This window comes from Balaenoptera borealis (genome assembly GCF_965194805.1).
Source record: "Balaenoptera borealis genome assembly, contig: HAP1_SCAFFOLD_833, whole genome shotgun sequence".
Lineage (NCBI taxonomy): Eukaryota > Metazoa > Chordata > Mammalia > Artiodactyla > Balaenopteridae > Balaenoptera > Balaenoptera borealis.
In genome coordinates this window covers 255,133-326,273 of record NW_028123369.1, presented here as the reverse complement: position 1 = coordinate 326,273, position 71,141 = coordinate 255,133, and the positions used below count along the sequence as shown (strand labels likewise).

The 71,141-nt window shown below is 49.0% G+C and overlaps 1 long non-coding RNA gene across 1 annotated transcript; it reads left to right on the top strand.

Annotated features, from left to right (window-relative positions):
• Nucleotides 1-25,341: 25,341 nt before the first annotated feature.
• On the top strand, nucleotides 25,342-52,406 carry LOC309621677. Its single transcript, XR_014240153.1, has 3 exons — nucleotides 25,342-25,386; nucleotides 25,423-27,151; nucleotides 52,277-52,406. It is a non-coding gene; the product is annotated as an uncharacterized lncRNA (long non-coding RNA).
• Nucleotides 52,407-71,141: the final 18,735 nt, after the last annotated feature.

Genomic DNA, 71,141 nt, shown 5'->3' with positions numbered 1-71,141 from the left:
TAAAGCACAGTTTTTCCTGAAGTACTGCAGGCTTTTGAAGAGGCACGGGCCCAGAGGCCTAGCTAGGGCTTTCCTTGGTGAGGCCGTTCACTAGATGCAGAACACCCTGCCTCGAGAAGTTGATTCAGGGAAGAAAACAGTGTGTACTCTGTGTCTCATTTGACTTGTTAAAAACCACAGAGATGTATGCTGCCTGTGCCCATGGAAATGGGGGCATGATGGTCCTAGCCTTGCTTTCCATTTGGAAAGCTCCATTCTTGCTGCCGTGAAGCTCCCTGAAATTCTCAGCTGTTGACAGGCCTCTTGCCACTCTAGCATTGGTGTGGGAAGAAAATGAGTTTTCTCTGGCTACACACGGAGCTTCTTTGGCCGTGGTGGGGCTCACCTTGCCATGCTCTAGAGCTAAAGGGAATCTCAACGTGAGTCCTTGCCTCGAGGTAAGGCCCTGAGTAGCCCTGCAAAAAGGTAGGCATGCAGCTCTTTCCATGAGCTCTAAGTCGCTGTTCTGCTTTACTTTAAAGGAAGTACCCTTTTCAGGACTCCTAGGCCTCTCGGGTGAGCATCATTTTTGTTCCAAGATCCCTGAGTACCTCCACACCCCTGTAGGCCTGCTGAGCCACAACGAGGCCCATTGGTCCCTCGGAGGTCCTCTGTGTGTGCTGAGTCATGGGCAACACACTACACTCTTTCTTGTGATATCTTGATTCACAGCACTCGCATAGGTAAAAGAGCAACATTCTAGCAAGTTCCAACATGCCGTGGAAGTCGCACTCATTCCCTGGTCTGAGCTGCACAGAGAAAAACACTAGGCTTCTCCTTCCATCCAGGACCTCCTACCTGAAGTCATCCTGCCTCCAGGAGAAAGACGGCATGCGTTCCTATTGCAACTAAAGCACAGTTTTTCCTGTAGCACTGCAGGCTTTTGAAGAGGCACGGGCCCAGAGGCCTAGCTAGGGCGTTCCTTGGTGAGGCCGTTCACAAGGTGCAGAACACCCTGCCTCGAGAAGTTGATTCAGGGAAGCAAACTGTGTACTCTGTGTCGCATTTGACTTGTTAAAAACCACAGAGATGTATGCTGCCTGTGCCCATGGAAATGGGGGCATGATGGTCCTAGCCTTGCTTTCCATTTGGAAAGCTCCATTCTTGCTGCCGTGAAGCTCCCTGAAATTCTCTGCTGTTGACAGCCCTCTGGCCACTGTAGGCATGGGTGTGGGAAGAAAATGAGTTTTCTCTGGCTACACACGGAGCTGCATTGGGCGGGGTGGGGCTCACCTTGCCATGCTCTAGAGCTAAAGGGAATCTCAACGTGAGTCCTTGCCTCGAGGTAAGGCCCTGAGTAGCCCTGCAGAAAGGGAGGCATGCAGCTCTTTCCATGAGCTCTTAGTGGAGGTTCCGCTTTATCTTAAAGGAAGTACCCTTTTCAGGACTCCTAGGCCCCTCGGGTGAGCATCATTTTTGTTTCAAGATCACTGACGCATTCCACACCCCTGTGGGACGGCTGAGCAGCATTGATTCCCATACGTCCCTCGGAGGCCCTCTGTGCCTGCCGAGTCTCGGGCAACACACTGTACGTTACTTCAGGAGAGCTCTATTTGCAGAGCAGTCGAACAGCATCAGAACCACATTTCTAGGCAGTCCAACATGCCCTGGAAGTTTTCGACATTGCCCTCGTCTGAATGTCCTGAGATAACACTCTTCTTAGAATTTATCGAGGACCTCTTTCCTGAAGTCACTCTATTCAAGGAGAAATACAGCATCCTAACATGCTGTGTCGCTCACAGTGCAAGCAACGTGAGAACTTGCCTCGAGGGAAGGCCCTGAAATGCTATGCAGAAGCGGAGGCGTGTAGCAGTTTCCATGAGGCCGTAGTCGCTGCTCTGCAGCATTTTAACGCCAGTACGCTTTTCAGGACACCTAGGTGCCTCGCCTGGAAACCCTATTTCCTGCAAGAACAGCAAGTACCCTCAGGCTCCCCTGGCCCTTCTAAGCCATATCCAGGCCCGTAGCTTTCCGACTCACAGTGTGTATGCCGAGTGTAGGGCAATAGAGTGCACTTTTACTGGGACGTCTTGAATTAGCCAGCACTCATACAGGTTCACGAGCACCGTTCTAGCGAGTTCCAAAATGCCATGGAAGTTGCACTCATTCCCTGGTCTGAGCTGCACAGAGAAAAACACTAGGCTTCTCCTTCCATCCAGGACCTCCTACCTGAAGTCACCCTGCCTCCAGGAAAAAGACGGCTTGCGTTCCTATTGCAACTAAAGCACAGTTTTTCCTGAAGTACTGCAGGCTTTTGAAGAGGCACGGGCCCAGAGGCCTAGCTAGGGCTTTCCTTGGTGAGGCCGTTCACTAGATGCAGAACACCCTGCCTCGAGAAGTGGATTCAGGGAAGAAAACAGTGTGTACTCTGTGTCTCATTTGACTTGTTAAAAACCACAGAGATGTATGCTGCCTGTGCCCATGGAAATGGGGGCATGATGGTCCTAGCCTTGCTTTCCATTTGGAAAGCTCCATTCTTGCTGCCGTGAAGCTCCCTGAAATTCTCAGCTGTTGACAGGCCTCTGGCCACTCTAGCATTGGTGTGGGAAGAAAATGAGTTTTCTCTGGCTACACACGGAGCTTCTTTGGCCGTGGTGGGGCTCACCTTGCCATGCTCTAGAGCTAAAGGGAATCTCAAAGTGAGTCCTTGCCTCGAGGTAAGGCCCTGAGTAGCCCTGCAAAAAGGTAGGCATGCAGCTCTTTCCATGAGCTCTAAGTCGCTGTTCAGCTTTACTTTAAAGGAAGTACCCTTTTCAGGACTCCTAGGCCTCTCGGGTGAGCATCATTTTTGTTCCAAGATCCCTGAGTACCTCCACACCCCTGTAGGCCTGCTGAGCCACGACGAGGCCCATTGGTCCCTCGGAGGTCCTCTGTGTGTGCTGAGTCATGGGCAACACACTACACTCTTTCTTGTGATATCTTGATTCACAGCACTCGCACAGGTAAAAGAGCAACATTCTAGCAAGTTCCAACAGGCCTGGAAATCGCACTCATTCCCTAGTCTGAGCTTCACAGAGAAAAACACTAGGCTTCTCCTTCCATCCAGGACCTCCTACCTCAAGTCATCCTGCATCCAGGAGAAAGACGGCATGCGTTCCTATTGCAACTAAAGCACAGTTTTTCCTGTAGCACTGCAGGCTTTTGAAGAGGCAGGGGCCCAGAGGCCTAGCTAGGGCGTTCCTTGTTGAGGCCGTTCACAAGGTGCAGAACACCCTGCCTCGAGAAGTTGATTCAGGGAAGCAACTAGTGTGTACTCTGTGTCTCTTTTGACTTGTTAGAAACCACAGAGATGTATGCTGCCTGTGCCCATGGAAATGGGGGCATGATGGTCCTAGCCTTGCTTTCCATTTGGAAAGCTCCATTCTTGCTGCCGTGAAGCTCCCTGAAATTCTCTGCTGTTGACAGCCCTCTGGCCACTCTAGCATTGGTGTGGGAAGAAAATGAGTTTTCTCTGGCTACACACGGAGCTTCATTGGCCGGGGTGGGGCTCACCTTGCCATGCTCTAGAGCTAAAGGGAATCTCAACGTGAGTCCTAGCCTCGAGGTAAGGCCCTGAGTAGCCCTGCAGAAAGGGAGGCATGCAGCTCTTTCCATGAGCTCTTAGTGGTGGTTCCGCTTTATCTTAAAGGAAGTACCCTTTTCAGGACTCCTAGGCCCCTCGGGTGAGCATCATTTTTGTTTCAAGATCACTGACGCATTCCACACCCCTGTGGGACGGCTGAGCAGCATTGATTCCCATACGTCCCTCGGAGGCCCTCTGTGCCTGCCGAGTCTCGGGCAACACACTGTACGTTACTTCAGGAGAGCTCTATTTGCAGAGCAGTCGAACAGCATCAGAACCACATTTCTAGGCAGTCCAACATGCCCTGGAAGTTTTCGACATTGCCCTCGTCTGAATGTCCTGAGATAACACTCTTCTTAGAATTTATCGAGGACCTCTTTCCTGAAGTCACTCTATTCAAGGAGAAATACAGCATCCTAACATGCTGTGTCGCTCACAGTGCAAGCAACGTGAGAACTTGCCTCGAGGGAAGGCCCTGAAATGCTATGCAGAAGCGGAGGCGTGTAGCAGTTTCCATGAGGCCGTAGTCGCTGCTCTGCAGCATTTTAACGCCAGTACGCTTTTCAGGACACCTAGGTGCCTCGCCTGGAAACCCTATTTCCTGCAAGAACAGCAAGTACCCTCAGGCTCCCCTGGCCCTTCTAAGCTATATCCAGGCCCGTAGCTTTCCGACTCACAGTGTGTATGCCGAGTGTAGGGCAACAGAGTGCACTCTTACTGGGACATCTTGAATTAGCCAGCACTCATACAGGTTCACGAGCACCGTTCTAGCGAGTTCCAAAATGCCATGGAAGTTGCACTCATTCCCTGGTCTGAGCTGCACAGAGAAAAACACTAGGCTTCTCCTTCCATCCAGGACCTCCTACCTGAAGTCACCCTGCCTCCAGGAAAAAGACGGCTTGCGTTCCTATTGCAACTAAAGCACAGTTTTTCCTGAAGTACTGCAGGCTTTTGAAGAGGCACGGGCCCAGAGGCCTAGCTAGGGCTTTCCTTGGTGAGGCCGTTCACTAGATGCAGAACACCCTGCCTCGAGAAGTGGATTCAGGGAAGAAAACAGTGTGTACTCTGTGTCTCATTTGACTTGTTAAAAACCACAGAGATGTATGCTGCCTGTGCCCATGGAAATGGGGGCATGATGGTCCTAGCCTTGCTTTCCATTTGGAAAGCTCCATTCTTGCTGCCGTGAAGCTCCCTGAAATTCTCAGCTGTTGACAGGCCTCTGGCCACTCTAGCATTGGTGTGGGAAGAAAATGAGTTTTCTCTGGCTACACACGGAGCTTCTTTGGCCGGGGTGGGGCTCACCTTGCCATGCTCTAGAGCTAAAGGGAATCTCAACGTGAGTCCTTGCCTCGAGGTAAAGCCCTGAGTAGCCCTGCAAAAAGGTAGGCATGCAGCTCTTTCCATGAGCTCTAAGTCGCTGTTCTGCTTTACTTTAAAGGAAGTACCCTTTTCAGGACTCCTAGGCCTCTCGGGTGAGCATCATTTTTGTTCCAAGATCCCTGAGTACCTCCACACCCCTGTAGGCCTGCTGAGCCACAACGAGGCCCATTGGTCCCTCGGAGGTCCTCTGTGTGTGCTGAGTCATGGGCAACACACTACACTCTTTCTTGTGATATCTTGATTCACAGCACTCGCATAGGTAAAAGAGCAACATTCTAGCAAGTTCCAACATGCCGTGGAAGTCGCACTCATTCCCTAGTCTGAGCTGCACAGAGAAAAACACTAGGCTTCTCCTTCCATCCAGGACCTCCTACCTGAAGTCATCCTGCCTCCAGGAGAAAGACGGCATGCGTTCCTATTGCAACTAAAGCACAGTTTTTCCTGTAGCACTGCAGGCTTTTGAAGAGGCACGGGCCCAGAGGCCTAGCTAGGGCGTTCCTTGGTGAGGCCGTTCACAAGGTGCAGAACACCCTGCCTCGAGAAGTTGATTCAGGGAAGCAAACTGTGTACTCTGTGTCGCATTTGACTTGTTAAAAACCACAGAGATGTATGCTGCCTGTGCCCATGGAAATGGGGGCATGATGGTCCTAGCCTTGCTTTCCATTTGGAAAGCTCCATTCTTGCTGCCGTGAAGCTCCCTGAAATTCTCTGCTGTTGACAGCCCTCTGGCCACTGTAGGCATGGGTGTGGGAAGAAAATGAGTTTTCTCTGGCTACACACGGAGCTGCATTGGGCGGGGTGGGGCTCACCTTGCCATGCTCTAGAGCTAAAGGGAATCTCAACGTGAGTCCTTGCCTCGAGGTAAGGCCCTGAGTAGCCCTGCAGAAAGGGAGGCATGCAGCTCTTTCCATGAGCTCTTAGTGGAGGTTCCGCTTTATCTTAAAGGAAGTACCCTTTTCAGGACTCCTAGGCCCCTCGGGTGAGCATCATTTTTGTTTCAAGATCACTGACGCATTCCACACCCCTGTGGGACGGCTGAGCAGCATTGATTCCCATACGTCCCTCGGAGGCCCTCTGTGCCTGCCGAGTCTCGGGCAACACACTGTACGTTACTTCAGGAGAGCTCTATTTGCAGAGCAGTCGAACAGCATCAGAACCACATTTCTAGGCAGTCCAACATGCCCTGGAAGTTTTCGACATTGCCCTCGTCTGAATGTCCTGAGATAACACTCTTCTTAGAATTTATCGAGGACCTCTTTCCTGAAGTCACTCTATTCAAGGAGAAATACAGCATCCTAACATGCTGTGTCGCTCACAGTGCAAGCAACGTGAGAACTTGCCTCGAGGGAAGGCCCTGAAATGCTAAGCAGAAGCGGAGGCGTGTAGCAGTTTCCATGAGGCCGTAGTCGCTGCTCTGCAGCATTTTAACGCCAGTACGCTTTTCAGGACACCTAGGTGCCTCGGCTGGAAACCCTATTTCCTGCAAGAACAGCAAGTACCCTCAGGCTCCCCTGGCCCTTCTAAGCCATATCCAGGCCCGTAGCTTTCCGACTCACAGTGTGTATGCCGAGTGTAGGGCAATAGAGTGCACTCTTACTGGGACGTCTTGAATTAGCCAGCACTCATACAGGTTCACGAGCACCGTTCTAGCGAGTTCCAAAATGCCATGGAAGTTGCACTCATTCCCTGGTCTGAGCTGCACAGAGAAAAACACTAGGCTTCTCCTTCCATCCAGGACCTCCTACCTGAAGTCACCCTGCCTCCAGGAAAAAGACGGCTTGCGTTCCTATTGCAACTAAAGCACAGTTTTTCCTGAAGTACTGCAGGCTTTTGAAGAGGCACGGGCCCAGAGGCCTAGCTAGGGCTTTCCTTGGTGAGGCCGTTCACTAGATGCAGAACACCCTCCCGCGAGAAGTGGATTCAGGGAAGAAAACAGTGTGTACTCTGTGTCTCATTTGACTTGTTAAAAACCACAGAGATGTATGCTGCCTGTGCCCATGGAAATGGGGGCATGATGGTCCTAGCCTTGCTTTCCATTTGGAAAGCTCCATTCTTGCTGCCGTGAAGCTCCCTGAAATTCTCAGCTGTTGACAGGCCTCTGGCCACTCTAGCATTGAGGTGGGAAGAAAATGAGTTTTCTCTGGCTACACACGGAGCTTCTTTGGCCGGGGTGGGGCTCACCTTGCCATGCTCTAGAGCTAAAGAGAATCTCAACCTGAGCCCTTGCCTCGAGGTAAGTCCCTGAGTAGCCCTGCAAAAAGGTAGGCATGCAGCTCTTTCCATTAGCTCTTAGTCGCTGCTCTGCTTTACCCTAAAGGAAGTACCCTTTTCAGGACTCCTAGGCCTCTCGGGTGAGCATCATTTTTGTTCCAAGATCGCTGAGTACCTCCACACCCCTGTAGGCCTGCTGAGCAACAACGAGGCCCATTGGTCCCTCGGAGGTCCTCTGTGTCTGCTGAGTCATGGGCAACACACTGCACTCTTTCTTGTGATATCTTGAGTCACAGCACTCGCACAGGTTCAAGAGCAACGTTCTAGCAAGTTCCAACATGCCGTGGAAGTCGCACTCATTCCCTAGTCTGAGCTGCACAGAGAAAAACACTAGGCTTCTCCTTCCATCCAGGACCTCCTACCTGAAGTCATCCTGCCTCCAGGAGAAAGACGGCATGCGTTCCTATTGCAACTAAAGCACAGTTTTTCCTGTAGCACTGCAGGCTTTTGAAGAGGCACGGGCCCAGAGGCCTAGCTAGGGCGTTCCTTGGTGAGGCCGTTCACAAGGTGCAGAACACCCTGCCTCGAGAAGTTGATTCAGGGAAGCAAACTGTGTACTCTGTGTCGCATTTGACTTGTTAAAAACCACAGAGATGTATGCTGCCTGTGCCCATGGAAATGGGGGCATGATGGTCCTAGCCTTGCTTTCCATTTGGAAAGCTCCATTCTTGCTGCCGTGAAGCTCCCTGAAATTCTCTGCTGTTGACAGCCCTCTGGCCACTGTAGGCATGGGTGTGGGAAGAAAATGAGTTTTCTCTGGCTACACACCGAGCTGCATTGGGCGGGGTGGGGCTCACCTTGCCATGCTCTAGAGCTAAAGGGAATCTCAACGTGAGTCCTTGCCTCGAGGTAAGGCCCTGAGTAGCCCTGCAGAAAGGGAGGCATGCAGCTCTTTCCATGAGCTCTTAGTGGAGGTTCCGCTTTATCTTAAAGGAAGTACCCTTTTCAGGACTCCTAGGCCCCTCGGGTGAGCATCATTTTTGTTTCAAGATCACTGACGCATTCCACACCCCTGTGGGACGGCTGAGCAGCATTGATTCCCATACGTCCCTCGGAGGCCCTCTGTGCCTGCCGAGTCTCGGGCAACACACTGTACGTTACTTCAGGAGAGCTCTATTTGCAGAGCAGTCGAACAGCATCAGAACCACATTTCTAGGCAGTCCAACATGCCCTGGAAGTTTTCGACATTGCCCTCGTCTGAATGTCCTGAGATAACACTCTTCTTAGAATTTATCGAGGACCTCTTTCCTGAAGTCACTCTATTCAAGGAGAAATACAGCATCCTAACATGCTGTGTCGCTCACAGTGCAAGCAACGTGAGAACTTGCCTCGAGGGAAGGCCCTGAAATGCTAAGCAGAAGCGGAGGCGTGTAGCAGTTTCCATGAGGCCGTAGTCGCTGCTCTGCAGCATTTTAACGCCAGTACGCTTTTCAGGACACCTAGGTGCCTCGCCTGGAAACCCTATTTCCTGCAAGAACAGCAAGTACCCTCAGGCTCCCCTGGCCCTTCTAAGCCATATCCAGGCCCGTAGCTTTCCGACTCACAGTGTGTATGCCGAGTGTAGGGCAATAGAGTGCACTTTTACTGGGACGTCTTGAATTAGCCAGCACTCATACAGGTTCACGAGCACCGTTCTAGCGAGTTCCAAAATGCCATGGAAGTTGCACTCATTCCCTGGTCTGAGCTGCACAGAGAAAAACACTAGGCTTCTCCTTCCATCCAGGACCTCCTACCTGAAGTCACCCTGCCTCCAGGAAAAAGACGGCTTGCGTTCCTATTGCAACTAAAGCACAGTTTTTCCTGAAGTACTGCAGGCTTTTGAAGAGGCACGGGCCCAGAGGCCTAGCTAGGGCTTTCCTTGGTGAGGCCGTTCACTAGATGCAGAACACCCTGCCTCGAGAAGTGGATTCAGGGAAGAAAACAGTGTGTACTCTGTGTCTCATTTGACTTGTTAAAAACCACAGAGATGTATGCTGCCTGTGCCCATGGAAATGGGGGCATGATGGTCCTAGCCTTGCTTTCCATTTGGAAAGCTCCATTCTTGCTGCCGTGAAGCTCCCTGAAATTCTCAGCTGTTGACAGGCCTCTGGCCACTCTAGCATTGGTGTGGGAAGAAAATGAGTTTTCTCTGGCTACACACGGAGCTTCTTTGGCCGTGGTGGGGCTCACCTTGCCATGCTCTAGAGCTAAAGGGAATCTCAAAGTGAGTCCTTGCCTCGAGGTAAGGCCCTGAGTAGCCCTGCAAAAAGGTAGGCATGCAGCTCTTTCCATGAGCTCTAAGTCGCTGTTCAGCTTTACTTTAAAGGAAGTACCCTTTTCAGGACTCCTAGGCCTCTCGGGTGAGCATCATTTTTGTTCCAAGATCCCTGAGTACCTCCACACCCCTGTAGGCCTGCTGAGCCATGACGAGGCCCATTGGTCCCTCGGAGGTCCTCTGTGTGTGCTGAGTCATGGGCAACACACTACACTCTTTCTTGTGATATCTTGATTCACAGCACTCGCACAGGTAAAAGAGCAACATTCTAGCAAGTTCCAACAGGCCTGGAAATCGCACTCATTCCCTAGTCTGAGCTTCACAGAGAAAAACACTAGGCTTCTCCTTCCATCCAGGACCTCCTACCTCAAGTCATCCTGCATCCAGGAGAAAGACGGCATGCGTTCCTATTGCAACTAAAGCACAGTTTTTCCTGTAGCACTGCAGGCTTTTGAAGAGGCAGGGGCCCAGAGGCCTAGCTAGGGCGTTCCTTGTTGAGGCCGTTCACAAGGTGCAGAACACCCTGCCTCGAGAAGTTGATTCAGGGAATCAACTAGTGTGTACTCTGTGTCTCTTTTGACTTGTTAGAAACCACAGAGATGTATGCTGCCTGTGCCCATGGAAATGGGGGCATGATGGTCCTAGCCTTGCTTTCCATTTGGAAAGCTCCATTCTTGCTGCCGTGAAGCTCCCTGAAATTCTCTGCTGTTGACAGCCCTCTGGCCACTCTAGCATTGGTGTGGGAAGAAAATGAGTTTTCTCTGGCTACACACGGAGCTTCATTGGGCGGGGTGGGGCTCACCTTGCCATGCTCTAGAGCTAAAGGGAATCTCAACGTGAGTCCTAGCCTCGAGGTAAGGCCCTGAGTAGCCCTGCAGAAAGGGAGGCATGCAGCTCTTTCCATGAGCTCTTAGTGGTGGTTCCGCTTTATCTTAAAGGAAGTACCCTTTTCAGGACTCCTAGGCCCCTCGGGTGAGCATCATTTTTGTTTCAAGATCACTGACGCATTCCACACCCCTGTGGGACGGCTGAGCAGCATTGATTCCCATACGTCCCTCGGAGGCCCTCTGTGCCTGCCGAGTCTCGGGCAACACACTGTACGTTACTTCAGGAGAGCTCTATTTGCAGAGCAGTCGAACAGCATCAGAACCACATTTCTAGGCAGTCCAACATGCCCTGGAAGTTTTCGACATTGCCCTCGTCTGAATGTCCTGAGATAACACTCTTCTTAGAATTTATCGAGGACCTCTTTCCTGAAGTCACTCTATTCAAGGAGAAATACAGCATCCTAACATGCTGTGTCGCTCACAGTGCAAGCAACGTGAGAACTTGCCTCGAGGGAAGGCCCTGAAATGCTATGCAGAAGCGGAGGCGTGTAGCAGTTTCCATGAGGCCGTAGTCGCTGCTCTGCAGCATTTTAACGCCAGTACGCTTTTCAGGACACCTAGGTGCCTCGCCTGGAAACCCTATTTCCTGCAAGAACAGCAAGTACCCTCAGGCTCCCCTGGCCCTTCTAAGCTATATCCAGGCCCGTAGCTTTCCGACTCACAGTGTGTATGCCGAGTGTAGGGCAACAGAGTGCACTCTTACTGGGACATCTTGAATTAGCCAGCACTCATACAGGTTCACGAGCACCGTTCTAGCGAGTTCCAAAATGCCATGGAAGTTGCACTCATTCCCTGGTCTGAGCTGCACAGAGAAAAACACTAGGCTTCTCCTTCCATCCAGGACCTCCTACCTGAAGTCACCCTGCCTCCAGGAAAAAGACGGCTTGCGTTCCTATTGCAACTAAAGCACAGTTTTTCCTGAAGTACTGCAGGCTTTTGAAGAGGCACGGGCCCAGAGGCCTAGCTAGGGCTTTCCTTGGTGAGGCCGTTCACTAGATGCAGAACACCCTGCCTCGAGAAGTGGATTCAGGGAAGAAAACAGTGTGTACTCTGTGTCTCATTTGACTTGTTAAAAACCACAGAGATGTATGCTGCCTGTGCCCATGGAAATGGGGGCATGATGGTCCTAGCCTTGCTTTCCATTTGGAAAGCTCCATTCTTGCTGCCGTGAAGCTCCCTGAAATTCTCAGCTGTTGACAGGCCTCTGGCCACTCTAGCATTGGTGTGGGAAGAAAATGAGTTTTCTCTGGCTACACACGGAGCTTCTTTGGCCGGGGTGGGGCTCACCTTGCCATGCTCTAGAGCTAAAGGGAATCTCAACGTGAGTCCTTGCCTCGAGGTAAAGCCCTGAGTAGCCCTGCAAAAAGGTAGGCATGCAGCTCTTTCCATGAGCTCTAAGTCGCTGTTCTGCTTTACTTTAAAGGAAGTACCCTTTTCAGGACTCCTAGGCCTCTCGGGTGAGCATCATTTTTGTTCCAAGATCCCTGAGTACCTCCACACCCCTGTAGGCCTGCTGAGCCACAACGAGGCCCATTGGTCCCTCGGAGGTCCTCTGTGTGTGCTGAGTCATGGGCAACACACTACACTCTTTCTTGTGATATCTTGATTCACAGCACTCGCATAGGTAAAAGAGCAACATTCTAGCAAGTTCCAACATGCCGTGGAAGTCGCACTCATTCCCTGGTCTGAGCTGCACAGAGAAAAACACTAGGCTTCTCCTTCCATCCAGGACCTCCTACCTGAAGTCATCCTGCCTCCAGGAGAAAGACGGCATGCGTTCCTATTGCAACTAAAGCACAGTTTTTCCTGTAGCACTGCAGGCTTTTGAAGAGGCACGGGCCCAGAGGCCTAGCTAGGGCGTTCCTTGGTGAGGCCGTTCACAAGGTGCAGAACACCCTGCCTCGAGAAGTTGATTCAGGGAAGCAAACTGTGTACTCTGTGTCGCATTTGACTTGTTAAAAACCACAGAGATGTATGCTGCCTGTGCCCATGGAAATGGGGGCATGATGGTCCTAGCCTTGCTTTCCATTTGGAAAGCTCCATTCTTGCTGCCGTGAAGCTCCCTGAAATTCTCTGCTGTTGACAGCCCTCTGGCCACTGTAGGCATGGGTGTGGGAAGAAAATGAGTTTTCTCTGGCTACACACGGAGCTGCATTGGGCGGGGTGGGGCTCACCTTGCCATGCTCTAGAGCTAAAGGGAATCTCAACGTGAGTCCTTGCCTCGAGGTAAGGCCCTGAGTAGCCCTGCAGAAAGGGAGGCATGCAGCTCTTTCCATGAGCTCTTAGTGGAGGTTCCGCTTTATCTTAAAGGAAGTACCCTTTTCAGGACTCCTAGGCCCCTCGGGTGAGCATCATTTTTGTTTCAAGATCACTGACGCATTCCACACCCCTGTGGGACGGCTGAGCAGCATTGATTCCCATACGTCCCTCGGAGGCCCTCTGTGCCTGCCGAGTCTCGGGCAACACACTGTACGTTACTTCAGGAGAGCTCTATTTGCAGAGCAGTCGAACAGCATCAGAACCACATTTCTAGGCAGTCCAACATGCCCTGGAAGTTTTCGACATTGCCCTCGTCTGAATGTCCTGAGATAACACTCTTCTTAGAATTTATCGAGGACCTCTTTCCTGAAGTCACTCTATTCAAGGAGAAATACAGCATCCTAACATGCTGTGTCGCTCACAGTGCAAGCAACGTGAGAACTTGCCTCGAGGGAAGGCCCTGAAATGCTATGCAGAAGCGGAGGCGTGTAGCAGTTTCCATGAGGCCGTAGTCGCTGCTCTGCAGCATTTTAACGCCAGTACGCTTTTCAGGACACCTAGGTGCCTCGCCTGGAAACCCTATTTCCTGCAAGAACAGCAAGTACCCTCAGGCTCCCCTGGCCCTTCTAAGCTATATCCAGGCCCGTAGCTTTCCGACTCACAGTGTGTATGCCGAGTGTAGGGCAACAGAGTGCACTCTTACTGGGACATCTTGAATTAGCCAGCACTCATACAGGTTCACGAGCACCGTTCTAGCGAGTTCCAAAATGCCATGGAAGTTGCACTCATTCCCTGGTCTGAGCTGCACAGAGAAAAACACTAGGCTTCTCCTTCCATCCAGGACCTCCTACCTGAAGTCACCCTGCCTCCAGGAAAAAGACGGCTTGCGTTCCTATTGCAACTAAAGCACAGTTTTTCCTGAAGTACTGCAGGCTTTTGAAGAGGCACGGGCCCAGAGGCCTAGCTAGGGCTTTCCTTGGTGAGGCCGTTCACTAGATGCAGAACACCCTGCCTCGAGAAGTGGATTCAGGGAAGAAAACAGTGTGTACTCTGTGTCTCATTTGACTTGTTAAAAACCACAGAGATGTATGCTGCCTGTGCCCATGGAAATGGGGGCATGATGGTCCTAGCCTTGCTTTCCATTTGGAAAGCTCCATTCTTGCTGCCGTGAAGCTCCCTGAAATTCTCAGCTGTTGACAGGCCTCTGGCCACTCTAGCATTGGTGTGGGAAGAAAATGAGTTTTCTCTGGCTACACACGGAGCTTCTTTGGCCGGGGTGGGGCTCACCTTGCCATGCTCTAGAGCTAAAGGGAATCTCAACGTGAGTCCTTGCCTCGAGGTAAAGCCCTGAGTAGCCCTGCAAAAAGGTAGGCATGCAGCTCTTTCCATGAGCTCTAAGTCGCTGTTCTGCTTTACTTTAAAGGAAGTACCCTTTTCAGGACTCCTAGGCCTCTCGGGTGAGCATCATTTTTGTTCCAAGATCCCTGAGTACCTCCACACCCCTGTAGGCCTGCTGAGCCACAACGAGGCCCATTGGTCCCTCGGAGGTCCTCTGTGTGTGCTGAGTCATGGGCAACACACTACACTCTTTCTTGTGATATCTTGATTCACAGCACTCGCATAGGTAAAAGAGCAACATTCTAGCAAGTTCCAACATGCCGTGGAAGTCGCACTCATTCCCTGGTCTGAGCTGCACAGAGAAAAACACTAGGCTTCTCCTTCCATCCAGGACCTCCTACCTGAAGTCATCCTGCCTCCAGGAGAAAGACGGCATGCGTTCCTATTGCAACTAAAGCACAGTTTTTCCTGTAGCACTGCAGGCTTTTGAAGAGGCACGGGCCCAGAGGCCTAGCTAGGGCGTTCCTTGGTGAGGCCGTTCACAAGGTGCAGAACACCCTGCCTCGAGAAGTTGATTCAGGGAAGCAAACAGTGTGTACTCTGTGTCGCATTTGACTTGTTAAAAACCACAGAGATGTATGCTGCCTGTGCCCATGGAAATGGGGGCATGATGGTCCTAGCCTTGCTTTCCATTTGGAAAGCTCCATTCTTGCTGCCGTGAAGCTCCCTGAAATTCTCTGCTGTTGACAGCCCTCTGGCCACTGTAGGCATGGGTGTGGGAAGAAAATGAGTTTTCTCTGGCTACACACGGAGCTGCATTGGGCGGGGTGGGGCTCACCTTGCCATGCTCTAGAGCTAAAGGGAATCTCAACGTGAGTCCTTGCCTCGAGGTAAGGCCCTGAGTAGCCCTGCAGAAAGGGAGGCATGCAGCTCTTTCCATGAGCTCTTAGTGGAGGTTCCGCTTTATCTTAAAGGAAGTACCCTTTTCAGGACTCCTAGGCCCCTCGGGTGAGCATCATTTTTGTTTCAAGATCACTGACGCATTCCACACCCCTGTGGGACGGCTGAGCAGCATTGATTCCCATACGTCCCTCGGAGGCCCTCTGTGCCTGCCGAGTCTCGGGCAACACACTGTACGTTACTTCAGGAGAGCTCTATTTGCAGAGCAGTCGAACAGCATCAGAACCACATTTCTAGGCAGTCCAACATGCCCTGGAAGTTTTCGACATTGCCCTCGTCTGAATGTCCTGAGATAACACTCTTCTTAGAATTTATCGAGGACCTCTTTCCTGAAGTCACTCTATTCAAGGAGAAATACAGCATCCTAACATGCTGTGTCGCTCACAGTGCAAGCAACGTGAGAACTTGCCTCGAGGGAAGGCCCTGAAATGCTAAGCAGAAGCGGAGGCGTGTAGCAGTTTCCATGAGGCCGTAGTCGCTGCTCTGCAGCATTTTAACGCCAGTACGCTTTTCAGGACACCTAGGTGCCTCGGCTGGAAACCCTATTTCCTGCAAGAACAGCAAGTACCCTCAGGCTCCCCTGGCCCTTCTAAGCCATATCCAGGCCCGTAGCTTTCCGACTCACAGTGTGTATGCCGAGTGTAGGGCAATAGAGTGCACTCTTACTGGGACGTCTTGAATTAGCCAGCACTCATACAGGTTCACGAGCACCGTTCTAGCGAGTTCCAAAATGCCATGGAAGTTGCACTCATTCCCTGGTCTGAGCTGCACAGAGAAAAACACTAGGCTTCTCCTTCCATCCAGGACCTCCTACCTGAAGTCACCCTGCCTCCAGGAAAAAGACGGCTTGCGTTCCTATTGCAACTAAAGCACAGTTTTTCCTGAAGTACTGCAGGCTTTTGAAGAGGCACGGGCCCAGAGGCCTAGCTAGGGCTTTCCTTGGTGAGGCCGTTCACTAGATGCAGAACACCCTCCCGCGAGAAGTGGATTCAGGGAAGAAAACAGTGTGTACTCTGTGTCTCATTTGACTTGTTAAAAACCACAGAGATGTATGCTGCCTGTGCCCATGGAAATGGGGGCATGATGGTCCTAGCCTTGCTTTCCATTTGGAAAGCTCCATTCTTGCTGCCGTGAAGCTCCCTGAAATTCTCAGCTGTTGACAGGCCTCTGGCCACTCTAGCATTGAGGTGGGAAGAAAATGAGTTTTCTCTGGCTACACACGGAGCTTCTTTGGCCGGGGTGGGGCTCACCTTGCCATGCTCTAGAGCTAAAGAGAATCTCAACCTGAGCCCTTGCCTCGAGGTAAGTCCCTGAGTAGCCCTGCAAAAAGGTAGGCATGCAGCTCTTTCCATTAGCTCTTAGTCGCTGCTCTGCTTTACCCTAAAGGAAGTACCCTTTTCAGGACTCCTAGGCCTCTCGGGTGAGCATCATTTTTGTTCCAAGATCGCTGAGTACCTCCACACCCCTGTAGGCCTGCTGAGCAACAACGAGGCCCATTGGTCCCTCGGAGGTCCTCTGTGTCTGCTGAGTCATGGGCAACACACTGCACTCTTTCTTGTGATATCTTGAGTCACAGCACTCGCACAGGTTGAAGAGCAACGTTCTAGCAAGTTCCAACATGCCGTGGAAGTCGCACTCATTCCCTAGTCTGAGCTGCACAGAGAAAAACACTAGGCTTCTCCTTCCATCCAGGACCTCCTACCTGAAGTCATCCTGCCTCCAGGAGAAAGACGGCATGCGTTCCTATTGCAACTAAAGCACAGTTTTTCCTGTAGCACTACAGGCTTTTGAAGAGGCACGGGCCCAGAGGCCTAGCTACGGCGTTCCTTGGTGAGGCCGTTCACAAGGTGCAGAACACCCTGCCTCGAGAAGTTGATTCAGGGAAGCAACCAGTGTGTACTCTGTGTCTCTTTTGACTTGTTAGAAACCACAGAGATGTATGCTGCCTGTGCCAATGGTAATGGGGGCATGATGGTCCTAGCCTTGCTTTCCATTTGGAAAGCTCCATTCTTGCTGCCGTGAAGCTCCCTGAAATTCTCTGCTGTTGACAGCCCTCTGGCCACTGTAGGCATGGGTGTGGGAAGAAAATGAGTTTTCTCTGGCTACACACGGAGCTTCATTGGCCCGGGTGGGGCTCACCTTGCCATGCTCTAGAGCTTAAGGGAATCTCAACGTGAGTCCTTGCCTCGAAGTAAGGCCCTGAGTAGCCCTGCAGAAAGGGAGGCATGCAGCTCTTTCCATGAGCTCTTAGTGGAGGTTCCGCTTTATGTTAAAGGAAGTACCCTTTTCAGGACTCCTAGGCCCCTCGGGTGAGCATCATTTTTGTTCCAAGATCACTGACGCACTCCACACCCCTGTGGTCCTGCTGAGCAGCATTGATTCCCATACGTCCCTCGGAGGCTCTCTGTGTCTGCCGAGTCTCGGGCAACACACTGTACGTTCCTTCAGGAGGCCTATATTTGCAGAGCAGTCGAACAGCATCAGAACCACATTTCTAGGCAGTCCAACATGCCCTGCAAGTTTTCGACATTGCCCTCGTCTGAGCTGCCCTGAGAAAATACTCTTCTTAGAATTTATCGAGGACCTCTTTCCTGAAGTCACTCTATTCAAGGAGAAATACAGCATCCTAACATGCTGTGTCGCTCACAGTGCAAGCAACGTGAGAACTTGCCTCGAGGGAAGGCCCTGAAATGCTATGCAGAAGCGACGGCGTGTAGCAGTTTCCATGAGGCCGTAGTCGCTGCTCTGCAGCATTTTATCGCCCGTACACTTTTCAGGACTCCTAGGTGCCTCGCCTGGAAACCCTATTCCCTGCAAGAACAGCAAGTACCCTCAGGCTCCCCTGTCCCTTCTAAGCAATATCCAGGCCCGTAGCTTTCCGACTCACAGTGTGTATGCCGAGTGTAGGGCAACAGAGTGCACTCTTACTGGGACATCTTGAATTAGCCAGCACTCATACAGGTTCACGAGCACCGTTCTAGCAAGTTCCAACATGCCATGGAAGTCGCACTCATTCCCTTGTCTGAGCTGCACAGAGAAAAACACTAGGCTTCTCCTTCCATCCAGGACCTCCTACCTGAAGTCACCCTGCCTCCAGGAAAAAGATGGCTTGCGTTCCTATTGCAACTAAAGCACAGTTTTTCCTGAAGCACTGCAGGCTTTTGAAGAGGCACGGGCCCAGAGGCCTAGCTAGGTCTTTCCTTGGTGAGGCCGTTCACTAGATGCAGAACACCCTGCTTCGAGAAGTTGATTCAGGGAAGAAAACAGTGTGTACTCTGTGTCTCATTTGACTTGTTAAAAACCACAGAGATGTATGCTGCCTGTGCCCATGGAAATGGGGGCATGATGGTACTAGCCTTGCTTTCCATTTGGAAAGCTCCATTCTTGCTGCCGTGAAGCTCCCTGAAATTCTCTGCTGTTGACAGCCCTCTGGCCACTGTAGGCATGGGTGTGGGAAGAAAATGAGTTTTCTCTGGCTACACACTGAGCTTCATTGCCCGGGGTGGGGCTCAACTTGCCATGCTCTAGAGCTAAAGGGAATCTCAACGTGAGTCCTTGCCTCGAGGTAAGGCCCTGAGTAGCCCTGCAGAAAGGGAGACATGCAGCTCTTTCTTTGAGCTCTTAGTGGAAGTTCCGCTTTATGTTAAAGGAAGTACCCTTCTCAGGACTCCTAGGCCCCTCGGGTGAGCATCATTTTTGTTCCAAGATCACTGACGCACTCCACACCCCTGTGGGCCTGCTGAGCAACATCGAGGCCCAAAGGTCGGTCCCTTGGAGGCCCTCTGTGTATGCCGAGTGATGGGCAACACACTGCACCTTCCTTAAGGAGAGCTAAATTTCCAGAGTACTGGAATAGCCTCAGGATCACATTTCTAGCCAGTGCGACGTGCCATGGAAGTGTTCGTCCCGGCCCCCATCTGAGCTTCCATGAGAAAACACTCAGCTTATAATTCTTCGAGGACCTCGTACCTGAAGGCACTGTGCTCGAGGAGAAATTCAGCATCCTACCTTGCTGTGTTGCTAACGGGACACTCAGCGAGAGCACTTGTCTCGAGGTAAGGCTTTGAATTGCCATGCAGAAGCGGAGGCCTGCCGCAGTTTACATGAGGCCGTAGCCGCTGCTCTGCATTATTTTAACGTCAGTATGCTTTTCAGGACACCTAGGAGCCTCGCGTGTGTACCCTATACCCTGCGAGAACAGTGAGTACCCCCAGGTCCCAATGGGCCTACTAAGCCACATCCAGGCCCGTAGCCCTACGAAGCCACTCTGTGTATCCCGAGTGTAGGGCAACAGACTGTACTCTTTTGGGGACAGCTTGATTTCCCCAGCACTCCCACAGTCCCACGAACACCGTTCTAACAGGTCCCACATGCCATGCAAGTCTGACTCATTGCCCTACTCTGAGCCGCAATGAGACAAACCTTCGGCTTCGCATTCCATCTAGGACCTCCTGCCTGAAGTCACCCTGCCTCCAGGAGTAAGTCGGCTTGCGTTCCGACTGCAACTAAAGACCAGTTCCTCGTGTAACACTTCTGGATTTTGAAGAGCCACGGTCCTGGATGCCTAGCTGGGGCGTTCCTTGGCTGAGGCAGTTCACTAGATGCAGAACACTCTGCTTCAAGGAGTTGATTCAGGGAAGGAACCACTGGGTAAGCTGTATCTCTTTGGACTTGTTAGAAAGCACAGGGATGTATGCTGCATGTGCCCATGGAAATCGGGGTCTGATGGAACTAGCCTTGCTTTCCCATTTTGAAAGCTCCATTCATGCTGCCTTGAAGCTACTTGAAATTGACTGCTGTTGACAGGCCACTAGCCACTGTAGGCATGGCTCTGGGAAGTAAATGAGTTTTCTTTAGCTAACCCGGATGCTTCCATGGCCGGGGTGGAGCTCATCCTGGCACGCTCTAGAGCTAAAGGGAAACTCTACGTGGGTACTGGCCTCGAGGTAAGGCCCGGAGTAGCCGTGCGGAACGGGAGGCATGCAGCTGTTTCCATGAGGTCTTAGTCGCTGTTCTGCTTTATTTTAAAGGAAGTACCCTTGTCAGGACTCCTACGCCTCTCGGGTATGCATCATTTTCCCTCCAAGATCACTGAGTACCTCCAGACCCCTGTGGGCCTGCTGAGCAACATCGAGGCCCACAGGTCGGTCCCTCGGAATCCCTCTGTGTATGCCGAGTGATGGGCAACAGACTGCATGTTCCTTAAGGGGAGCTACATTTCTAGAGCACTGGAACAGCCTCAGGATCACATTTCTAGCCAGTGCAACGTGCCATGGAAGTGTTCGTCACGGGCCCTGTCTGAGCTGCCATGAGAAAACACTCTGCTTAGAATTCTTCGAGGACCTCGTACCTGAAGTCACTCTGCTCGAGGACAAAGTCAGCCTCGTACCATGCTGTGTCACTAACGGGAAACTCCGCGTGATCACTTGCCTCGAGGTAAGGCCTTGAATTGCCGTGCAGAAGCGGAGGGGTGCAGCAGTTTCCATGAGGCCGTAGCCGCTGCTCTACATTATTTTATTTATTTATTTATTTGTTTATTTGTTTATTTATTTAATTTATTTATTATTTTTTTGACTGCGTTGGGTCTTCGTTGCTTCATGTGAATTTTCTCTAGTTGCAGTGAGCGGGGTGTACTCTTCATTGCGGTGCACGGGCTTCTCATTGTGGTGGCTTCTCTTGTTGTGGAGCACAGGCTCTAGGCCCGTGGGCTTCAGTAGTTGTGGCATGCGGGCTCATTTGTTGTGGCTCCCGGGCTCTAGAGCGCAGGCTCAGTTCTTGTGGCGCACGGGCTTAGTTTCTCTGCAGCATGTGAGATCTTGGTGGACCAGGGCTCGAACCCATGTCCCCTGCCTCGGCAGGTGGATTCCCAACCACTGCACCACAAGGGAAGCCCCTGCTCTGCATTATTTTAACATCATTATGCTTTGCACGACACCTAGGAGCCTCGCGTGGGCACCCTATTCCCTGCAAGAACACTGAGTACCCCCAGGCCCCCATGGTTCCCTCCTGTGAGTCTGTTTCGTGTCCATCTAATTCTCAGGACCAGCCTTCAGCTCTAAGAGGGTGGAGGTCAGGTTCTGTCTCGGCCACATCTTCCTCGCCGGCATCTTTGAATTCTGCCTCCTTCCTTGGCTTGGTTCCTCAGCATGCTGCCATGCTCTCAGCGACCATCTCCAGAAGCTCTGGGAACGTGGGCTGCGTCTTTCAAAATGAAACACATTCTTACTATACGATCCAGCCCTCAAACTCCTTGGTACTGATGGACCTAAATGAGTCGAATGCTTCCATCTACACAGAAACTTGCATCTGGACATTTACGGCAGCTTTATTCATCACTGCCAGAACTTGGAAGCAACCAAGATGTCCGTCAGGAGGTGAATAGACAGATAGACTGGGCTCCATCCATGCAGCAGAATGTTCTTCGGCACTGAAAAGAAAAATGAGAGAGAGAGGGAGCTACGGGATGACAGGTGGGGCACCTTAACTGCATGTCACTCACTGAAAGAAGCCAATCTGGAAAGGTGCCATAACTTAGGGTACCAACTACCTATGACATTTGGGAAAAGGCACACCACAGAAAGGGTGGGTTGCTAGGGGTTTGTGGCGGGGTGAAGGGGTGGGGTATGATAAATAGGTCAAGCACAGAGGACTTTTAAGGCAGTGAAACTATTCATTGTGATACATTCATGGCGAGATACATTTGTCAAAACCCACAGAATGGTACAACTCCAGGAGTGGACCCTAGTCCTAATGTAAACTCTGGACTCCGATGATCATGATGTGTCCATGTAGATTCATCAATAGTGACCAACACACAGAATGTTGATCGGATAGTGGGGGAGAGGGAAGCTCTGAGCACCTGTGTGAGTGGGGTGGAGGGGGCGGATGGAGAGAGCAGTAACAGCAGAGCAGGGGGCATGTGGCACCTCTCTGTACTCTGCCCAATTTTGCTGTGAACTCAAAACTTCTTTAAAAAAATAATAAACCCCATTTAAACAAAGAAACAAATGAACATTCCAGTAGCATCACATGACTCCTCCTCTTCAAGCCCTCAATTTGTCTGGGCCACTTGAGAGTCAAACTTCAGTAGGCACTTGGCCTTTCAATCAGCATCCTTTCAAAGTTTCATCTGACACCTGCTCTTCATCTCACTACACTCTTTTTTACACATTTTTAATTAAAAAAATTTTTTTTTGGCTGCAGCGTACAGCTTGCTGGATCTTAGTTTCCTGACCAGGGATTGAACCTGCGCCCTCAGCAGTGAAAGCACAGAGTCCTAACCACTAGACCACCAGGGAATTCCCCAACACTTTTTAAAAAATATATTTATTTATTTATTTGGCTGCACCGGCTGTTAGTTGCGGCACGCAGGATATTTTAGTTACTGCATGTGGGCTCTAGTTCCCTGACCAGGAATCGAACCCAGACCCCCTGCATTGGAAGCAAGGCGTCTTAACCACTGGACCATCAGGGAAGTCCCTCTTTTTTTAAAAAAATATTTACTTATATATTTGGTTGCATCGGGTCTTAGTTGCAGCAGGCGGGCTCCTTAGTTGCAGCACATGGACTCCTTAGCTGCAGCATGTGGGCTACTTAGTTGCAGCAGGTGGGCTTCTTAGTTGTGGCATGCAAACTCTTAGTTGTGGCATGCATGTGGGTTCTAGTTCCTTGACCAGGGATCAAACCCCGGCCCCCTGCATTGGGAGCGCAGAGTCTTATCCACTGCGCCACCAGGCAATTTCCCCCTCCTCTTTTTAAGATAGTTTTTTTCTTCTTTTTTAAAATTGGTGTATACTTGACAGGCAATATTATATATTAGTTTTCTGGAACACAACATAGTGACTTGCTATTTTTATACTCTACAAAATGATCACCAAGATAAGTCTAGTTACAATTTGTCATCATACAATGTTATTACAGTATTATGGACTCTATTTCCTATGCTGTAAATCACACCCCAGGACATTTGTTTTATAACTGGAATTTGGAACTTCTCAATCTTTCTCAACTATTGCACTCATCCCTCCACTCCCTCCCATCTGGCAACCACCAGCGTGTTCTTGGCATCTATGAGTCCATTTCTGTTTTGTTGTGTTTGTTCCTTTGTTTTGTTTTGTAGATTCTACATATAAGTGATATCATAAGGTAATTGTCTTTCTCTGTCTGCTCTATCTCACTTAGCATAATGCCCTCTAGGTCCATTCATGTTGTCATATGATTTCATTCTTTTTTATGGCTGAATAATATGCCAGTGTGTGTGTGTGTGTCCAGTTTTCATACATATATATGAAAATTTCTTTATCCAGTTGTCTATCGATGGACACTTTGGTGGCTTCCACATCTTGACTATTGCCAATAAAGCTGCCATGAACATAAGGGTGCATATATCTTTCTGAATTTGTGTTTTGGTTTCCTTCAGAAAGATACCCCCAAGTGTAATTCCTGCATCATGTGGTAGGTCTATTTTTAACTTCTTGAGGAACCTCCATACTGTTTTCCATAGTGGTTGTACCAGTGAACATTCCAACAAAAGTGCATGAGGTTTCCCTTTTCTCCACATCCTGAGCAATACTTGTTATTTGTTGTCTTTTAGATGATAACCATTCTTTGAGGTGTGAGGTGATAATCTCACTGTGGTTTGGATGTGCATTTCCCTGATGATGAGTGATGGTGACCATCTTTTCATGTGTCTTTTGGTCAACTGTATATATTCTTTGGAAACATGTTTGGTCTTCTGCCAATTTTTTATTTGGGTTTTTGTTTTTTTGGAGGCTGACTTGTGTGAGTGAGTTCTTCGTCTATTTTGTGTATGAACCACTTACCAGATATATTGTTTGTAAATATTTCTTACATTCAGTAGGCTGCCTTTTTGTTTTGTGGATGGTTTCTTTTGCCATTGAAAAAATTTTCAGTTGGATGGAGTCCCATTGCTTTATTTTGCCTTTGTTTCCCTTGCTTGAGGAGACAGGTCCAAAAAATATTGCTGAGACTGATGTCAAAGAGTGTACTGTCTATGTTTTCTTCTAGGAGTTTTATGGCTTCATGTTTTTGTTCTAGTTCTCCTAAAAATTCCATTGGTATTTTGCTAGAAATGGCATCGAATCTCTAGATAGCCTTGGGGTGTGGAATCCTTTTAACAATACGAATTCTTCTAATCCATGAGCGTGGTATGTCTTTCCATTTGTTTGTGTCGTCTTCAATTTCTTTCATCAATGTCTTCCAGTTTTCTGAGTACAGGTCTTTCACCGCCTCGGTTAGATGTATTCTTAGGTATTTTATCTTTGTTAATGTCATTGTCCATTGGGTTGTTTTCTTAATTTCTCATTCTGACATTTTGTTGTGAGTGTTTAGAAATGCAACTGATTTCTGTAGATTAATTTTGTATGCTGCAATTTAACTGTGTTTTCTGATGAGTTCTATTCGGTTTTGGGTGTCATCTTCAAGATTTTCTGTATAGAGTACCATGTCATCTACAAACAGTGACAGTTTTACTTTTTCTTCTGCCATGAGATTCCTTTTATTTTTATTTTCTAGAATCTAATGACTATGACTAGGACTTCTTAGACCATGTCAAATGAAAGTGGCCAGAATGGTCAGGGTTAGAGTTAGGTTTAAGCATAACTGGCCCTCTTCCCCTTCCTCTCTCACCATGTCTCTGAGACCTCCATGAAGGACAGGACTAGTCCACAGTCACAAGTGGCTCAGGGAGTTGAGCTGGACCATTGTTTTTCTGCCCCCTAGTCCTGGGCATAGTTTTGTGTACTGTCTGTGTATCTTCTTTGGCCAGGTGTGCAGTCAGATCTTTCCCTATTTTAATTGGGTTGTTTGTGTTAGAATTATTTGTATGATTTGAGACAAAACCTTTATTAGATATGAGTTTGCAAATATTTTTCTTCTGGTTTGTGATTTGTCTTTTGATTTTCTGAGTAAGGTCATTCACAGAGTACAAATCTTTAATTTTATTAAGTCCATGTTATTGCTTGTTTTCATTTTTAGATTGCCTTTTTGTGTTGTGTGTTAAAACTCCAAAGCTCATTATTTTCATGGGCAAACCCAAGCTTATGTCAATTTTCTTGTATAATTTTGAATAGTTATTTTTTTTAATTGATTAATTAATTAATTTATTTTTGGCTGTGTTGGGTCTTCGTTTCTGTGCTAAGGCTGTCTCTAGTTGTGGCAAGCGGGGGCCACTCTTCATCGCGGTGCGCGGGCCTCTCACTATCGCGGCCTCTCTTGTTGCGGAGCACAGGCTCCAGACATGCAGGCTCAGTAGTTGTGGCTCACGGGCCTAGTTGCTCCGCGGCATGTGGGATCTTCCCAGACCAGGGCTCGAGCCCATGTCCCCTGCATTAGCAGGCAGATTCTCAACCACTTAGCCACCAGGGAAGCTCCTTGAATAGTTTTGTATTTAAAATTTGTCTGTGGGGACTTCCCTGGTGATGCAGTGGTTAAGAGTCCGCCTGCCGATGTAGGGGTCACGGGCTTGAGCCCTGGTGCGGGAAGATCCCACATGCTGCAGAGCAACCAAGCCTGTGCGGCACAACTATTGAAGCCTGCGCACCTAGAGCCCATGCTCGCCAACAAGAGAAGCCACCGCAATGAGAAGCCCGTGCGCCGCAACGAAGAGTAGCCCTGCTCGACGCAACTAGAGAAAGCCCACATGCAGCAACGAAGACCCAATGCAGCCAAAAATAAATTATAAACTAAAATAAAATTTGCCTCTGAATAACTTTGAGTGAATTTGGTATAAGTTGTAAAGTTTGCATCTACATTCACTTCATTCCAAATGGTTTCCAATTAATTGTTCCTTAACTAATTTTAGAAAACTTTTGGGATAGAGACTCCATTTTAGTTTGAATTTCCAGTTTAATGGATTCAGCAGTCCTGTCAGTAGGGCACGCTGCCTCCAGTGACCTGTGAGGGAGGCGCGGCCTGCACTTCCTGCACTGACCACAGGGTGGCGCCGAGTTCGCCTCTCTGACCCACAGCGCATGCTCGTTCCATGCAAACTCGATTGTGAGGGCATCTGAGAGGAGTTGAGCTTCCTCAGGCGCGGGCACGGGGGCGGGGGCGGGGGCCTTCGGGTAGGACGCCCGGCTCAGCGTCTCTGCTGAGAGGAGCTCGGTCTCTGTCTCCTCAGGACTCGCTGGGGTTTCGGCTTCAGGACAAAGTGGGCCTGCGTCCACACTGACTAGGGAACTAGGTTTCCTGAGGACCCAGGTGATGCCTGAGGAAAAGGTGAAGAGATGGTGAGGAAAAGTGGGGAGAAGCTTCCTGTGGACGACTGACCGTTGAGGGGGTCCGTCTTCATGTGAGCGAGGGAGGGCTTGGCATGGAAAGCTGGGTTTTTGGTCAGGTTTGTGTGCAGGGTAGCCAGCATGAGTTATGGGGCGTCCAGTTCTCCCAGCACCATTTATCGTGGGGAGTGTCGTGCTCCTTGGTGTGTCCTTGGTCCCTGTGTCATAAATTAACCGACCCCGTCCATGTGGGTTGAATTCTGGTCTCTCTGTCCTGTTCCTCTGGTCCCTGTGCCCATTTTGAGCCAGTTCCACACTGTTTTGGTGACTGTAGCTTCTCAGCAGAGTGTGACGTCAGGGAGGGAGATGCCTCCAGCCCGTTCTAATTTTTCAGGGTTTCTTTGGCTACTTGGGGTCCTTTGTGGTTCCCCACAGATATTAGGAGGATTTGCTCTATTTTGGGGGAAAATACCATGGAATTTTGGGAGGGATTGCATTCACTGTGTCCACCTCTTTGGGTAGCATGGATATTTTAACAATATTAATTGTTCCATTCCATGAGAACAGGTTATCTTTCCATTTATTGGTGTGTTTTGCAATGTCTTCATCAATGTCTTAAAGTTTTCAGTGTGCAGGTCTTTCACCTCCTTGGTTGACTTTATTCCCAGGTATTTTGTTCTTTTTGATGCAGTTGTAAATAGGGTTGCTTTCTTTCTCTTTCTGATGGTTCATTATTAGTGTTTAGAAAGGCAACTGATTTCTGTGTATTGATTTTGCAACTTTACTGAATTTATTTATTAGTTCTAATAGTGTTTTTGTGGAATGAAGTGGAAAATTGGAATTCAAAAATCCCACTGTTTCTACCATATCCAGGTCGTCCACAACACGGAGGACAGCGGCTCCTAATATAACCTTCCCCCAGTGCCTCTAAATGACATGTGGACTTTGGGTGAACTGGATCTGGGTAAGGCTTGGCTTCTATATGGAAGTTTGATGTTTTCTCTGCTTTTCTGGCATGCTATTGACATACATGATGTTTTGAAAAGTAATTGACTTTCCAGTAATTTCAAACATACAACTTTACATACATAAAAACAAGTCTTGTACCTTGATTAAATATACTCCTAAGTATTGATGTTGACATTATTAAAAATGGAATTGTTCTCATAAATTCTTTTTCAGATTATTTTTTGCCAGCGTATGCATATAAGATAGATTTTCATGAATTGATATTTTGTTCTATAACTTTGCTTAATTAGTTGATTAGCTCAAATAATTTCTTTGCTGATTATAGGTAGTTTTATATATAAGATGATGTGACCTATGTTCTGTGAAGAGACACAGTTTTAATTTTTCCATTCACCCATGGATGCCTTTTATTTCTTTCCTCAAGATTCTGGGTAGAACTTCCAGTACACTATTGAGTAACGGTGATGAAGGCCAGCTTCCTGGCCTTGTCCTGATTTCAGGAGTAAATCTTTCAGTCTTTAACATTGAGAATGATGTTTGCTGTGGCTTTTTGTACTATTCTTTTCCATATTGAACAAATTTCCTTTTATTCCTGCTTTCTAGAGTGTTTTTCATGAAATAACACTGGATTTTCATTGTAGATTTTTTGCATTAATTGATATGATTATGTGTTTTTACTTCACACCATTATTGTGGTTGAATACATTGCTTACTTTTAATATGTTGAGCAACCTGAAATTTCTGGTGTAGAGATACTTGCTTATGGCATTATCCATTTAAAGTTCTGTTGGTTTCATGTTGCTATTACTTTGTGATAGATTTTTACATTCATATTTATAAGTTATACTGGGGTAGTTTTCTTTTTCTTTTTCTTTATTTTTAAAATCTTTTTTAAAATAGTGGTTTTATTTCATTTTAATTATTTATTTATTTTGGCCACATCCCATGGCTTGTGGGATATTAGTTCCCCAGTCAGGGATCGAACCCGAGCCCTTGGCAGTGAAAGCACAGAGTCCTAACCACTGGGCCACCAGAGAATTCCCCAGTTTTCTTTTTCACGATGTATTTGTAAAATCGGATTAGACTTGGCTTGGTGTAAGTGGTTTGGAGGGTTAGCATTAGGGCTGGGGCTGGTGTGAGGGTTGGGGCTGTGTATGGTTTATGGTTGCTGTTATGGTTTAAGTTTTATGGTTAATGAGTTATTTATGGGTATGGTTAATGAATATATTTTATGGTTTGGTTATGGTTATGGTTTTGCTTATTGGTTAAGGTTTATGGTTTTGGTCTCAGGGTGTTAGGGTTCTGTGTTAGAGTGGGTGTTAGGGTATGGGTTAGAATTGGGGTACAGGTAGCATGGGTTAGGGTAAGGTACAGGTTTAGGGTACGGGTTAGGCTAAGGTTAGGTCAGGGCTTAGGGTCAGGATCAGAGTTTAGGGTTAGGGTCCATGTCAGGATTAGCGTCAAGGTTGAGCGAGGCCATTATTTTCTTCTCCTCCAGTTCTGGATTCTAATTGATAGATGAATGAAATGTCTGCTCTGGTCACCCACTGTTTCAAATTGAGCTCAGCCTTAGTCAAGGGTTCTTAGGGCCTCAGAGGTCATGCAGGGTTTCCCTCCACCCTCCCTCCTGGGAAGGGTGATGCAGGCCCCACTCTGTCTGGGCAGCCCCAGGTCCAGCATGGCCCTGACATGCAGGATACTAAGTAGACGTGATGTAAGACTTGGTGCCTCAGTCTGCCAGCCCCCAGGTGCTGCCTTTTTTTTTTCTTAATTAATTAATTAATTAATTTTGGGCTGTGTTGGGTCTGCATTGCTGCCCGGAGGCTTTCTCTAGTTGCGGCGAGTGGGGGCTTCTCATTGCGGTGGCTTCTCTTGTTGCAGAGCACAGGCTCTAAGCGTGTGGGCTTCAGCAGTTGTGGCTCACGGGTTCTAGAGCGCAGGCTCAGTAGTTGTGGCGCACGGGCTTAGCTGCTCCACAGCATGTGGGATCTTCCCGGACCAGGGCTCAAACCCGTGTCCCCTGCATTGGCAGGTGGATTCTTAACCACTGCGCCACCAGGGAAGTCTGGTGTTGAGTTCATGAGGGCTGGTGGGGCCCTCTTGGGACTGGACGGATCCTTTGTTCCATCTGCACGGGTGTCCAAGCAGGTCTCAGAACAGCCCTTGCCCTCTGAGCGTCCAGGCAGGCATCCACGTTCCTCCAGCTCAGGTTAGCCTTGGCCCCTCAAGCCCCCGTGGCCAATTACTGAGCTGATTGTGTCTTTACTCTTCAAAATTAAATCACTCTCTCCAGGTGGGCGAGAAGTTTACTGGTGAACTTAGTTCCCTCTTCTCCATTCTTTGGCCTCTGAATAAAGCCTGTGCTCTGTCTGTCTCAGCTTTGGTTTCGTTATTCGCCTATTTGAACCAGAATGGAAAAAGGAAACGTTCCCTGTCGAGACAGTGATCCTCAGCCAGGCTAGGGCCCGAGTAGGGTTCATATGACTTGATTTGGTAACAGTGTGTAAGGGAACGGTGGTCTCTGCCCTTGGGGTGGTGGAGGGCACACCTATAGCCACAACACTGGTTCCGTGGGCAGCATGGTCCCCTGTGGGCCTGGACCGTGTGCTCTCGTCCCCCCACGCCCGACACCACCTGACGGTCATGACGTGGTGACACTGGCTGCTGGGCGTCCAATCAGGAGGGACCCAGAGGCAGCTCCTGGTGACAGACCAGACATGTATTTTCACGGGCCGTGGACATACTGGGTCTGAGGACTTTGCTTTGTGTCTAGAGAACAAACTGAGCTGCTAGAAGCTGATCTGTGCTGTGGATTTGAAACTCATGGGCAGGGCAAGAGCTCCCACTGGACACTGGCTTGGAAGCTTCTGCACGGGTGATGACCACACCAGTGCTTCCTGCCTGAGCCCTCCAGGCTTCCCGCCTGCCTCCTGGGGCCCCAGATACTGGGCTGATAGGGCTCAGCGGCTGCTGGGACTTGAGGTCCAGATGCTCCCAGGTGTGGGGTAAACATGCCACTACCCACTGGAGTCTCCCTTCTCTGAGGTTCAGGAAACAGGAGGACCCACCAAACTGAGCCCATCCCTGGGCTCTGCTGCAAGTCTGCTCAGATTTGCTCTCCTGATCCTGAAGACAGTCCTGCGGGAAACAGGGCCTGCGATTCCCATACTGATGGTGTTCTGTGGAATTTCCATGGGACCCCTTTCTACCCTGTTCTGAGCAAATTACTAATCAATCCATGCTACTGTCACCCGATGAACAGACTGGGAAGTTGAGACTCCAAGAAGCCAAGTAACCTACGCAGAAGCACAGATGTGGGAGCAGGAAGTGGGGTCTGTGCCCATCGCCCGCCCAGGGTGAATGAGTGCTCCCAGCAGGTTACATGTCCCCCCTTTGCGGGGACTGGCTCACAGGGCCTCCTCTTAGGCGGATTCACTTTGCAAGCCTTCCCTTCAGCAAGATTCCTGTTACAAAACCTTCCTTTCATGGGATTCATCTCACAATCCTGTATTTGGGGTCACCCGGGAAGTTTATATCACCCTGAAGTGTGTTCAGCCTCACGTCACCAGAGCAGCTTTCCTGGGTGACACTCACCACCAGCCCGTCCACTCCCAGCTGAGACCCAGAAGTGCCCCCTTGGGCCCCAAGCCCCATGGCTCTGCCTGGGTGCCCACTCCCCTCCTGCCTGGTCTGTCCCTCTCACGTCCCCTGCAGGGTCACCAGGAGCTCCCACTCATCCTGTGCAGGCTGTCCGCTCTGTCCTGGGGCGGCCTCCGTGGTGTCAGGTAGAAGAAACAAGAGGTACTGGTGGGGCCTCCCTCATGCAGCACAGCAGCCAGCAACCGCCTACTGACCTCGTCACTGTGGCTGGACCTAGATGGGGGTTCAGGGGGCCCGCAGTAGCTCCTGGTTCTCATCTCACCCCAGCACCGCCCACAGGGAAGTCGCTAAGCAACTCTGTGCTGGCTGCATAGAGAGGACGCTCATTCACATGCTCCTCCCAGCAGCCCCCGGGGCTCTCGTGGGCAGACCCCTCCCAGGGTATGGAGCTCACCTGTGCAGGCACCCGGCAGCCCCCGGGGCTCTCGTGGGCAGACCCCTCCCAGGGTATGGAGCTCACCTGGGCAGGCACCCGGCAGCCCCCAGGGCTCTCGTGGGCAGACCCCTCCCAGGGTATGGAGCTCACCTGGGCAGGCACCCGGCAGCCCCCAGGGCTCTCGTGGGCAGACCCCTCCCAGGGTATGGAGCTCACCTGGGCAGGCACCCCGCAGCCCCCAGGGCTCTCGTGGGCAGACCCCTCCCAGGGTATGGAGCTCACCTGTGCAGGCACCCAGCAGCCGCCGGGGCTCTCGTGGTCAGACCCCTCCCAGGATATGGAGCTCACCTGGGCAGGCACCCCGCAGCCCCTGGGGCTCTCATGTTCAGGCCCCTCCCAGGGTATGGAGCTCAGCTGGGCAGGCACCCGGCAGCCCCCGGGGCTCTCGTGGTCAGGCCCCTCCCAGGGTATGGAGCTCACCTGGGCAGGCACCCGGCAGGGCTGGGCACACAGGAACCGTGCACGTGGCCCTCGTTGCAGAGCACCCCAGCCCACCTGTTGGTCAGAGCTGACCCTGAGCACCTCAGAGCAGGACCTGAACTAACAAACAGCAGCTCCAACAGGTCTGTGACCCTGGGCTTCACTCTGTGCGGCCTCCCTCCGCCTGGTCTTCCGGGGGCTTCCACTGCAGCCCGGCACCAGGCCTCTGTCTCCACCCACCACCCCTCCTCTCCCTGACTCCTGGGTTCCTCTCATTAGGAGAGGGTCTTCTTGAAGTTGTTTCCTACTCATGAGCCAGTTAAAATGATTAGAAAATCAGCCAGAGTTGTAGCCCCATGTCAATCCTGACCCTCAGGACCCCACACCTGTTCCTTGGGCCTGGCCGGCACAACAAGGCCCGTTTTCTGCAATTATGAGCCCCTGAGGGGCGAGGATTGGCTGACCTGGGCAGCCTGACCCGGCCGGCCAGCCCTCCCCAGGTGTGCCTGGGCTGAAGTCAATATAAACACCCCTCCCGGCAGCAAGAGGCCCTGCAACTGTGCCTGATGCCATATTCTCTGCCCCGTCAGCAGTCTCGGGGCTGGGCTGGTGGGAGGGAGGGAGGGACCACGGCCGTGATGGAAGTTCTCCCCGGGCAGAGGCGAGGAAGCAAGAAAAGGGCAGTGGGGGCCAGGACAGGACGGGTAACTCGGGTAGGGGAATGGAAAGCTTCCAGAAGAGCAGCCGGGGCCAGGACCGTCCTGTGTGACGTGCAGGAGCCCACGTAGCACGTGTGCTGTCGCTGGGGTGGCTGCAAGCCCTTTCCTCCAGCCTGTGAGGTCCTTGCACATATTCAGGCGGCTTTCCTGGGAAGGGTGGGTAAAGTTCAGGAGCAGCTGGCTTGGAGGTCAGCTAACGTTTACAAAGAGACGCCTCCGAACGGCCCAAGCCGCTTTCCAATGAGGATGCCCCTTGTGGGGGGCTGCTGGCAGCATGTGAGAAAACGCCCCGCCTCCGACCAACTTCAGAATTTTTCATCAGTGTAGCAAGTATCTTGATAGGGTTTTCCTCTAACTAGTGGGTTCTTAATTAGCAACATGAATGGTGACATTAAATGTCCTCAGTCAGGATTGAAATACCCCCAACATGTACCGGTGTAAGAACCTCGGGCGGCCGTGTGCAACCCGCACCCTTAGGGATGGGCTTCCTACTTGACCCCTCAACATTGTGGTGTCCAGCCACTGATTTAGGGTTTCTGGGGGCCCAATGCTGACTCTAAGGCTGAGTGGTGGTCTCAGCATGAGCTGGGGTTTGAGAAAAGTGTGATGGAGTTAAGTCTGACTTTCTGTGACAGCTGGGGAGGGGTTTGTAAAGCACCTTGGCTTTTAGGGCAAAGGTTTGTTACTGGAACAAAGTGTCCCCCCCAAAATGGGCTGAAGCTCAAGATGTCTCTGTCCCTTTCATGTGAGAGTCCAGGGCAGGTGGGTGGCAGGGCCCAGGCTCTGTCCACCTTGTTTCTCCTCCCTGCTTCCAGGTGAGGGCTCCAACCAGCAGGGTGAGGTGACCAGGTGGGCATCATGCCCTCCGTCCTAGGATGCAGTCTGGCCAAGGCCCTCACCACCTCCACCTCTCCCCCTTGGTAACACGAGACACTGTGCCCCAGCTGTAAGGGGTGGGAAGGCTGGGAGGTGCAGGGTAGCTGTGAACAGGAAAAAGGGAAATGGGATCGGGTGGGCAGCTGCGCAGCTCTGCTGTGAGGGTCACCTGGACGGTAGCGCACAGGCTCTGGGTCCTGTGAAGCGTCGATGCTTTGTGGTTCTGGAAATCCTATAGGAGACGGTCCACAGCAGGTGAAGCTAATGCTCTCAGTGGAGGTGGTGAAGCCAAAGATCTCAGTTCAGACTGAAGGTGCCGATGTACATACAGGATAAGACCATCTCGTGTGAATGGACTTCAGGCACGTTTAACGTGAATGCAGTCATGTTAATGCCTAGCATCTTCTATCTTGTGCCTCTCCTCAGGGACCCCCTCCTCAGTTCCTGAGGATCCTGTAACTCCCGTACAGGGGGATGGAGAGTGGCCTCTGTCCAGTCTGAGCCCTGAGTTACCCTGCGTGTGAGTCTGCTCAGGACCGCCGTAACAAGTACCACAGACTGGGCCGCTTGAATAACAGACCTATCTCCCAGTCCTGGATGCTGTCTGAGATCAAGGTGTGTGCAGGCTGGCTTCTCCTGAGGCCTCTCTCCTTGGTGCTTAGACAGCCGTCTTCTCCCTAGGTCCTCACGTGGTCTCCCCCTGTGCCTATCTGTGTCCTAATCTCTTCTTGTAGGACATCAATCCTATTGGATTAGGATCCACCCTAGTGACCTCATTTTTACCTTGATCGCCTCTTTAAAAATCCCATCTCCAAATACAGCCACATCCTGGGGTCCTGGGGGTTAGGGATTCAGCATGTGAATTTGGGGGGACGTGACTGAGCCTATCCCATCCTCCTTAGGAGCCAAGTGTGCCTCGGTCCTTCCTTCCCTCAAGTCACACGAGGTGATGTAGTGGCTCACGGAGAGGCCACTCGTGCAGAGTCTGTGTCCCAGCTGGGGAGCCCTTCTCTGCTCTCTCTGATCAGGCCGTGGCCGTGCCAGTCCCCTCCTGAGGTGAGCGGTTCTGGGGTTTCCTGCTGTGTCTCCTGGCCGGCTGAGGTGCTCATTGTCAGGGAACCCAGGAGCCAGCAGCCTCGTGGGGATCCCGGGGACTCTCAGGGCCTTGGCAGATGTCTCTCCCAGCAGATACCCTATTGAAAGTGGGGAAACATTTGGGGGATTACAGGTGGGGGAGAGTCACAGTCTCATTTATGCTTCAGAAAGACCACGTTGGGGTGGGATGTGAGGTGCACGGTGCGGGCAGGGAGTTTTGTCAGGGCCTGATGGAGGAACCAGGCACAAGATCGGGCTTGGGCCAGGACTGTGGGCGTAGAGGTGAATTAGTGTGGGAACTGGCCACAGACTGTTGTCGAAAACTCAGCTTCCCTGTGCAACGAGGCTGAACAGAAATACGGAGACAGGGATTTTGGAGGAAGAGAGAGATGGCTTTATTCTTTTGCCAGGCAGAAGGGAAGACACAGCCGGCTAGCGCCTCAAGAACTGGGCCCGCCCTCCTTGAGAATCAGGGAAGGTTTTATATGTGGGGCTCTCGCAGTCCGGGGTATAGGATGAGGATCAAAGTAGTGAAGGTCTTGCATTCCTCCTTTTCTTTGCATTATTTCAAAACAGTCATAGTTGGCATCAGGCCGCCCGGTAATTGGGGTCCAGCAGTCTGGTAATTGCGTCCGTTTGCCTCTGGTTTATCGGCCGGTGACCTTGTTTCTGAAATGCAAAGACTATAGGGGGTGATTTGTTATGAGGGGCATATAGAATGTAAGTGCTGGACATAATAAGGTTAGGGAGTGAGAGGCAGGGGATGTGACTCACACAGAGTTAGGGGTGATGGGTGCCAGAGGTAAATTACATAGTGTCAAGGAGTGAGGTTAGCTTTGTAAAGTACAAATCTAGTTACTACAAATTAGTGACAAAGTAAAACAAGGAGTGATGAACTCTTTCAGGCCAGGTTGTATTTTTTCTCTAGCCTGTTCGCTGTTCCCTTTGTTTTCCTTGTTCTCAGGGGAGGGAAAACTTCATTTCTATTTTTGCTGCAACAAGACTCTGGAGGAGCAGATGACAGTCAGTGGGGCACAAGGAGAGTGGGAGCGTGGGAGACCCCAGTGTTACCGAACCAAACTTGGGTCCGCTTGCCCGAGTGCAGTAAAGCCAGTCTACTGACACCGGGTGTGGTGAAGGGAAGTGCAGCTTTAATTGTAAAAGTGCCAATACAAGGAGAACAGGCGGCTTGTGCTCTAAATCCCCGAACTCCCTGAAGGATTTCAGCACAGCAATGTTAAAGGCCAGGTGAAGGAGGGGGGTCGCAGGGTATGTGATCAGCTGGTGCACAGTTCTCTGGTTGACGGTGAGGTAACAGGCGGTTAACACTCTAAATTCTTAGGCACCAGAAGTTCCGGGGCTACCTGTTCAAGATCATCAGGTAGTTAATTTCTTCCATTTGGTGGTGGTTTCAGCATCTGTAAAACAACTCAGGAAGCGTGCATCAGATGCTGTTATCCAGGTACTTCAGAGAGGAGCTCCAGCAGAGGATGTGGGGGAGGGGTCTGTCCTGGGAAGGCCCCGTAGGGTCCTGCTCGGTTACACCCCGTGCCTGGGCTCAGCAACCTGGGAAGGTGGGGCTGCTCCTGGGTGTGGGGAGCTGCAGGATCCCGGTCCCCTGAGGGCCCTGTTAGCCCCCAAGGTGAGATGGGGGTGCAGTGACTGGACAGAGGCGTCTGGCCTGCGAGAGGGGTCCAGGCTGGAAATGTCACGGGAATCATCGCAGGGAGGGAGAGGAAAGGCCAATGGGGGCAGGTAGGTCACAGCAGACTATGTGCAGGTGACTGCGGTCCTGTTGGAAGCAACTCAGAGCCAGAAAAGAGTGGCCGTCAGGGGCTCAGCTCCATTTTCTTGTTCCTTTGTAAAACCGCTGTGTCAGAGTTTGAGACACTGCCAGGAAACATCTGGGGCCAGTGCTGCCATGGCTTCATCAAAGGGGTCCAGGGGGAGCACAGAACCACTGCAGACCCCGCCCATGTCTGCACTGGGAATGAATCCCATCGGGTCTCCTGGGTTCACAGACTTGAGGGAACCTCTGTCCTCAGGACTGGTCTTCCTCCTTCCTCTCACCTGCTGATCAGAGGCCCAGGAACCCCTAACCTGGCTCCACCCCCAGGGCCTGGATTCAGAGGCCCAGGAACCCCAAACCTGGCTCCACCCCCAGGGCCTGGATTCTGGGACAGCTTAGGGGTAAGCAAGACCCTCATGCTCCTTTACCTGCCTGGGGGTGAGAATGTCTTAAACGCTGCAATTGACTGATGATGGGGGGCTGAGTGTTTCCAGCAGGTATGGGTGGAAAGATGGGGCATGGAGTTCCTGTGTCTGCAGGGTCTTCCCAGCGTGAAGATCTGTGTGTTTCCCCCGGCCAGTCAACATCCTCCCAGGAAGCCCAGATCCAGGATTATGAGGGCAGAGGCTCTCCCCTTGCTTATCTGTAACTTCCCACTCCCACAGCAAGGAGCCTGGCTCCCACCATCTGCCATTTATGTATGCATTGCTCCTTTCCAGGTTACATGTGCAGAGGTTTCAGAATTGTTAGCTACTACACCCTGGAAAGAACTTCGTAAAATAAAGCCCACTGTATATGTACGGTCCAGTTTGCCTTTAGTCTACAGATTCCATTCATTTCCAAAGGTAACTTAGGTCAGCACCTTTTATCCCACCCCCTACAGTGAGTTGTTTCCATATATTTCTAATACAGTTAGACTCTGTCACATTATGTATTCCATCCTGCAACACTCCTACATCCTAAATAACTAAATTTGAATAGATTATGCTTGGTCCCTTGGGCTATACACATCTGTGGGCTTAGACAAATGCACAGTGACAGGTATCCATCCTAGAGTGTCACATGGAATACTTCAAACCCCCCACCGCATGATCTGCTTATCATCTGTGTAGCTTTGCCTTTCCCAGAGTGTCACCAATGGGGTCATACTGTGTGCAGCCTCCTCAGCCTGGATGCTTTCACGTAGCAGTATATACTGAGGATTTATCCATGTCTTTCCATGGGCTGATGGTGCATTCCTTCCTGCTGAGTAGTATTCCACTGCACGTGTATGGGCGGAAAGACAATTTCCCCTCTACTTTCCTAGGTTCTTGGTTGAGGCCCCCCTGCCCCTGAAATAAAAGACAGATTACCAGGAGAAAAGCAGAAGTTTAATTACATGTATACCTTCTGAATACAGGGGGGATAGCAAGGAAAACTGAGTCACTCCCTGAAATGGCCAAAACCATCCCCTTAAATACCGTCTTCAGCTAAAAACAGAAGAAAGATGCTGGGGAAGGGGGGGAAGGCCAGTTTTGGCAGGTTATCCTGCAAAGCACAGTAAACAAGGGTATGAGTGTTTGCACATTTAAGTCAGGACTTCTCCATTGAAAAGAGTTACTTAAGATTTAATTATCCTTCTGTTTTTGGTGCAAAAAGGGACATACCCTTATAAATGGAGACTTCTCTATTGTAAATGTCCTTCATAAAACGGCAATCTCAGTTTTCTGATTTTTTTTGAATAAATTTATTATTTTATTTTTGGCTGCATTGGGTCTTCGTTGCTGCGTGCACGCTTTTCTCTGGTTGTGGCAAGCAGGGGCTACTCTTCATTGCGGTGCACAGGCTTCTCATTGTGGTGGCCTTTCTTGTCATGGAGCACAGGCTCTAGGTGTGCAGGCTTCAGTAGTTGTGGCACACGGGCTCAGTAGTTGTGGCTCACGGGCTCTAGAGCACAGGCTCAGTAGTTGTGTGCTCGGGCTTAGTTGCTCCGCGGCATGTGGGATCTTCCCGGACCAGGGCTCGAACCCGTGTTCCCTGCATTGGCTGGAGGACTCTTAACCACTGAGTGGCCAGGGAAGCCCTTTTTTTTTTTTTTTTTTTCAAAGCAGACCAATAATCCTTATGCCAGAGAGACATATTTTGGGGTGGCATATTCTACTCGCCTTGACATGGATATACCCCAATTTGCTTATGCATTCATCTTTTGAAGGATATCCTGATTTCTTCAAGTTTTTAGGCATTATGAAAGTGCTACTGTGCATAATTGCATCCTTGTTTGCATTTGGACATAGATTTTCAAAGCAGTTGCTTAAATGCTGGAAGCATGATTGTTGGATCCCAACGTGAGACTTGTTTAGCTTTGGAAAAAACTGCCAAATTGTCTTACAAAGTGGCTGCACATGCCTCCCCCCAGCTATGAGGGAGAGCTCCTTTTGTTCCTCACCCTCTAGCCATTGGTATTGTCATATTTTTGGAGCTTAGAAGCGTTAATAGGTGTGCTGTGATATCTCATGATTTTAATTTGTAATTCCCTAATGGTGTATGATGTTGAGCTTGTTTCTGTATGACTTTTACTATCTGTATATCTTTTTTGGCGGGATGTCTGTTCAGATCATGCTGTTCACGTTCACGCTGAGAGGAGCCCTGTCTCCTCAGGACCCGCTGGGGCTTTGGCTTCTGGGACACGTGGGGCTGAGTCCACACTGATGGCCGGGCTTCGGGACAAGCCGGGGTCGAGTCCACACTAACGGAAGCTGGGTCTCCTCAGGACCCCCTGGGGCTTCAGCTTTGGGACACTGTGGGGTCCAGTTCATGCTGACAGGAGCCTGGTCTCCTCAGGACCTGCCGGGAAGTGACGCCACTGAAGGAAAAGGTGAAGAAAAGTGGGCAGAAGGTTCCTGTACGTGGCTGACCGCTGAGGGTGTCTGTCTTCAGAGGAGCCAGGAGAGGAGGGGCTTGATGTGGAAAACTGGGTTTTTGGCCCCTTTTGTGTGTGGTGTAGACAGAGTGCAGTGTTGTTCTTTGGCGTGTGGCGTCCGGTTTTCCCATCACCGTTTATTGAGGGGACTATCCTTTCCCTGGTGTATGTTCTTGGCTCCTTTCTTGTGAATTAACTGATCACATACGTGTAGGTTGATTCCTGGGCTCTCTGTTCCTCTGGTCTGCGTGCCTGTTTTTGTGCCAATTCCACACTTTTTTGGGACTGTAGCTTCGTAATGAAGTGTGAAGTCAGGGAGCGAGATGCCTCCAGCCCGTTCTCCTTCCTCAGGGTCGCTTTGGCTCTTCTGGGTCCTTTGTGGTTCCACACACATCTTAAGATTGTTTGTTCTGTTTCTATGGAAAATATCATTGCACTTTTGGTAGGGATTGCATTGAATGTGTACATTAATTTGGCTAGGATGCATATTTTTTTTTAATTAAAAAAAATTTCGGGCCACACCATGTTGCATGCAGGATGCGGGATCTTAGTTCCCCAACCAGGGATCGAACCTGCACCCCCTGCAGTGGGAGAGCAGAGTCCCAACCCCAGGACGGCCAGGGAAGTCCCACCTTAGAATGCATATTTTCACACTATTCTTTTTACCCATGAGCACGGGGTATCTTTCCATTTATTTTTGTCTGTTCGGTTTCCTTTATCAGTGTCTTCCAGTTTTTAGTGTGCAGGTCCTTCACGTCCTTGGTTAAATTTACTCCTAGTTATCTTTTTGGATGCGATTGTAAGTGGGAATTTTTTTTAAAATTCTTTTTCTGATGGTTCATTATCAGTGTGAAGAATCACAAATGATATTTGTGCATTGATTTTTCTTTTTTTGTATCCTGCAGCTTTACTGAATTCACTTTTTAGTTGTAACAGTTTTTTGGTGGTTGAATGTGGAAAACTAGAATTCAGAAATGCCACTGTTTCAGCTACATCCACGTCACCCACAGCACCCAGGACATAGTGGCTCCCAATGTAATCTTCCCACGGTGCCTCTCATAGTATGTGGACTCCTACGAGGGTGATTGGCATCCCCACTGCGGGTGAGCTGGATCTGGGTAGGGCTTGGCCTCTGTAACAGAGTTTGATGTCTGTATTTCTGGCGTGCTATGACATGGTTGTTTGATAAGTACTTTATTTCCTAGTAAATTTCAAGTGTATAAAAAACTTTAAATAACAGTATCAAGTTTTCCACATTCACAAAATACTACAGTTTGTTTTACCCTGTGAGAGTGGGAGGGCCACTCTCCCAGGGAACCAGCACATAACCCCCAAATGAGGAATAATTATGGTTTCCACATTATAATCCTATCCACAGACCTGCTTCAACTTTCACCAGCTACCCCAGCTTTGTGGAAATGTATTTTCCCATTCGAATCCAGTTTTCCTTTCTTGGAGCCCTCACTGGGTCTTTTCCTCACTTTAAAAACCTTGCTGGATTTAAAGTGTACAAGATGAGCATGATCTGGGTGGTTTTTCTGTATGGCTTCTTTCACTTAGGATGTTTTCAGTGTTTATCCACATTGTAACATTGATCATTATTTCATTCATTTTTTCCATTGTGATAAAAAACATAACATTTACCATTTAAAGCATTTTTTTAAAAGCTTTTTAAAAAATTTTATTTCATTTTTTATTTTGTGGCTGTGTCGGGTCTTTGTTGCTGTGTGCAGGCTTCTCATTGCGGTGGCTTCTCTTGTTGTGGAGCACGGGCTCTAGGCGCACGGGCTTCAGTAGTTGTGGCACGAGGGCTCAGTAGCTGTGGCTTGTGGGCTTAGTTGCTCTGCGGCATGCGGGATCTTCCAGGACCAGCGCTTGAACCCATGTCCCCTGCATTGACAGGCGGATTCTTAACCACTGTGCCACGAGGGAAGCCCCATTTAAACCATTTTTAAGTATACAGTTCTATGGCATTAACTACATTCACATTGTTGTAAAAATATCCTCACCATCCATTTCCAGAACTTTATTTTCCGCATGTGAAACCGTAGTCATTAAACACTAACTCACCTCAACCCCTGGCAACCTTATTCTACTTTGTCTTTGAATTTGACTTATCTGGATATCTCATACTAGTGGAATCATAGAACGTTTGTCCTTTTTGTGTCTGGCTTGTTTCACTTAGCATAATGATGTCAAGGTGCATCCACATTGTAGCATGTGTGAGAATTACCTTAGTTTTAAAGGTTGAATCATATCCCATTGTGGATATACTACACTGTACTTATCCATTCATCTGTTGAAGGATGTGTTGTGTTGCTTCCACCTTTTGGCTATTGTGAATAATGTTGCTATGAATACGGGGTACAAATATCTGTTCCAGTCCTTGCTTTCTTATATTTTGGATGTACACCCTGGAGTGGAATCAAGGGATCATACATTTTCCAGGTTTTTGAGGAGCCACCATAGAGTTTTCCACAGCGACTGTATAATTTTACTTTATTCCTTTATATGACAGAGTAATGCAGCTTATGGATCTACCTTATTTTGCTTATCCATTTACCTGCTGATGGACATTTAAATCTTTTCTACCTTGGGCTATTGTGAACAGTGCTGCTATGAATAATTGGTGTACAAGTTTTCGTTTGAACACCTGTTTTCCATTTTTTGGATATATATCTAGGAGTGGAATTGTTGAACCACATGGTAATTATATTTTATATTCTTGACTAAATGCTAAAGTGTGTACAGACACATAGACTGCACCATTGTACATCTCCACAAGTAAATTTTAAGGGCTCCAATTTCTCTACATTGTTGTCAACATTTGTTATTTTTATTTATGTATTTTAAAATTTATTTTAAAATTTATTTTTATTCTAGTGTGTGTGAAGGGGCATCACACTGTGGCTTTAATTTGCATTTTCATCATGACTACTGATGTTTGACATCTTTTCATGTCCTTGTTGACCATTTGTATGTCTTGCCTGGAGAGCAGTCCATGCAAGCCATTTGTCTGTTTCATAAATTTTATTGTTTGTCTTTTTGTTGATGAGTTGGAAAAGCCCTGGGTATATTCTAGGTAAAGAGTCTTATCCAATATATAATGTGCCAATATTGTCTTCCATTCTGTGGGCTGTCTTTTTACTTTCTGGATAACCTCTTTTTATGCACAAAGGTTTGTAATTTTGAGGAAATCCAACTTATCTATTTTTTTCTTTCATTTCTTATGCTTTACTGTCAAATCTAAGAAACCATTGCTAAATTCATGGTCAGGAAAATTTAATTCCTTGGTTTATTTGAGAGTTCATACAGTCATCCCTCAGTACCCACTAGGCCAGGCTTTAGGCCTGGGGTTGAGTCAGTGTGAGGGTTCAGGGGTCACAGTTTAGGGTTATGGGTCATTGTTGGAGAGTCATGGTTGGAGAGTTATGGTAGAGGGTTGTGGTTAAAGGGTCAGGGGCGAGGGTCTGGGGCTAGGGTTGTCAGGGGGTTAAGGTTAGAGGTTAGGGTTCTTAGGGTAAAGGTTAGAGTTAGGTTTAAGCACAGTTGACCCTCATTGCCTTCCCCTCTCCTTCTCTCTGAAGCCTCCAGAATGGATAGGACTTGCCCAGGGTCAAACAGGAGTCAGGGAGCTGAGGTCAGTAACTGTTTTTCTGGCTTCCCTTCCCCCAGTCCTGGGCTCTGAGAGAAGAATGAAATGTCTGTTCTTGTCTCGGACTGTTTCTTATCCAACTCAACCTCTGTCAAGGATTAGGGAGGGTGTCAGAAGTCATGCATGGTTTCCTTCTGCCCTCCCACCTGGGAAGGGTGATGCCGGCCCTACTCTGCCTGGGCAGCCCCAGGTTCCAGCACAGCCCAGACAGCAGGGCACTCAGTGAGCATGTGTGGATTTATACAGGACTGGGTGCAGTGACCTGCCAGCCCCCAGATGCTGCCTTCTTAAGGGCTGGTGGGGCCCTCCTGGCACTGGAGGCATCCTTTGTCCCATCTGAGTGGGCATGAATAGATGATCACGTCTCAGGCAGGACAGCCCTTGACCTCTGACAATCCAGGTAGACCTCTGTGTTCCTCTAGCTCAGTCTAGCCTGGGCATTGTCAGGCCCTCATGTACAGTTACGGAGCTGACCAGGATGCTGGGCAATTCAAGAACTACCTGGTCAGTGTAGACATTCCTTTGAGAAGTTTCAACTACCAACATGCATGTGGTTGAGAAAAAGGCCTCCTGCTCACAGCCTCATAGGCTGCCAAGAGAAGTAATAATCCTCTAAACATTGGAGTGCGTCCCTGACACAACAACCATACAGCAGACCATGGCCCTGCAATCCTTTGTCCTTTCAGTCGTTAGAAACTTTTTTTTTTAATTTAATTTTTATTTATTTATTTATTTATTTATGGCTGTGTTGGGTCTTCGTTTCTGTGCGAGGGCTTTCTCTAGTTGTGGCAAGTGGGGGCCACTCTTCATCGCGGTGCACGGGCCTCTCATTATCGCGGCCTCCCTTGTTGCAGAGTACAGGCTCCAGACGCGCAGGCTCAGTAATTGTGGCTCACGGGCCTAGTTGCTCTGCGGCATGTGGGATCTTCCCAGACCAGGGCTCGAACCCGTGTCCCCTGCATTGGCAGGCAGATTCTAAACCACTGCGCCACCAGGGAAGCCCCCGTTAGAAACTTTTGACATTCATAGTCATTAAGAATCAAAGATATGGAGGCAACTGGACCTCCCAATGGAAGGTTCACACTGACACTGCATTGTCTTGGAGAGCCATATGCATCCATGTGGCCTCTGGAAAGCCTGCCAATTATGGGTTCCATGGCTTGGAATAATTCTTGAGCCTCCCATTACATCATTGCACAAGAGTTTCCTTACCACCCTAGCATTTGGTTTCTTCCTCTTAGTAAAGGAGAGAGAAGAAACTGGAAAAGGAGCAGTATTGTTTTTCAGGGATGGGCAATTAATATGGCCATGGATATGGCATAACTCAAGGGCTCCCACCTCTCAGGGGCAGGAATGAGGTCTGTGTGTCTTCTGAGGGCACATGGGCTGTTCTGGGCCAGCCTCTGAGATATGAGGACCTGATGCCCAAGGAAAGAGACTTGACTTGACCACCACCAACGATCCTGACTTTTCAGTAAGTGAAAGAACTTCTTGCAGTCTTGGGAGGACAGTAAGAGCACTGGATGAGTAGCTGCAGCCCCTGACTCTGAGTGAACCCCTTTCTTCCTTTTGTGTCAGATTCTGTGCTGTGCAGTGAGCTGTCATTGACTTAGAATCTGTTGCTTTCTGCCAGCCAGCATCTGTTCTGAGGCCCAAGTGCCTCAGTTTTCCTTTGGGAATTACATCTCACCTGCTTCTGGTCCAAACAGTTGCAGAAGGATGAGCCCATGTTCCACCCAGCTCGAAGATGGGTTTACAGCCCACATCTAGCCAGTCCCACTTTCCATCTTCTGGTGATGGGTCAAGGATGAGAATGCAACCCAAGCCAGATCAAAGGCATTTAAAACCATGACTTTCTTGGAATCCATGAAAAGGAGAAACTCTTTCTCGGAGAATGGATGGTGAGTGGTTGTCAGCCTAGAATTGCTGTTGGCCCAAGGGAAGTGAGAGAGCCTGTGCCTATGAATGGGGTCCCCCAAAGGCACTGAGCAGGACAAAGTTTTGGAGAGAACCAAGGTCACACTGAGATAGTGCGAGCCACTGGACCTGCCAGGTCCAAACCCATTCTTCAACTTGCCATTTGCAAGTATTAATTTATTTCTACCCTTACAATAAATACTAATTTATTTTACTTCAGTAAGTGTGTCCAGTCGCTGGGAAAAGAAAAAGTCCTGGTTGATGCATCTGAATCAATAATCCCTGATCCTTCCTCAGGTGTCCTCACTGGGTAGGGGTGGCTGAGGGAGATGAAGACACTGGGTGGGGTCAGATACTAGGGGAGCTGCCAAACAGCTCTGTCCCTGTTCCTTCCCTGTCCCGGGAGAGGGAAACCCTGGAACAGTGATAGGATAACCAGTATGGGGAAGAGGTTCCTCAGTGATTAACTGGTCTTTTTGTATTTTCCTTAATTTAGGGTTCATTTTGGTAATGTGTTTTTACGAAGAAATCCTCCTTTTCCTCTAGATTTCCAGTTTGTTACAGTAGGTTTCTCTTATTTGACTTTGAATCTTTCCTGTCAAATTTTCTACAGAATCATGACAAATAATGAACAAATATTGATACTTTATTATTAAGTGAAGTCCCTATTCACGTTCCCTTTGTTATACCTTTCCTTGTTCCAGGATCTCAAAGGACATGGGGTCATCATATCTATTTGGTCTCTTCTGGGCTTTGACCGTTGCTCAGACTCTCCTTGTTTCCATGACCTTGACAGTGTGGAGGAGGACTGGTCAGGTATTTTATAGACTGCCGGGCACTGGGATTTGCTTGGTGGTTTTGTCGTGGTTAGACTTGGCTTTGAAAAAGCAGACCACAGAGGTGTAGTGCTTCCTCTTCACTATATATCAAGAGGACAGGCTCTTAAGGAAACTTCTCACTTATATTCTTAACTTTGGTCACCTAGCTGAAGTAGTGTGTGTCAAGTTTTCCCACAGTGAGGTTAATTTTTTTCCCATGTCCATCCTGTGTGCCTTATTTAGGAGGAAGTCATAATGCAGAACCCACACTTGAGGAGAGAGGGGTTAGCTTCACATCCTTGATGGACAGCTGAGTGGCTATATACATTGTTTAGAAGCTTTCTGCATAGGAGATTTCTATTTAACACCATTCATCAAAAACTATGTAATTTATTTTTACCAGTTTGGACACGTGAATAATTACTGTCAACTTTTGGTTATAATCCAGCACTACATTATTAGACTGCTTACTTAATTCTTGCTTTGGCTGTTGAGAGCTTTTTCCATTTGCTCCTGTTTTCATTTTACATAATTTTTCTTCTGTGGGTTTTAAAAATTTTTGGTACTTCTTTACTTTCTGATATTTTAAGATTATCCTGCTTCATATATTTACTGTCTCAGTCCTAGCATCAGCTCTTTCTTCAAAGAGCCCTTGTTCCTTTTATTAGAGAATGGTATTAAAAACTTACACGTGGGAGCTAAATATGCTCAGCTGACAGTGCATGGAAATATGTGCATGTATCCCAGCCTATGCATATACACATAATTATAAAGATTTCCATGTGGAACTATGTGTAGGCTAAAGAGAGTTTATACTGATATCTCCAAGCGGATCTGTTATGACATGGATAGTGTAACCTTCTCCCTTTGTTTGACTGTAACATCCCACTCCAGTGGTAAGAAACCTGGCTTCCACCATTTGTCATTTATTAAATTCAGTGCTTGTTCCATTCGATTACTGATATAGTAGTTTCGGTACTGTTAGCTACTACCCCTCATGGAAAGAACACAGAGTCCACTGTGTATGTATGGCACATTTTGTCTTTGGCCTACAGATTCTGTACATTTCCAAAGTTAACTTAGGTCAGCCCATTTGTCCCACTACCAACAGTGAGTTTTTTCATACATTTCTGAATCAGTTAGATTTTTTGTTACATTCTGTATTCCAGTCTTTGACACTCCCATATCCTAAGTAGCTAAGTTTGAATAGATTGTAAATTACTTGTTGGGTTGTAAAAATCTGTGGGTGTAGACAAATGCATAGTGACAGGTACTCACCACTAAAGTATCATGTGGACTATTTCAACCACATATTCCATAAACTGTTTACCATTGTCAGTTTTGCCTTTTCTAGAATGTCATATAAATGAGGTCATACAGTGTGTAGCACTTCAGACTGGATTCTTTCACTTAGCAATGTAAGTGTTAGATGTATCTTTTTTTTTTTTTTTTTGCACGGGTTGATGGTCCATTCCTTTATATCTCTGAATACTATTGCACTGCATGTATATGAGAGGAAAAATAGTTTTCCCTCTACATTTCTATGTTCTTTATTGAGATCTCCCTTGTAATGAAAAAGAGACGCACTGGAGAAAACAATCAGAAGTTTAATATATACCATGCGTACCTCCTGTATACTTGAAAGATACCCAGGAAAACTGAGTCACTCCCTGAAATGGCCCAAGCCATTACCTTAAATGCTATCTTCTGCTGAGAACAAAAGAAAGATGTTAGGGAATGGAGGAAGCCATTTAAGGGATGTTATTAGTCAAAGCCCAGTAAACAAGGGTATGGTTGTTACACAGATTTACATCCAGGCCTGTTTCATTGACAAGTTTTTTTTTTTTAAACATTTATTTATTTGGCTGTGCCGGGTCTCAGCTGCGGCCTGTGGGATCTTTAGTTGCGGCATGCGGGCTCTTAATTGCAGCATGCGGGATCTAGTTCCCTGACCAGGGATTGAACCCTGGTCCCCTGCATTGGGAGCATGGAGTCTTAACCACTGGACCAGCAGGGAAGTCCCAACAAGCTTTTCTTGATATTTAGTCATCATTCAATTCCTCGTCCAGAGAGGGACATACCCTTACAAATGGAGATATCCTTAATAAATGTAAATTTACCTTCTAAAAGGGCATTTTCTACTTGGTTTTGAAAGACTCTCCTGGGTCTGCTGTTTCTTAAATTAATCAGTCCAAAATAATCCTTTTGTCAAATGGGCATATTTTGGGGTGGTGTATTCTTCTCCCCTTGACATGTATGTGCCCTAATTTGCTTATGAATTCATCTACAGAAGGACATCCTGATAGCTTTAAGTTTTTAGCCATTATGAATAGAGCTGCTGTGCATTACTTGATGCTAGTTTTGGTTTGAACACAGTTTTTCAAAGCAGTTGTCTAAATACAAGAGGTACACTTCTTGGATCCTAAGGTGAGACTTTTTAGATTTGGAAAAAACTGCCAAAACTGTCTTCCAAAGTTGGTTGTACGTGCATTCCACCAGCATCTTGAATATAGTCTTGTATGCTTATTCATTCCACCAGCATCTTGAGTATATTCTTGTATGCTTATTTACTGCCTGTTTATCTTCTTGGGCCAGGTGTGTGTTTCAATCTTTACCAAATTTTAATGGCATTGTTGGCATAATTTGAGTACAAATCTTTTATCAGATATGTGTTTTGGAAATAGTTTCTTGCAGTTTGTGGTTTGTCTTCCGGTTTTCTGAATAAGGTCACCAGACCCAAAGTCATGTAGATTATCTCTTTTTTTTCTAGGACTTTTATAGTTTGGTAATTTAAATTTGTCTATGGGCAATTTTGAGTGAATTTTGGTTTAAGTTGTAAAGTTTGTGTCTACATTCATTTCATTATATATGGTTTGTAATTAATTGCTCCTTAAGCATCTTTTGAGAAGATACAGTGAGATACTTGGCTCCATTTCAGTTTGGATTTCCAAACTTAGTGTATACAGCAGAACTGCCTTCCGGATGAGGCCGCTGGGTTTGTGAGTGCGGCTCTCCCGGCACTTCTCTGACGTCCCACAGGGGGCGCCGAACCCACCTGTCTGACCCTGGGGGCACAGGTGCACCCTGCCCACAGACTTTGCTCCGTGACAAGCAGACAGGAGCTTTGTCTCCTGTCAGGGCTTAGGTTTCTGGACCATGAGGCATTGTCCACACTGACAGCAGCTGGGTTTTCTCAGGAACCACTGGTGAGGAGACTCCACAAGAGGAAAAAATGAGCAAGTGTGGAGAATCTTCCTGTGCAGCTGACTGCTGGGTGGGTGGGGCGCATCTTCAGGGGCCTCAGGAGAGAAAGGGTTTAATGCGGAATACTGTGCGCTTTTAGTTAATTTTATGTGCCATGTAGATGGTGACCAGTGTCGTTCTTTGGAGTCTGGTGTCTAGTTTTCCTGGCACTGTTTGTTGATGGCTTTGGGTAGAATAAACATTTTAATAGTAGTAATTTTTCTGATGCATGAGCATGGAATATTGTTTTCTATTGTGTGTTCAGTGTCTTTATCAATGCTTTATAGTTTTCTGAGTATAGGTCTTTCATGTCCTTGGTTAAATTTATTGCTAAATAGTTTGTTCTTTTTGATGGAATTGTAAATGGGATTGTTTTCTTAATTTTTCTTGCTGGTGGTTCATTATTAGTGTATAGAAACAAAACTGATTTTTGTATATTGATTCCATATTTTGCAACTTTACTGAATTTATTTTTTAACATATTTTTTGAAGTAATGTGAAAAATTGCGATACTAAAATCTCAGTGTCTACTGCACCCCAGGTAATCCACAGGACCCAAGACATGGTAGCTACTAATATACTCTTCCCACGGTGCCTCTTAATACCATGCGGACTCCTACAAGGGAAATAAGTGTCACAATTTTGGTTGAACTTGGTCTGGGTGAGTCTTGGCCTCTATAACAAAATTTGATGTTTGTCTTATCTGATTTTCTGGCATGATACTGACATGGTTGTCTAGAAAAGTAATTTACTTTCCAGTAATTTAAAATGTACAGAAAAGTTGCAATAATGGCAAAAAGTACTCACATTTGCCACGTCACACAAAATGCTCAGTGTGTTTTGCCCAAAGAACCAGCACATAACCCCTAAATGAGGAAATCCTGATGTCCACATTATAATTTAATACTCAGCCCCACTTCAACTTTCACCTGCTCTCCCAACTGTATGAAAATGTCTTTTTCCATCCTGATCCAGTTTTCTTTTTCTGGAACCATTACTGAGTTTCCCCCTCATTTGGACAACCTTGATGGATTTGAAGCAGACAAGATGAGTATGGGATCTAGGTGGCCTTTTCTGCGTGGCTTTTTTCACTAAGAATGTTTTTAATGTTCATTTTTGTAACAAATATAAGCGCTACACTTTTTTTTCTTTGTCCTTAGAAATACAAAACATGACTTTAGCATTTAATTCACTTTACGTATACAGTTTTGTGGTATTAACTACCTTCATATAGTTGCACAAACAAGTTAACTAACATGTGTACCTCCTGTGTGCATGGCAGATACCCAGGAAATTGAGTAACACCCTGAAACGGCCCAAGACATCACCTTAAACACCGTCTTTATCTAAAAGGAAGGCTATAGTTGTTTCTGTCTGCATTCATTTGATTGTATATGGTTTCCAATTGATGTTGTATAACTAGTTGTGGAGAAGTCATGGGATAGGTGGCTTCATTTCAGTTTGAATTTCCAAATTTCGTGGATTCTGCAGGCTTGATACAAGGTATACAAACTTCATATTGGATCAGGACATCCCATGGTGTAACTGATATTCATGGTTTGTTAAACAGTTAAAGTTCTGTGTGATATGAGTTCATCCCGGAGTAATCCAGGTTAGTTTCTGTTATACATTTGTCCCAGGATGTAAGGACAAGAGAAATAAGGCCTGATTTATAAAAGTGCCTTCAAACTAATTGATACTGAAGTATAGTTGACCTACAATGTGGTGTTAATTTCTACTGTACAGCAAAGTGATTCATATATACATACATACATATATACATATTTTTCATATTCTTTTCCATTATGGTTTATTACAGGGTATTGAATACAGTTCCCTGTGCTGTACAGTAAGACCTTGTTTATCCATCCTATATATAATAATTTGCATCTACTAATCCCAAACTCCCAATCCATCCCTCTCCCCTGTCTTCCCCTTGACAACCACAAGTCTGTTTTCTATATTTGAGAGTCTGTTTTTGTTCTGTAGATAGGTTCATTTGGGTCTCATTTTATAATCCACATATAAGTGATAGCATATGGTATTTGTCGTTCTCTGTCTGACTTACTTCACTTTGTATGACAATCTCTAGGTCCATCCATGTAGCTGCAGATGGCATTATTTCATTCTGTTTTGTGGCTGAGCAATATTCCATTGTATATATGTACCACATCTTCTATATCCATTCATCTGCTGAGGGACACTCAGGTTGCTTCCATGTCTTGGCTATTGTGAATAGTGCTGCTGTGAATGCTGGGGTGCGTGTATCTTTTCAAATTATAGTTTTGTCTGGATATGTGCCCAGGAGTGGGATTGCTGGTTCATATGGTAATTCTAGTTTTAGTTTTTGAGGAACCTCCATACTGTTTTCCATAGTGGCTGCATCAATTTACATTCCCACCAGTAGTGTAGGAGGGTTCCCTTTTCTCCACACCCCCGCAAGCATTTATTTCTAGACACTTTAATGATGGCCATTCTGACCACTATGAGGTGATAACTCACTGTAGTTTTGATTTGCATTCTCTAATAATTAGCGACGTGGAGCATCTTTTCATGTGCCTATTGGCCATCTGTATGTCTTTGCAGAAATGTCTATTTAGACCTTCTGCCTGTTTTTTGATTTTTTTTCTTTTTTGAGTTGTATGAGCTGTTTGTATATTTTAGAATGAGGCCCTTGTTGGTTGCATCATTTGCGCGTATTTTCTCCCAAACAGTTAGCACAGGTTCTGGAACGACTGGATACCCACATGCAGAAGAATAAACTTGGACCCTTACCTCCCCTCACCCTGTATACAAAAATCAACGCAAAATGGACCAAAGGCCTAGATGCAAGAACCAAAATTATAAAACTCGTAGAAGAAAACATGAGAGTAAATCTTCACGACCTTGGATTTAGTCATGATTTCTTAGATCTGCTACCAAAAGCACACGCAACAAAAGACAAAATAGATGAATTGGACTTCCTCAAAATGAAAAACAGTTGTGTATAAAAGGAGCAAGGAATAAGATAATCCACCATCCAAAATGGCACAAAATGTTTGCAAACCATGTATCTGATAAAGGACTGTAGCCCACCAGCCAAGCCCCCGGTGGTCCAGTGGAGTGTCTGTGTGGCCCCTCCCATCCTCGGTGATCAGGGGCTCTCAGGCCCCACAGCACCCGAGGGGTGGACACTGGTCATCTTCTGCACCCTCAAGGAGTGAGCGCTGGATGGTCTTGAGCCCAGATGCACTCCCATTACCGCCCTCAAAGGCTGACGGCTTCAGCATGCCTCCAGAAGGACACAGAGTATTTTCAAGTCTTTAAGAACCAAGAGAACCGTCTTCACTTTTCTGAAAAGGGCATCTTATTATTTCACAGCATGACCATTTTCAACCTGGCTCTCAGGGGTGCCCTCCCACCTTCTTTATTTCTCTGAGAGTGGCCATGGTGGTTTGGCTGTCCCCAGTCCCCACACCAGGTGACAAGGCCGGTGGGGCCAGATCCTGGTGGTCCTTAGCTTCATTGGAGACTAACCCAGACTCTCAGCATCCTGCTTCTCCCCATCACCGATCCTCATCTCCTCCCCTCTCTCTTTTCCCCTTGCTTTTCAGTCTCAGATTTACCTGATGGTCACCACTCACAGTTCCCGCAGAGCCCAGAGATTTCTCCTTGATGGAAAGGTTCTGGAAAATCAGAGGGATAAATAAAGAATGCAGCTGATTCCCGCCTGTGCTGACACCCAATAGGGTGAGGAGAGTGAGTGTTTTCTCATTAGAATTTTAAATCCTCCAAGTAATAGATCATTTGGGGGGGGGGCATCCGATATCTTCCTGCTCATTCTAATAATGTCATTCCTGAATTTTAATGTGGTAAATAATTTAAATCACAAATGTGCTGAGGGGGAGATCCATTTACAAAATGTTAGAGGTAACACCAAGGGACTTACAACAAACAAGGACACAGAACCCTGTGTCCAGACACTGGCTGAGAGATTCCTACCCTGAGCCGCAGTCCCCTGGAGGGCGGAGTGGCCATGACTCTTCTCCCGCAGGTGAGCCTACACAGGCACATCCCACGTGGGACCACTGCATCACAGAATCTTAGAGTGGCCAATGGCAGGCAGCTGGCTAGAGATGCAGACAAGAGAAAACTGCCCAGCAGCCTGGGACAACCCCGGGTGAGGCCTTAGGAAGGGCCAGTGTTAGAGCCTCAGAGATAACTTGAAGAGAGTTCAGGCTGTTAGGGACATCATCAGAGATGTACTTAGGGACATATTCAGGGCCTTAGTTATGGACAGGATCAGGGCATTATTTAGTGACAGCTTAGACTATAAGGGACAGTGTCAGGGCCTAAGTTAGGGACAGTGTCAGTGCTTCAGTTAGAGATAACGTGAGAGCTTTAGTTAGACAGAGTTCAGGCTGTTACTTAGGGATATCTTCAGGGCCTTCGAGCCAGCATCATGGCCATAATTAGAACCAGTGTCAGGGCGTTAGTCAGGGCCAAAACTAGGGTGTTAGTTAGGGAAAAAGTCAGGTCATTAGTTACAGACAGTGTCAGGGTTTTAGGTAGGGACAGCGGCAAGTCCTGAGTTAAGAAGAGTGTCGGAGCCTCACTTATCCTGACGTCATCCTGACGTCAGGATGTCAGTTAGGGAGAGTCAGGACACTAGAATGTCAGATTCCGAGGTAGAGACAGCATCAGGGCCTCACTTAGGGACAGCGTCAGGGCTTACTTTGGGACGGTTTCAGGACCTTAGTAAGACATGGGTGAGGATATTAGCTCAGGATAATGTCAGGACTTTAGATATTGACGGCAGCAGGGCCTCAGTTAGGGCATTAGTTAGGGACAGTTTTGGGGCGGATTTAGGACGAGCATCTAGGCCTTAGTGAGGGACAGTGTCACGGCCTTGGGACTAAAATCAGGGCCTGAGTTAGGCACAGCATAAGGGCTTCAGTTAGCATAAGGGGCAGGACATTTGCTAGGGACAGCGTTAGGGTAAAGTCTAAGGATCGTGTTAGGAAATGACCTAGGGATTGTGTCAAGACCTTAGTCCCTGAGAGTATCAGGGCCTTACTTAGAACCAGTATCATGGCTTCAGGTAGGGACAGCATCAGTGCCTGACTCTGGAGACCAACAGGGCCTGAGTGAGGCCTAGCGTCAGGCCCATAGCTGGGGACACTGTCAGGGCATGATGTAGGAGCAGCATCAGGGCCTTTGTTGCATCAGCATTAGGGTCTTAGTTAAAGACATGATCAGGGCCTGAGTTAGTCACATCGTCAAGGCCTCAGTTAGGCATAGCTTCAGGGCCTGAGTTAGGCACAGCCTCAGGTCTTCACTTAGGGAGAGCCACAGGGCTTTCTAAGGGACAGTGTCAGGACATTGGTTAGAGATGGGTCAGGATATTAGCTCAGGATAGTATCCGGATTTTAGTTATTGCCGGCAGCAGGGCCTATATTAGAGATAGATTCCAGGCCTTAGTTAGAGACAGTGTCAGGGCCTTAGTTAGGACTAGTCAGAGCCTTAGTTATCGAGAGCATTAGGGTTTCAGATAGGATAAGAAGCAGGACATTAGCTCCAGACACAGTCAGGTTCAAGGCCAGGGAAAGTGTAAGGAAATGAGCGAGGGATAGCGTGAAGGCCTTAGTTACTGAGTGCATCAGGGCCTTAGTTAGGACCAGCATCAGGGCCTTCATCAGGACCAGTGTCAAGGTTTTATGTAGGGACAGCGTCAGAGCCTAACTAAGGTACGGCAACGGGGCCTAAGTGAGGCCTATCTTTAGGGCCTGAGTTAGGGACAGTGTCAGGGCATGACTTAGGAGCAGTATAAGGGCCTCTGTAGGATCAGCATTAGGGTCTTCGTTAAAGACATTCTCAGGGCCTCTGTTAGGGACCACCTCAGGGCCTCACTTAGGGACGGTGTCAGGGCTTACTTTGGGAGAGTTTCATGACCTTGGTAAGACATGGGTCAGGATATTAGCTCGGGATAATGTCAGGACTTTAGATATGGACTGCAGCAGGGCCTTAGAGACAGTGTCTCAGCCCGACTTAGGACTAGCATCAGAGTCTTTTTTAAGTACAGTGTCAGGGACTAAGTTAGGTGTAGTGTCAGGGTCTTAGTTAGGGACAGTGTCAGGGCATGACTTAGGAGCAGTATAAGGGCCTCTGTAGGATCAGCATTAGGGTCTTCGTTAAAGACATTCTCAGGGCCTCTGTTAGGGACCGCCTCAGGGCCTCACTTAGGGACAGCGTCAGGGCTTACTTTGGGACAGTTTCAGGACCTTGGTAAGACATGGGTGAGGATATTAGCTCAGGATAATGTCAGGACATTAGATATTGACTGCAGCAGGGCCTGAGAGACAGTGTCTCAGCCTACTTAGGACTAGCATCAGAGCCTTTGTTAGGTACAGTGTCAGGGACTGAGTTAGGTGTAGTGTCAGGGCCTTAGTTAGGGACAGTGTCAGGGCCTGAGTTAGGACGAGCCTCCAGGCCTCAGTTAGGGCCAGGGTCACGGCCTCGGGACTAATTTTAGGGCCTTAGTTAGGAACAGCATCAGGGATATATTTAGCATAAGAAGCTCAACATTAGTTAAAGACAAGGTTAGGTTAAGGTCTAGGGATTGTGTCAGGGCATGACCTAGGGATAGTGTCAAGACCTTAGTTACTTAGGGCATCAGGGTCTAATTTAGGACCAGCGTCAGGGCTTCAGGTAGGGATAGCATCAGAGCCTGACTTAGGGAGAGCAACAGGGCTTGAGTGAGGCCTAGTGTCAGAGCCTTAGCTAGGGATAGTATCAGGGCATGACTTAGGAGCAGCATAAGGGCCTTGGTAGGATCAGCCTCAGGGGCTTTGTTAAAGACATTATCAGGGCCTCTGTTAGGGACAGCCTTAGGGCCTCCCTTAGGGACAGCGTAAGGGTTTTACATAGGGACAGTTTCAGGGCCTTGGTAAGAGATGGGTCCGGAAATTACCTCATGATAGTGTCAGGACATTAGATATTGATGGCAGCAGGGCCTTAGTTAGGGACAGTGTCAAGGCCTTAGTTAGTACTAGCATCTGGGCCTCTGTTAGGTACAATGTCAGGGCCATAGTTAGGAATAGTGTTAGGGCCTTAGTTAGGGACAGTATCACGGCCTTGGGACTACATTCAGGGCCTGAGGTAGTCACAGCATAAGGGCTTTAGTTAGCATAAGAGGCAGGACATTTGCTAGGGACAGGGTTAGGGTAAAGTTTAGGGATCGTGTCAGGAAATGACCTAGGGATAGTGTCAAGAGCTTAGTTACAGTATCAGGGCCTTATTTAGGACCAGAGTCAGGGCTTCAGGTAGGGACGGCGTCAGTGCCTGACTCTGAGAGAGCAACAGGGCCTGAGTGAGGCCTAGCGTCAGGCCCATAGCTGGTGACACTGTCAGGGCATGATGTAGGAGCAGCATCAGGGCCTTTGTTGTATCAGCATTAGTGTCTTCCTTACAGACGTGATCAGGGCCTGAGTTAGTCACAGTGTCAAGGCCTCAGTTAGACACAGCTTCAGGGACTGAGTTACGGACAGCCTCAGGTCTTCACTTAGGAACAGCGACAGGGCTTTCTTAGGGACGGTGTCAGGACCTTGGTTAGAAATGGGTCAGGATATTAGCTCAGGATAGTGTCCGGATTTTCGTTATTGCCGGCAGCAGGGCCTATATTAGAGATAGATTCCGGGCCTTAGTTAGGGACAGTGTCAGGGCCTTAATTAGGACTAGTCTGGGCCTTAGCTAGGGAGAGCATTACGGCTTCGGTGAGGATAAGGGGCAGGACGTTAGCTCGGGACAGAGTCAGGTTCCAGGCCAGTGGTAGTGTCAGGATGTGAGCTAGGGATAGGGTGAAGACCTTAGTTATTGAGAGCATCAGGGCCTTAGTTAGGACCAGCGTCAGGGCCTTCATCAGGACCAGTGTCAGGGCTTCACGTACGGACAGCGTCAGAGCCTAACTAAGGTACGGCAACAGGGCCTAAGTGAGGCCTATCTTTAGGGCCTGAGTTAGGGGCAGTGTCAGGGCATGACTTAGGAGCAGTATAAGGGCCTCTGTAGGATCAGCATTAGGGTCTTCGTTAAAGACATTCTCAGGGCCTCTGTTAGGGACCGCCTCAGGGCCTCACTTAGGGACAGCGTCAGGGCTTACTTTGGGACAGTTTCAGGACCTTGGTAAGACATGGGTCAGAATATTAGCTCAGGATAATGTCAGGACTTTAGATATTGACTGCAGCAGGGCCTTAGAGACAGTGTCTCAGCCTGACTTAGGACTAGCATCAGAGCCTTTGTTAGGTACAGTGTCAGGGACTGAGTTAGGTGTAGTTTCAGGGCCTTAGTTAGGGACAGTGTCAGGGCCTGAGTTAGGACGAGCCTCCAGGCCTCAGTTAGGGCCAGGGTCACGGCCTCGGGACTAATTTTAGGGCCTTAGTTAGGAACAGCATCAGGGATTTATTTAGCATAAGAAGCTCAACATTAGTTAAAGACAAGGTTAGGTTAAGTTGTAGGGATCGTGTCAGGGCATGACCTACGGATAGTGTCAAGACCTTAGTTACTTAGGGCATCAGGGCCTAATTTAGGACCAGCGTCAGGGCTTCAGGTAGGGATAGCGTCAGAGCCTGACTTAGGGAGAGCGACAGGGCTTGAGTGAGGCCTAGTGTCAGAGCCTTAGCTAGGGATAGTATCAGGGCATGACTTAGGAGCAGCACAAGGGCCTTGGTAGGATCAGCCTCAGGGGCTTTGTTAAAGACATTATCAGGGCCTCTGTTAGGGGCAGCCTTAGGGCCTCCCTTAGGGACAGCGTCAGGGCTTACTTAGGGACAGTTTCAAGAGTTTGGTAAGAGATGGGACCGGAAATTACCTCAGGATAGTGTCAGGACATTAGGTATTGACGGCAGCAGGGCCTTAGTTAGGGACAGTGTCAAGGTCTTAGTTAGTACTAGCATCTGGGCCTCTGTTAGGTACAGTGTCAGGGCCTGAGTTAGGAATAGTGTTAGGGCCTTAGTTAGAGACAGTATCACGGCCTTGGGACTAAATTCAGGGCCTGAGGTAGTCACAGCATAAGGGCTTTAGTTAGCATAAGAGGCAGGACATTTGCTAGGGACAGGGTTAGGGTAAAGTTTAGGGATCGTGTCAGGAAATGACCTAGGGATAGTGTCAAGAGCTTAGTTACAGTATCAGGGCCTTATTTAGGACCCGTGTCAGGGCTTCAGGTAGGGACAGCGTCAGTGCCTGACTCTGGGAGAGCAACAGGGCCTGAGTGAGGCCTAGCGTCAGGCCCATAGCTGGGGACACTGTCAGGGCATGATGTAGGAGCAGCATCAGGGCCTTTGTTGCATCAGCATTAGTGTCTTCGTTACAGACATGATCAGGGCCTGAGTTAGTCACAGCGTCAAGGCCTCAGTTAGGCATAGCTTCAGGGACTGAGTTACGGACAGCCTCAGGTCTTCACTTAGGAACAGCGACAGGGCTTTCTTAGGGACGGTGTCAGGACCTTGGTTAGAAATGGGTCAGGATATTAGCTCAGGATAGTGTCCGGATTTTAGTTATTGCCGGCAGCAGGGCCTATATTAGAGATAGATTCCGGGCCTTAGTTAGGGACAGTGTCAGGGCCTTAATTAGGACTGGTCTGGGCCTTAGCTAGGGAGAGCATTACGGCTTCGGTGAGGATAAGGGGCAGGACGTTAGCTCGGGACAGAGTCAGGTTCCAGGCCAGTGGTAGTGTCAGGATGTGGGCTAGGGATAGGGTGAAGACCTTAGTTATTGAGAGCATCAGGGCCTTAGTTAGGACCAGCGTCAGGGCCTTCATCAGGACCAGTGTCAGGGCTTCACGTACGGACAGCGTCAGAGCCTAACTAAGGTACGGCAACAGGGCCTAAGTGAGGCCTATCTTTAGGGCCTGGGTTAGGGGCAGTGTCAGGGCATGACTTAGGAGCAGTATAAGGGCCTCTGTAGGATCAGCATTAGGGTCTTCGTTAAAGATATTCTCAGGGCCTCTGTTAGGGACCGCCTCAGGGCCTCACTTAGGGACAGCGTCAGGGCTTACTTTGGGACAGTTTCAGGACCTTGGTAAGACATGGGTCAGGATATTAGCTCGGGATAATGTCAGGACTTTAGATATTGACTGCAGCAGGGCCTTAGAGACAGTGTCTCAGCCTGACTTAGGACTAGCATCAGAGCCTTTGTTAGGTACAGTGTCAGGGACTGAGTTAGGTGTAGTGTCAGGGCCTTAGTTAGGGACAGTGTCAGGGCCTGAGTTAGGACGAGCCTCCAGGCCTCAGTTAGGGCCAGGGTCACGGCCTCGGGACTAATTTTAGGGCCTTAGTTAGGAACAGCATCAGGGATTTATTTAGCATAAGAAGCTCAACATTAGTTAAAGACAAGGTTAGGTTAAGGTGTAGGGATCGTGTCAGGGCATGACCTAGGGATAGTGTCAAGACCTTACTTACTTAGGGCATCAGGGCCTAATTTAGGACCAGCGTCAGGGCTTCAGGTAGGGATAGCGTCAGAGCCTGACTTAGGGAGAGCGACAGGGCTTGAGTGAGGCCTAGTGTCAGAGCCTTAGCTAGGGATAGTATCAGGGCATGACTTAGGAGCAGCACAAGGGCCTTGGTAGGATCAGCCTCAGGGGCTTTGTTAAAGACATTATCAGGGCCTCTGTTAGGGGCAGCCTTAGGGCCTCCCTTAGGGACAGCGTCAGGGCTTACTTAGGGACAGTTTCAAGAGTTTGGTAAGAGATGGGACCGGAAATTACCTCAGGATAGTGTCAGGACATTAGGTATTGACGGCAGCAGGGCCTTAGTTAGGGACAGTGTCAAGGTCTTAGTTAGTACTAGCATCTGGGCCTCTGTTAGGTACAGTGTCAGGGCCTGAGTTAGGAATAGTGTTAGGGCCTTAGTTAGAGACAGTATCACGGCCTTGGGACTAAATTCAGGGCCTGAGGTAGTCACAGCATAAGGGCTTTAGTTAGCATAAGAGGCAGGACATTTGCTAGGGACAGGGTTAGGGTAAAGTTTAGGGATCGTGTCAGGAAATGACCTAGGGATAGTGTCAAGAGCTTAGTTACAGTATCAGGGCCTTATTTAGGACCCGTGTCAGGGCTTCAGGTAGGGACAGCGTCAGTGCCTGACTCTGGGAGAGCAACAGGGCCTGAGTGAGGCCTAGCGTCAGGCCCATAGCTGGGGACACTGTCAGGGCATGATGTAGGAGCAGCATCAGGGCCTTTGTTGCATCAGCATTAGTGTCTTCGTTACAGACATGATCAGGGCCTGAGTTAGTCACAGCGTCAAGGCCTCAGTTAGGCATAGCTTCAGGGACTGAGTTACGGACAGCCTCAGGTCTTCACTTAGGAACAGCGACAGGGCTTTCTTAGGGACGGTGTCAGGACCTTGGTTAGAAATGGGTCAGGATATTAGCTCAGGATAGTGTCCGGATTTTAGTTATTGCCGGCAGCAGGGCCTATATTAGAGATAGATTCCGGGCCTTAGTTAGGGACAGTGTCAGGGCCTTAATTAGGACTGGTCTGGGCCTTAGCTAGGGAGAGCATTACGGCTTCGGTGAGGATAAGGGGCAGGACGTTAGCTCGGGACAGAGTCAGGTTCCAGGCCAGTGGTAGTGTCAGGATGTGGGCTAGGGATAGGGTGAAGACCTTAGTTATTGAGAGCATCAGGGACTTAGTTAGGACCAGCGTCAGGGCCTTCATCAGGACCAGTGTCAGGGCTTCACGTACGGACAGCGTCAGAGCCTAACTAAGGTACGGCAACAGGGCCTAAGTGAGGCCTATCTTTAGGGCCTGGGTTAGGGGCAGTGTCAGGGCATGACTTAGGAGCAGTATAAGGGCCTCTGTAGGATCAGCATTAGGGTCTTCGTTAAAGATATTCTCAGGGCCTCTGTTAGGGACCGCCTCAGGGCCTCACTTAGGGACAGCGTCAGGGCTTACTTTGGGACAGTTTCAGGACCTTGGTAAGACATGGGTCAGGATATTAGCTCGGGATAATGTCAGGACTTTAGATATTGACTGCAGCAGGGCCTTAGAGACAGTGTCTCAGCCTGACTTAGGACTAGCATCAGAGCCTTTGTTAGGTACAGTGTCAGGGACTGAGTTAGGTGTAGTGTCAGGGCCTTAGTTAGGGACAGTGTCAGGGCCTGAGTTAGGACGAGCCTCCAGGCCTCAGTTAGGGCCAGGGTCACGGCCTCGGGACTAATTTTAGGGCCTTAGTTAGGAACAGCATCAGGGATTTATTTAGCATAAGAAGCTCAACATTAGTTAAAGACAAGGTTAGGTTAAGGTGTAGGGATCGTGTCAGGGCATGACCTAGGGATAGTGTCAAGACCTTAGTTACTTAGGGCATCAGGGCCTAATTTAGGATCAGCGTCATGGCTTCAGGTAGGGATAGCGTCAGAGCCTGACTTAGGGAGAGCGACAGGGCTTGAGTGAGGCCTAGTGTCAGAGCCTTAGCTAGGGATAGTATCAGGGCATGACTTAGGAGCAGCACAAGGACCTTGGTAGGATCAGCCTCAGGGGCTTTGTTAAAGACATTATCAGGGCCTCTGTTAGGGGCAGCCTTAGGGCCTCCCTTAGGGACAGCGTCAGGGCTTACTTAGGGACAGTTTCAGGGCCTTGGTAAGAGATGGGTCCGGAAATTACCTCACGATAGTGTCAGGACATTAGATATTGATGGCAGCAGGGCCTTAGTTAGGGACAGTGTCAAGGCCTTAGTTAGTACTAGCATCTGGGCCTCTGTTAGGTACAATGTCAGGGCCATAGTTAGGAATAGTGTTAGGGCCTTAGTTAGGGACAGTATCACGGCCTTGGGACTACATTCAGGGCCTGAGGTAGTCACAGCATAAGGGCTTTAGTTAGCATAAGAGGCAGGACATTTGCTAGGGACAGGGTTAGGGTAAAGTTTAGGGATCGTGTCAGGAAATGACCTAGGGATAGTGTCAAGAGCTTAGTTACAGTATCAGGGCCTTATTTAGGACCCGTGTCAGGGCTTCAGGTAGGGACAGCGTCAGTGCCTGACTCTGGGAGAGCAACAGGGCCTGAGTGAGGCCTAGCGTCAGGCCCATAGCTGGGGACACTGTCAGGGCATGATGTAGGAGCAGCATCAGGGCCTTTGTTGTATCAGCATTAGTGTCTTCCTTACAGACGTGATCAGGGCCTGAGTTAGTCACAGTGTCAAGGCCTCAGTTAGACACAGCTTCAGGGACTGAGTTACGGACAGCCTCAGGTCTTCACTTAGGAACAGCGACAGGGCTTTCTTAGGGACGGTGTCAGGACCTTGGTTAGAAATGGGTCAGGATATTAGCTCAGGATAGTGTCCGGATTTTCGTTATTGCCGGCAGCAGGGCCTATATTAGAGATAGATTCCGGGCCTTAGTTAGGGACAGTGTCAGGGCCTTAATTAGGACTAGTCTGGGCCTTAGCTAGGGAGAGCATTACGGCTTCGGTGAGGATAAGGGGCAGGACGTTAGCTCGGGACAGAGTCAGGTTCCAGGCCAGTGGTAGTGTCAGGATGTGAGCTAGGGATAGGGTGAAGACCTTAGTTATTGAGAGCATCAGGGCCTTAGTTAGGACCAGCGTCAGGGCCTTCATCAGGACCAGTGTCAGGGCTTCACGTACGGACAGCGTCAGAGCCTAACTAAGGTACGGCAACAGGGCCTAAGTGAGGCCTATCTTTAGGGCCTGAGTTAGGGGCAGTGTCAGGGCATGACTTAGGAGCAGTATAAGGGCCTCTGTAGGATCAGCATTAGGGTCTTCGTTAAAGACATTCTCAGGGCCTCTGTTAGGGACCGCCTCAGGGCCTCACTTAGGGACAGCGTCAGGGCTTACTTTGGGACAGTTTCAGGACCTTGGTAAGACATGGGTCAGAATATTAGCTCAGGATAATGTCAGGACTTTAGATATTGACTGCAGCAGGGCCTTAGAGACAGTGTCTCAGCCTGACTTAGGACTAGCATCAGAGCCTTTGTTAGGTACAGTGTCAGGGACTGAGTTAGGTGTAGTTTCAGGGCCTTAGTTAGGGACAGTGTCAGGGCCTGAGTTAGGACGAGCCTCCAGGCCTCAGTTAGGGCCAGGGTCACGGCCTCGGGACTAATTTTAGGGCCTTAGTTAGGAACAGCATCAGGGATTTATTTAGCATAAGAAGCTCAACATTAGTTAAAGACAAGGTTAGGTTAAGGTGTAGGGATCGTGTCAGGGCATGACCTAGGGATAGTGTCAAGACCTTACTTACTTAGGGCATCAGGGCCTAATTTAGGACCAGCGTCAGGGCTTCAGGTAGGGATAGCGTCAGAGCCTGACTTAGGGAGAGCGACAGGGCTTGAGTGAGGCCTAGTGTCAGAGCCTTAGCTAGGGATAGTATCAGGGCATGACTTAGGAGCAGCACAAGGGCCTTGGTAGGATCAGCCTCAGGGGCTTTGTTAAAGACATTATCAGGGCCTCTGTTAGGGGCAGCCTTAGGGCCTCCCTTAGGGACAGCGTCAGGGCTTACTTAGGGACAGTTTCAAGAGTTTGGTAAGAGATGGGACCGGAAATTACCTCAGGATAGTGTCAGGACATTAGGTATTGACGGCAGCAGGGCCTTAGTTAGGGACAGTGTCAAGGTCTTAGTTAGTACTAGCATCTGGGCCTCTGTTAGGTACAGTGTCAGGGCCTGAGTTAGGAATAGTGTTAGGGCCTTAGTTAGAGACAGTATCACGGCCTTGGGACTAAATTCAGGGCCTGAGGTAGTCACAGCATAAGGGCTTTAGTTAGCATAAGAGGCAGGACATTTGCTAGGGACAGGGTTAGGGTAAAGTTTAGGGATCGTGTCAGGAAATGACCTAGGGATAGTGTCAAGAGCTTAGTTACAGTATCAGGGCCTTATTTAGGACCCGTGTCAGGGCTTCAGGTAGGGACAGCGTCAGTGCCTGACTCTGGGAGAGCAACAGGGCCTGAGTGAGGCCTAGCGTCAGGCCCATAGCTGGGGACACTGTCAGGGCATGATGTAGGAGCAGCATCAGGGCCTTTGTTGCATCAGCATTAGTGTCTTCGTTACAGACATGATCAGGGCCTGAGTTAGTCACAGCGTCAAGGCCTCAGTTAGGCATAGCTTCAGGGACTGAGTTACGGACAGCCTCAGGTCTTCACTTAGGAACAGCGACAGGGCTTTCTTAGGGACGGTGTCAGGACCTTGGTTAGAAATGGGTCAGGATATTAGCTCAGGATAGTGTCCGGATTTTAGTTATTGCCGGCAGCAGGGCCTATATTAGAGATAGATTCCGGGCCTTAGTTAGGGACAGTGTCAGGGCCTTAATTAGGACTGGTCTGGGCCTTAGCTAGGGAGAGCATTACGGCTTCGGTGAGGATAAGGGGCAGGACGTTAGCTCGGGACAGAGTCAGGTTCCAGGCCAGTGGTAGTGTCAGGATGTGGGCTAGGGATAGGGTGAAGACCTTAGTTATTGAGAGCATCAGGGACTTAGTTAGGACCAGCGTCAGGGCCTTCATCAGGACCAGTGTCAGGGCTTCACGTACGGACAGCGTCAGAGCCTAACTAAGGTACGGCAACAGGGCCTAAGTGAGGCCTATCTTTAGGGCCTGGGTTAGGGGCAGTGTCAGGGCATGACTTAGGAGCAGTATAAGGGCCTCTGTAGGATCAGCATTAGGGTCTTCGTTAAAGATATTCTCAGGGCCTCTGTTAGGGACCGCCTCAGGGCCTCACTTAGGGACAGCGTCAGGGCTTACTTTGGGACAGTTTCAGGACCTTGGTAAGACATGGGTCAGGATATTAGCTCGGGATAATGTCAGGACTTTAGATATTGACTGCAGCAGGGCCTTAGAGACAGTGTCTCAGCCTGACTTAGGACTAGCATCAGAGCCTTTGTTAGGTACAGTGTCAGGGACTGAGTTAGGTGTAGTGTCAGGGCCTTAGTTAGGGACAGTGTCAGGGCCTGAGTTAGGACGAGCCTCCAGGCCTCAGTTAGGGCCAGGGTCACGGCCTCGGGACTAATTTTAGGGCCTTAGTTAGGAACAGCATCAGGGATTTATTTAGCATAAGAAGCTCAACATTAGTTAAAGACAAGGTTAGGTTAAGGTGTAGGGATCGTGTCAGGGCATGACCTAGGGATAGTGTCAAGACCTTAGTTACTTAGGGCATCAGGGCCTAATTTAGGATCAGCGTCATGGCTTCAGGTAGGGATAGCGTCAGAGCCTGACTTAGGGAGAGCGACAGGGCTTGAGTGAGGCCTAGTGTCAGAGCCTTAGCTAGGGATAGTATCAGGGCATGACTTAGGAGCAGCACAAGGACCTTGGTAGGATCAGCCTCAGGGGCTTTGTTAAAGACATTATCAGGGCCTCTGTTAGGGGCAGCCTTAGGGCCTCCCTTAGGGACAGCGTCAGGGCTTACTTAGGGACAGTTTCAGGGCCTTGGTAAGAGATGGGTCCGGAAATTACCTCACGATAGTGTCAGGACATTAGATATTGATGGCAGCAGGGCCTTAGTTAGGGACAGTGTCAAGGCCTTAGTTAGTACTAGCATCTGGGCCTCTGTTAGGTACAATGTCAGGGCCATAGTTAGGAATAGTGTTAGGGCCTTAGTTAGGGACAGTATCACGGCCTTGGGACTACATTCAGGGCCTGAGGTAGTCACAGCATAAGGGCTTTAGTTAGCATAAGAGGCAGGACATTTGCTAGGGACAGGGTTAGGGTAAAGTTTAGGGATCGTGTCAGGAAATGACCTAGGGATAGTGTCAAGAGCTTAGTTACAGTATCAGGGCCTTATTTAGGACCCGTGTCAGGGCTTCAGGTAGGGACAGCGTCAGTGCCTGACTCTGGGAGAGCAACAGGGCCTGAGTGAGGCCTAGCGTCAGGCCCATAGCTGGGGACACTGTCAGGGCATGATGTAGGAGCAGCATCAGGGCCTTTGTTGTATCAGCATTAGTGTCTTCCTTACAGACGTGATCAGGGCCTGAGTTAGTCACAGTGTCAAGGCCTCAGTTAGACACAGCTTCAGGGACTGAGTTACGGACAGCCTCAGGTCTTCACTTAGGAACAGCGACAGGGCTTTCTTAGGGACGGTGTCAGGACCTTGGTTAGAAATGGGTCAGGATATTAGCTCAGGATAGTGTCCGGATTTTCGTTATTGCCGGCAGCAGGGCCTATATTAGAGATAGATTCCGGGCCTTAGTTAGGGACAGTGTCAGGGCCTTAATTAGGACTAGTCTGGGCCTTAGCTAGGGAGAGCATTACGGCTTCGGTGAGGATAAGGGGCAGGACGTTAGCTCGGGACAGAGTCAGGTTCCAGGCCAGTGGTAGTGTCAGGATGTGAGCTAGGGATAGGGTGAAGACCTTAGTTATTGAGAGCATCAGGGCCTTAGTTAGGACCAGCGTCAGGGCCTTCATCAGGACCAGTGTCAGGGCTTCACGTACGGACAGCGTCAGAGCCTAACTAAGGTACGGCAACAGGGCCTAAGTGAGGCCTATCTTTAGGGCCTGAGTTAGGGGCAGTGTCAGGGCATGACTTAGGAGCAGTATAAGGGCCTCTGTAGGATCAGCATTAGGGTCTTCGTTAAAGACATTCTCAGGGCCTCTGTTAGGGACCGCCTCAGGGCCTCACTTAGGGACAGCGTCAGGGCTTACTTTGGGACAGTTTCAGGACCTTGGTAAGACATGGGTCAGAATATTAGCTCAGGATAATGTCAGGACTTTAGATATTGACTGCAGCAGGGCCTTAGAGACAGTGTCTCAGCCTGACTTAGGACTAGCATCAGAGCCTTTGTTAGGTACAGTGTCAGGGACTGAGTTAGGTGTAGTTTCAGGGCCTTAGTTAGGGACAGTGTCAGGGCCTGAGTTAGGACGAGCCTCCAGGCCTCAGTTAGGGCCAGGGTCACGGCCTCGGGACTAATTTTAGGGCCTTAGTTAGGAACAGCATCAGGGATTTATTTAGCATAAGAAGCTCAACATTAGTTAAAGACAAGGTTAGGTTAAGTTGTAGGGATCGTGTCAGGGCATGACCTACGGATAGTGTCAAGACCTTAGTTACTTAGGGCATCAGGGCCTAATTTAGGACCAGCGTCAGGGCTTCAGGTAGGGATAGCGTCAGAGCCTGACTTAGGGAGAGCGACAGGGCTTGAGTGAGGCCTAGTGTCAGAGCCTTAGCTAGGGATAGTATCAGGGCATGACTTAGGAGCAGCACAAGGGCCTTGGTAGGATCAGCCTCAGGGGCTTTGTTAAAGACATTATCAGGGCCTCTGTTAGGGGCAGCCTTAGGGCCTCCCTTAGGGACAGCGTCAGGGCTTACTTAGGGACAGTTTCAAGAGTTTGGTAAGAGATGGGACCGGAAATTACCTCAGGATAGTGTCAGGACATTAGGTATTGACGGCAGCAGGGCCTTAGTTAGGGACAGTGTCAAGGTCTTAGTTAGTACTAGCATCTGGGCCTCTGTTAGGTACAGTGTCAGGGCCTGAGTTAGGAATAGTGTTAGGGCCTTACTTAGGGACAGTATCACGGCCTTGGGACTAAATTCAGGGCCTGAGGTAATCACAGCATAAGGGCTTTAGTTAGCATAAGAGGCAGGACATTTGCTAGGGACAGGGTTAGGGTAAAGTTTAGGGATCGTGTCAGGAAATGACCTAGGGATAGTGTCAAGAGCTTAGTTACAGTATCAGGGCCTTATTTAGGACCCGTGTCAGGGCTTCAGGTAGGGACAGCGTCAGTGCCTGACTCTGGGAGAGCAACAGGGCCTGAGTGAGGCCTAGCGTCAGGCCCATAGCTGGGGACACTGTCAGGGCATGATGTAGGAGCAGCATCAGGGCCTTTGTTGCATCAGCATTAGTGTCTTCGTTACAGACATGATCAGGGCCTGAGTTAGTCACAGTGTCAAGGCCTCAGTTAGACACAGCTTCAGGGACTGAGTTACGGACAGCCTCAGGTCTTCACTTAGGAACAGCGACAGGGCTTTCTTAGGGACGGTGTCAGGACCTTGGTTAGAAATGGGTCAGGATATTAGCTCAGGATAGTGTCCGGATTTTCGTTATTGCCGGCAGCAGGGCCTATATTAGAGATAGATTCCGGGCCTTAGTTAGGGACAGTGTCAGGGCCTTAATTAGGACTAGTCTGGGCCTTAGCTAGGGAGAGCATTACGGCTTCGGTGAGGATAAGGGGCAGGAAGTTAGCTCGGGACAGAGTCAGGTTCCAGGCCAGTGGTAGTGTCAGGATGTGGGCTAGGGATAGGGTGAAGACCTTAGTTATTGAGAGCATCAGGGCCTTAGTTAGGACCAGCGTCAGGGCCTTCATCAGGACCAGTGTCAGGGCTTCACGTACGGACAGCGTCAGAGCCTAACTAAGGTACGGCAACAGGGCCTAAGTGAGGCCTATCTTTAGGGCCTGGGTTAGGGGCAGTGTCAGGGCATGACTTAGGAGCAGTATAAGGGCCTCTGTAGGATCAGCATTAGGGTCTTCGTTAAAGACATTCTCAGGGCCTCTGTTAGGGACCGCCTCAGGGCCTCACTTAGGGACAGCGTCAGGGCTTATTTTGGGACAGTTTCCGGACCTTGGTAAGACATGGGTCAGGATATTAGCTCGGGATAATGTCAGGACTTTAGATATTGACTGCAGCAGGGCCTTAGAGACAGTGTCTCAGCCTGACTTAGGACTAGCATCAGAGCCTTTGTTAGGTACAGTGTCAGGGACTGAGTTAGGTGTAGTGTCAGGGCCTTAGTTAGGGACAGTGTCAGGGCCTGAGTTAGGACGAGCCTCCAGGCCTCAGTTAGGGCCAGGGCCACGGCCTCGGGACTAATTTTAGGGCCTTAGTTAGGAACAGCATCAGGGATTTATTTAGCATAAGAAGCTCAACATTAGTTAAAGACAAGGTTAGGTTAAGGTGTAGGGATCGTGTCAGGGCATGACCTAGGGATAGTGTCAAGACCTTAGTTACTTAGGGCATCAGGGCCTAATTTAGGACCAGCGTCAGGGCTTCAGGTAGGGATAGCGTCAGAGCCTGACTTAGGGAGAGCGACAGGGCTTGAGTGAGGCCTAGTGTCAGAGCCTTAGCTAGGGATAGTATCAGGGCATGACTTAGGAGCAGCACAAGGGCCTTGGTAGGATCAGCCTCAGGGGCTTTGTTAAAGACATTATCAGGGCCTCTGTTAGGGACAGCCTTAGGGCCTCCCTTAGGGACAGCGTAAGGGCTTACATAGGGACAGTTTCAGGGCCTTGGTAAGAGATGGGTCCGGAAATTACCTCACGATAGTGTCAGGACATTAGATATTGATGGCAGCAGGGCCTTAGTTAGGGACAGTGTCAAGGCCTTAGTTAGTACTAGCATCTGGGCCTCTGTTAGGTACAATGTCAGGGCCATAGTTAGGAATAGTGTTAGGGCCTTAGTTAGGGACAGTATCACGGCCTTGGGACTACATTCAGGGCCTGAGGTAGTCACAGCATAAGGGCTTTAGTTAGCATAAGAGGCAGGACATTTGCTAGGGACAGGGTTAGGGTAAAGTTTAGGGATCGTGTCAGGAAATGACCTAGGGATAGTGTCAAGAGCTTAGTTACAGTATCAGGGCCTTATTTAGGACCCGTGTCAGGGCTTCAGGTAGGGACAGCGTCAGTGCCTGACTCTGGGAGAGCAACAGGGCCTGAGTGAGGCCTAGCGTCAGGCCCATAGCTGGGGACACTGTCAGGGCATGATGTAGGAGCAGCATCAGGGCCTTTGTTGTATCAGCATTAGTGTCTTCCTTACAGACGTGATCAGGGCCTGAGTTAGTCACAGTGTCAAGGCCTCAGTTAGACACAGCTTCAGGGACTGAGTTACGGACAGCCTCAGGTCTTCACTTAGGAACAGCGACAGGGCTTTCTTAGGGACGGTGTCAGGACCTTGGTTAGAAATGGGTCAGGATATTAGCTCAGGATAGTGTCCGGATTTTAGTTATTGCCGGCAGCAGGGCCTATATTAGAGATAGATTCCGGGCCTTAGTTAGGGACAGTGTCAGGGCCTTAATTAGGACTAGTCTGGGCCTTAGCTAGGGAGAGCATTACGGCTTCGGTGAGGATAAGGGGCAGGACGTTAGCTCGGGACAGAGTCAGGTTCCAGGCCAGTGGTAGTGTCAGGATGTGAGCTAGGGATAGGGTGAAGACCTTAGTTATTGAGAGCATCAGGGCCTTAGTTAGGACCAGCGTCAGGGCCTTCATCAGGACCAGTGTCAGGGCTTCACGTACGGACAGCGTCAGAGCCTAACTAAGGTACGGCAACAGGGCCTAAGTGAGGCCTATCTTTAGGGCCTGAGTTAGGGGCAGTGTCAGGGCATGACTTAGGAGCAGTATAAGGGCCTCTGTAGGATCAGCATTAGGGTCTTCGTTAAAGACATTCTCAGGGCCTCTGTTAGGGACCGCCTCAGGGCCTCACTTAGGGACAGCGTCAGGGCTTACTTTGGGACAGTTTCAGGACCTTGGTAAGACATGGGTCAGAATATTAGCTCAGGATAATGTCAGGACTTTAGATATTGACTGCAGCAGGGCCTTAGAGACAGTGTCTCAGCCTGACTTAGGACTAGCATCAGAGCCTTTGTTAGGTACAGTGTCAGGGACTGAGTTAGGTGTAGTTTCAGGGCCTTAGTTAGGGACAGTGTCAGGGCCTGAGTTAGGACGAGCCTCCAGGCCTCAGTTAGGGCCAGGGTCACGGCCTCGGGACTAATTTTAGGGCCTTAGTTAGGAACAGCATCAGGGATTTATTTAGCATAAGAAGCTCAACATTAGTTAAAGACAAGGTTAGGTTAAGTTGTAGGGATCGTGTCAGGGCATGACCTACGGATAGTGTCAAGACCTTAGTTACTTAGGGCATCAGGGCCTAATTTAGGACCAGCGTCAGGGCTTCAGGTAGGGATAGCGTCAGAGCCTGACTTAGGGAGAGCGACAGGGCTTGAGTGAGGCCTAGTGTCAGAGCCTTAGCTAGGGATAGTATCAGGGCATGACTTAGGAGCAGCACAAGGGCCTTGGTAGGATCAGCCTCAGGGGCTTTGTTAAAGACATTATCAGGGCCTCTGTTAGGGGCAGCCTTAGGGCCTCCCTTAGGGACAGCGTCAGGGCTTACTTAGGGACAGTTTCAAGAGTTTGGTAAGAGATGGGACCAGAAATTACCTCAGGATAGTGTCAGGACATTAGGTATTGACGGCAGCAGGGCCTTAGTTAGGGACAGTTTCAAGGTCTTAGTTAGTACTAGCATCTGGGCCTCTGTTAGGTACAGTGTCAGGGCCTGAGTTAGGAATAGTGTTAGGACCTTACTTAGGGACAGTATCACGGCCTTGGGACTAAATTCAGGGCCTGAGGTAGTCACAGCATAAGGGCTTTAGTTAGCATAAGAGGCAGGACATTTGCTAGGGACAGGGTTAGGGTAAAGTTTAGGGATCGTGTCAGGAAATGACCTAGGGATAGTGTCAAGAGCTTAGTTACAGTATCAGGGCCTTATTTAGGACCCGTGTCAGGGCTTCAGGTAGGGACAGCGT